The 72,089-nt window shown below is 38.7% G+C and overlaps 2 protein-coding genes across 2 annotated transcripts; one reads left to right on the top strand and one right to left on the bottom strand.

The window, feature by feature from the left end:
* Positions 1-1,368: 1,368 nt before the first annotated feature.
* Positions 1,369-7,399, top strand: scamp5b (secretory carrier membrane protein 5b). The gene is made up of 6 exons (XM_085351176.1): positions 1,369-1,382; positions 1,678-1,829; positions 3,737-3,893; positions 4,844-4,945; positions 6,740-6,857; positions 7,220-7,399. The coding sequence occupies exons 1-6, from the start codon at positions 1,369-1,371 to the stop codon at positions 7,397-7,399; spliced, it is 723 nt and encodes a 240-aa protein (XP_085207302.1).
* Positions 7,400-23,719: 16,320 nt separating this feature from the next.
* loxl1 (lysyl oxidase-like 1) lies at positions 23,720-41,518 on the bottom strand. The gene is made up of 7 exons (XM_085365518.1): positions 39,979-41,518; positions 35,596-35,704; positions 34,189-34,326; positions 28,333-28,489; positions 27,873-27,968; positions 27,350-27,465; positions 23,720-25,383 (listed from the first exon to the last, which is right to left on the bottom strand). The coding sequence occupies exons 1-7, from the start codon at positions 41,066-41,068 to the stop codon at positions 25,377-25,379; spliced, it is 1,713 nt and encodes a 570-aa protein (XP_085221644.1). The 5' UTR covers positions 41,069-41,518; the 3' UTR covers positions 23,720-25,376.
* Between the last annotated feature and the right edge of the window lie 30,571 nt (positions 41,519-72,089).

The following is a 72,089-nucleotide window of genomic DNA, read 5'->3' as shown; positions in this document are numbered from 1 at the left end:
AATGCCCCACTATGAACAACCTAGTAATGCAGTCCTAGTATATTAATCACAGGTAACATTTAGTGTCGATTAAGTGCTTTTACTTTAACATGCATTACTATGCAAAGGTCATGAGCCACCCCTCATTTATTTATATTTTCTCATCATTTTTAAAATGTGACCTGACACAGGATCTGAGAGAACAGATGGATTATCTGGTCTTTCAGTTGATCCACCGAAGCCTCATCAAAAATGGTTTCAGTGGAAGGTGGCTGTCAACAAGCCATTCTAGAAGAATAAGGAGAAAGGAATGGGACTTACCAAATTACTCAAGTAATGAACTGAAAATCTGACTGTAACTGTGTTAAAGAAGAAAGGTGACCATACCAAATATTGGCGATCAAGCTCGTTACAATTATACACACTCTGCTTTCATATAATGTATGTATGTATGTTTGCACTTTTTCTTTAGACCCGAGTTAGACCACTGTACCTATTTCTCATTTTTCTAACAAAATATAGAAATAGAAATCATTTTAGTGTTTAGGCGAACAACTATCTCAAGCTTCACGCTTAGGTTTAGAAAGGAAAGTGTCCCGAATGGTGGTGTTACACCACGCAGAGTTTGGTAAAGCTGGATTTCTACATTATGAAGGAATTCCCTCTTGTCTTTTTTTTTCTTTTCTTAAACAGCGTACAATTATATATATATTTTTAAACATCGCCACTGCTGATGTGATTAGAGGTGTGACCTGATTAGACGTTTCCAGTTCACAATTAATGTCTGCAAGTTGCTTTAGGACAACTGTAAATACTGAGGAGGGTGGTTAACGCCACTTTTGTTTTAGCAGCGTGTTCAGCACCATGGACAGAGAGCCAAACAATGATTGGGTCAACAATACAACGTCAAGGATTAGAGTAATCAGGCCATTGGTCTGAATCAAAGTGACAGCAGATTGAAGCACGGTGATTGGCCGACAGACAGCATAGTTAGGATCGATTCCTGTAGTCATACAGAGCAAAACAAAGTCTTGAAATAGTTTAACAGTTTACCTGTAGATTCCGTCCGATTGGATTTCATCTGTTTAAAGCGAAGGTGAAGCTTCGGTTGTAGAGCACGTTAAAGAGAGGAGCGGCTGCTCTCTGGAGGAGGTAAGCAGATTATGTTTCCTGCCGAATCCGTAATTCCTGGCTCTGCAGTTCAAATACATGTGCAGGGAATGTGTGTTGGAACATTTCATTCGATGAAATGCGGCTTGCTTGTTGATCGTCACTGGGTTTGGGGGCAGATTGCCTGATTTATGTTTCTGTTAAACCGGAAGGACTAAAGTGTTATCAGCACCACTGGGACATGACTGGGAGAGCACACACATTAAATCCCCCGGCAGAATGTCGACGGAGACGTGAATTTGTAACATTCTCCTTCCTCTAAAGTACACTGTGTTTATGTGGCAGCGATGTAGAATCCATTCCTTCACCGGACTTCCTCCGTTGCCAGTGACATGCAGTTGAAACGCATGCAAAGTGCTATACACACTATATTAATCTAAAATGTTTTCTAACTTCACAGGCTGAAAAGTCTGAAAGAGGGATTACTCGAAACAGCAAGCTTTACAGTATTTCCCAATGGCCGGTCAGTAAATAAACTGTGACGAACTGAAGTCAAAATTAAAACATTACTCACCCGGATGTATTTAGTGTTATAACTGGTATTGAACTGTTTATTGCAGAGCCAAATTTCCCCCCACTGCCTGGATTCATTCCTCTCAAGCCGTGTTTCTACCAAGACTTTGAGGAGATCCCTGAACAGCATCGCAGCATGTGCAAGAAAATGTACCATCTGTGGATGCGTAAGTGAATAAAACTGAAGTTATATGTTATATGTTATTTTTTTGATTGTCATGATGCAAAGCTGTCATGAAAATGCAACTCCTATACAAACTTCCGAGCTTATGTTTCAAGAGAGAAACTCTTTTTTTCTACCTTGGCTATAACAGAAAAACAGAAAAAAATAATTTTCCTGAAGGCCCCATAAAGTGTCTTATCCTCTGTGATCAGCTGATGATAACAACTATGAAACAGAAGGGCAGTGGTTTACAAGGGTCCTTTAGGTCCAAGAAGATTTTTTATGGGCTGTGGCTGTAATGTCCTGACTGGTTTATTTGTTAATGAGTCACAGCACTGACCAGATGGCCTTGGTTTGAGCAGAGCAGTAACAGTAAAATTGTGTTGAACAATCTTTGCCAGGAGCAGTTTCATCAAAGTTTACTGCACTATAAACATGAAGTACAGTGGTGTTTGCGACATTGCTGTACTCTGAAACTTCCTGCCTGTTCATGAATTCATGTAAGAGAACTGAGGGCAGGAGGAAGGGTGCGAAAGAGCTCAAAAATGATGTATCACTGACACAGGAGTCAGTGTCAGAACTGCTATAAGGAGCAGGGCAATACACCAATACGCAGTAAAAAGTATTAAAGGTGAAACAAGATTGTTAATACTTGCAAACAGTTTTGGTCAAATGAGACAAGTTCAGAAGTGAATTTTGTTAGTTGGGGATTTGGCAAAAGGGCCATATTGTGATAGGGGTAAGATGAGAATCAGTAAGTGTTTTAAGTAAAGATAGGGAGGGATTCACCAGTAAAGACTGTGAATATAAACGGTTAAAAAACATAGTTTAACTGTGACATTTTCAAGGGAAAACTGTAAAGAATTTATAATTTTCTTTATCATCATTGCATTATATAAGAAAACAGATTAAGAGAATCCAGAGAAGTTTTTGACCACAAGGGACGAGGCTGAGAATCAGTATGGGAAGGCCTGCAGTTCAGATCTGTCACCCACTGAAAAAAATTGGTGCATTGTGAAACAAAAAATACAATAAAGGAGACCACACATTTTTGAGGAGCTGAAATCTGACATCAGGCAAGATAGTGAAAACATGTAGCTATGAAAGCTACAAGGGTTGGTCTCCGCTGCCTCTCTAACTCATTAAAGAGATTGCTGCTAAAAGAAGAGGTGATGCAACACAGTTGTAAACATGACTCTGTCTTGAAATGTGATACAATAAATTTAAAACAAGTTCTAAAATCAGTATTACAAAAACAAAACCAATCAATTAGTTTCAGCATTTGAGATGATTTTTTGTGTAAGAAAATGTTATAGCAGGAAATATGCATCTGTCACACTGAAGAATTTATAATTGCTCTAAATTTCTTTTTGCGTGCGACTTAAAAAAAAAAAAAGATAAACATAAGCAGGTATTGAAAGTCCCAATCTGCTCAGATTTTTGCCTTCTGCCATGATGCACACACGGCTTGTTATTTTTGTGCTCGAGTACTTTTTCTTCATTTAATTTGTGAAAATCATTCTAAGCTAACAGGAATTTTGCTGTGCTGTGCATTGGGGAAAGTGTTTTCCAAATAGCTGTCATGTGCCACCTGTGCAGTGCTTCACTTTTTTCTCTTTTTCTTGTAAAGTTTTTCAAAATTTCCCCAAAGACCAACATTTGAAACTGACATAGAGTTCTTGTTTAGTTTAAAAACCAAAACTGGAATGTGAATGCAGAGGCTGAAATGGAGCCAAGTGTTGGTAATAGAAAATGACTTCAGCTAAAAAGTTATTTGTGGCTGTCTCCTCTTTACTTTTCCAAACTGGTCCATAGTTATGCATGTTTATGTATCAGACAGGTGTTTTTTAGGGCTTTTTCTTTTGCATCAATGCTTGATTTGTTGTTATTGTTGTTGTTGTGTTCTTACAGTTAACAGTGCCACACTTGTTGTGAATCTTTTTGGCTGCTTTGCTTGGATGTTTGGTGGAGGTGGTGTGACAAACTTTGGCATGGCCATCATCTGGGTCCTCATGTTCACTCCTTGCTCATATGTCTGCTGGTTCAGGCCCATCTACAAGGCCTTCAAGTAAGTCAAACATGAAGTAATACAATAATACCAAGCACTGTTTTTAACTATGTTAGTTGGAATGAAGTTGTTGTGTTATGTTTTAGATGTCATAGTATTAAGACCTTTTAAATATTATGTGTTATAGTTTCACACAAAAATAGTTCATGGTTGTTGTTGTTTTTAGCCCAAAATTAAGAGAAGTCTTTGAGATGCAGCTTTAAATGAGAGGTACAGATGTCTTTTCATATAAACAGGAAAAGGACATGAAATTTAACCCCTCTGGGTAAGGACCCAACTCTGACAAGGCAGCTCAAGATCCATCTATGTCACGATTCACAGGGAAAGAAAGAATTTTCCAGTTGTGGATAGCTCCCTGGGTCACTTCAACACACTATTCCATAGAAACAGTTAGCATTTGCAGTACATGAACCTTTCATAAATTGTTTATAAGATGAAAAAATGTATATATACTCTTTCATTTATGAACATGAAAATTGGACATTGTTAAATATGACAGAAAACAAACATAAAACAAACTCACTCTGAGTCTTACATAGATTAAATGCTAACGAAGCTGAATACACATCTAAAATAGTGGTCTGCTCTTGTTTTGTCTTTAAGCTAATTTGTCCTCCATTTTTGTAAAGTGCTGAGTAGCAACAGGGATAAATGTCCCTTCAGGGACAGAAGGACACTCAGAACATTCTCTAACCTTTCGCTGAAGGGTAGTGCAATTTTCATATGCTCTGCTGACATGAATATATTGTCTCATGCGCTGACACACTACATGGCAGCAGCATGTAGTTGCTGACTGGGCTGCCAAGAGAGATGTTGATGTCGAGTAGGGGAAACTGTCTTTGTTTAAAACAGTAGATGATGCAACATGTAGACATACAGTATATAGCACTAAATTTAGCTTCACAGATGTAACTGCTTAATAGTCTTTTTTTTTTTTGTATTCTTCACAGGAGTGACAGCTCTTTCAACTTCATGATCTTCTTCTTTGTGTTCATGGCTCAAGTTGGGATTAGTGTCATCCAAAGCATAGGCATCCCAGGATGGGGAGTATGGTAAGACTGGGCAGAAGTGTCAGGCACAACTTCACTTACTTTCAAGGTGCAGAGAAGAGTATAACGTCTGAAGAGAATAAAGCTCCAGCAACACTTCTAATATAAATTAATAACTTTATTTTTTGTTTAACATGTTTTGGGTTGTTGGCTTAATGGTAACCCTAACGAAGGTTACAAACCCAAACATGCCTGTCATACTCAAAGAGCAGACGGGACCCAAACGCAGACTTAGAATGCAGTTCGTGAATTTATTTTCAGCAGGGGTGACCAACCTGGGTCAAGACACCTGAATTAAATGATTAGTTCATTACCAGGCTTCTGGAGACTTTCAAGACATGCTGAGGAGGTAATTTAGCCATTTAAATCAGCTGTGTTGGATCAAGGACACATCTACAACCTGCAGGACACCGGTCCTTTGAGGCCTGGAGTTGGACACCCATGATTTACAGTGATGTGTTACAGTGTCTTTCTGTGGAACCTCCACAGATCCTATGCACAGTATACAAGCCGATGGTCAGATAGATTTCACTGTCTTTAGACTCGATAGCAAAACAGTTCACACTCACACGGAAAAATCCTCTTTGAGGAAAACAGAGAAGACTCCTTGAAAGAAGAGAAACACACAAGGACCCAGCTGATAAACTTACAGAACAGGAGTGAGTATCTACCTCTACTGAAGGAATTTTCTCAGTATTTGAAGGGAGCTGACTGATCACCAGATGAGTAGTAGGTGAGTTGATTACTACAGGTGTGCCAGGCTGGAGGGCGGGGCCTAAGAGGATCACACCTCTGAAAGGTAAGGTGTTGTTACCACACACACACACACACACACACAAACAAACAGAGAGAGAGAGCGCACCAAGGTGGAGAGTGAGAAAGACTGACAGAAGTACCAGGAGGACTGAAGCACTATGACAATGTCGGTCAAACAATATATTGTTTCTGGAGCGTTATCCTCTTCAGAGTCACAGTAAACTATAAACTTATATACTACTACTTATATATGTCATATACTGTATATCTAATTTGTTTACATTTGACTTACAATGTTCAAATTTGGAAAGGCATATTTTTGTGTTTATTAATCTATTCAGATATTTGTTATGAAAATTACAATTATATTTTGTATAGTTAACTGTTCTGACACTAAAACAATTTAAACTTAATTCTAAAACAATAAATGGTATTACACAAATGCCACAGACAGTTTGGCAGACATTTTTACCAGCATACGTGCATGTTTGATCAATTGCTGTGCAAATAAATCTGAACATTAAAATTGGACATTGTTTAATATGTCAAAAAACAAGCACAAAAATTAAACAAACAGTTAATCCCAACAAGTGTGTTTTAGGTGCATAAATAGTTTAAGTTCAGGTTAGTTGAGATGTATTTTTGAAGACTTTGTTGCTTTCATTAACATGACAGTGATGGACCATCAGATATGGCCCTCGTATAACTTTTATGATAGTCCTGTTATTAGATTTTGAGAGGCTGTTAAAGCAATCCTCAAAATGTCACCTTACTCAAGCTGATGATCACAAATTAATATTATGACAGTCTCCATAAAGTTTATAAATGTCACCATGTGCAATTCCATACCCTCATGCATAAGCTATAAAACTTTTAAACTTTATACTAAAGTATTTAAAGTCTACAAAATCATTGCCATTTGACAGCCTGATGTTCAGTGGTAATATGAGTCAGTCCAATAGCAGATTCCTGTAGCGTTAAGATTCTAAAATTAAATCCTCTTTTTTTCATTGCCGTAATGGTCCTTTCTATCTTTTTCAGTGGTTGGTTGGCTACTATCTCCTTTTTCAGCTATAATATTTTGATCGCACTGATCATGCTGGTCCCTACAATCATGTTCACTGCTGTGGCCTGTCTGTCCTTCATTGCACTCACCAGGGTAAGACTTTTACTGGTGCATTACTTCAAGGGAGGAAAGTAGATAGGTATTTCTTATAAAGGCTAATTCTATTAAATTGAATTTTTCAAAAATTATTTATCTGTAGCTTCAAGGCCATGTTCATTCCAGAAATTTGATTAATTTTATTCATTCCTGCAGAGCAGCACTGTTGGGTTTACCACTAAAATGAGAATCCTTTTAAGTATCTACAGCACTATACAAATGGTTTAGGTCTACAGAATTAAGGATTAGGAAATAAAGTATCTAATCTATGTCAGCATCAACTTAAGTAATTAAACCTACTTTACTTTTAGTCTATAATTGCTTCTTGATAATGACTTGTTATTCCACTTTGAATGCAGATCCATAATTTCTACCGGGGCAGTGGGGCTAGCATGACTAAAGCTCAGGAGGAATGGTCCACTGGAGCCTGGAAGAACCCTCATGTCCAAGCAGCAGCCCAGCAGGCTGCCATGGGTGCTGCAGCTGGAGCAATGCAGGAGCAGTACTCCAGCCCGCAATACAATGAAAACCAGATGTAGAATTTCAAGACAGAAGGTCAAGGACATGAAGTCACAGCAATGCCAAAGGCTGAACAACCAGGCTGTGAAGATCTTAACGATCTCTATTGACAGGGTTGATTCTTAAAAAGCAACTCTTTCTTACACTATGCAAACAAATAGCTCTTAACATATATAGGAAGCTGGAATTTTGCCTTCCTCTATTAAAGGACATGCTAATCATTTGTAGTCTTTTACATGTGTTTCGTATGTGTTTTTACTCTTCAAATGAAAGTAGTTTTCAAGACGTAGTAGCTCCATTCTATGAGTTGGATATTAATATGTCAATCTGCATGTTTTTGTAGCAAGTTTTACAAACGAGGTCAAAAAGGTTATAACCACCTTTGAAGTATTTAAATGAACGTATTATTATACTAATGTACTGTTAGAATGATGAACTATTTAGGAAGTTGCTTCATCTTTTCTTTTTTGACTTAAACCAAAGATCCAGTGTCACTTTGCAACTTTATATTAGATGATGCTACTCTGTAAAATCTAATTAAAACCTCATTAATGCTTCTATGCAGTTCATCGGGGATTGCACTGTAAAATCAAAGGAAGCTGCAGTACTGAATGGTGTATAACTGTTACAGTAAGAAAGAGTATTATTACAAGCCTTCAGGTGGAAATATATTTGGAGGGCCCTCTTTGATGTCCTTGGTGCTTCTTGTTGACATGCTTATTTTCCACCAAAAAGCATCAGATTTACATCACAGGTTTAAATGAGTTGTAATGGTTATTTTACTTTTAGAAAAACAAAAAGCATTAGATATCTGACATGTGTTCTGATCTTCAGTTTGTCTAGAAAAGTCACTGTTTTGTATTGAATGTCAATTTAGGGTGTGCCCATTTGTAAGATGCAAATGTACCATTTGCCAGAGAATCAGCCTCTTGCTGTTTGGCAGGTTGACCACAGAGAGGCGCTGATGGTTTTAGCATGAAATAAAAAGCTCCAACACTTACCAATTACCTTCATTTATCCTTCACAGATTACAGTCTGCACTTATTGTATTGGGTTATTTTGTCATGTGCATGTTTTAGCTGTAAGATTCTTTTTTGTTGTTGTTACATGAATCACACACAAACTTGTATGGCCTGCTGATCAGGCCACATAAGCAGGAGTAGGATACCCCCACAAGCCCAAGAAGTGGAATATGGGATTAAAATATTATTGCTTGAAATCATTCCAGGTACAGTTGCTGGTGAATGGCATGGATTGTCACTCCAAATTCAATGTATTTATTTATTTATTTATTTTTTTAAAGAAGGAAACAAGAGCCCTTAGGAAGCTTCACTGTCAGGTATCATGATGAGCAAGCAAACACATATCCATTTTATGGCTTGTAACAAATTATGTTTCCACTGGAAATATATACTATATATACTGGCATGGTGATACTTTACAATACAAAAAGGATTTTCTTTGGCTGAAGTGAAAGACCAAAGTGCACCAAACTTTACTATATAAATGCAGGCTGTTAACTTTGTTCTAAGATTTTCCTTCCACTGATTGCAAATAGTTTTTCATATTATTATTTTGTGCTTTACTGAAGGAGGTTGCTTTGCAAAAACTCTATTTGTTTCCTGTTTGACTGTTTTCTCATATTTGCCCCATTTAATCAAGACGTTGTACTCAATCATTAAAATGTGATTTTAAATCGTTTCCAATACATTACACACAGCAAATGGTACTGCGGCCACCAGTAGCGGTTTTAGATACGGGCGACACGGGCGGTTGCCCGGGGCGGCATCGTGGTGGGGAGCGGCATCACGGGCATCGGCCAAAAAAAAAAAAAAAGCTCCCCCGACGTCAGCCAGCGCATATTGGGAATGGCGTACGCACCGATCGGTTTTCTATCGCCCATTTGCGGGGAGTAACGGCGCCCTTCGTTTGCGAGGTGCGCCTGCTGCTTGCGGCGCAGGGAGGAGAGGGCGGGGCGGCGGGGGATTCTCTGACCGGCTGGAGCAGCACCTAACCATCTCGCAAAATAAAACAAAATAAAAACAAAACAACAAACACGAAAACACCAGACATTATGATACAGACTTATAATTGGCACCGATGTTTTTTCGAAATTCTATAGTGAGCGCGAGAGCACTCGGTGCACCTGCTTGCTGCCGAAGTCAAAGTAAACTTTATTGTCATCTCCGCTACATACAGTCCAGTATATAGAGAGACGAGACGACGAGGCTCCAGTTACAGCAGTGCAAGTAAACAAACAATATATATAAGAAGAGTAAGAAAATAAATATACACTTTAGGACTAGGGGTAAAGGGATCAATAACAATTTAATATTTACAGTTTGATGATTTAAAGTCTCACACACAACCCGTCGAAAGGGGGGCTGCTTCCAAATAGAGCACATTTCATTTATAATGCTGTAAATCCAAGCCCATTATGTATTTATGACTTGAATCCTGGGTTGTGTGAAATCTCAGAAATAAACCCTAGAGACGAAGTGAATCTGTGAACTAAGGTGTAGGTCTGTTAGGTTATGTTGTGGTGATCCTCGGGTTGAGAGATGGGTGTTCATACTGGAGTGCAAAATTAAAACCAATGGAAGATGGACAAGAAAAGTTCAAAGCCATCAGGTCCTCAGTTTAGAAAAAAGAGAAAAGAAGAGGAGGAGAAATGAGCAAAAGATGCAGGTAAGCAGATGTGTGATTGGATAATGGCAGGTCATCCTGAAACAATCAGAATCAGAATACTTTATTAATCCCTAAGGAAATTATGTGGGTTACAGTTGCTCCAAGAAGAAATGGTAAAAATAGTAACAGTAACAGACTAAACTCCAAACAATACAATATGTTACAGATTTTAGTATTAATTAGTCATTGTCAATTGTTGATTTGTCCTGTTCTCATTGCATGACGAATTATGATGGCTGTTTGGTATCCGTTTGCATACTATGCATACTCTCTCTCTCTTCATATGTGTGTCTGTGTACAACCGTTTTATGTTAATGTACAGTCTTTAATATGTTTTGTGTGTCTGGGGGCGCCAGAGGGCGTGTTCGCCCAGGGCGCCAACGCCAAACAGGCTAGGACCGCCACTGGCGGCCACATTTAAACACTGTTAAAATGGCAAATTAAAAAGGAACTTACTTTGCCTGTAGATGGCAGCATTGGCCCTCTGTGGTGGACCACCAGTCACACTGACTGTCCACCAGGGGCACTACATGACCTTTGTTTTTCTTTACAATTAAGTATTTATAAAGTCTGATCCAAAAACATGAAAATGCAGAATTGATATTACTTGCCTACATTGAACTTTGGATTTATTTCTGAACTTACATGCAGCAAATGCAATTTCTCCCTAGACAAACTGGTGACCATCCCAGATTCAAAATGCATTTTAAACGGATTTATCTGTGGATGTTGTTGTCCTTTATGGTTTCCCTCTTTTTCCATTTTAAGAGTGATAGAATTACTATGTATATATACAGTGATACAGAAGCCCAAAGGACCCACTGACAGCAACCAGCAAACACTGTAATTGCCATACGCATGGAAATCTCTTGTGACAAGCACTGACAGCAAAGACTTGTGTCTTCAGGTAAACAGGACCGCTTGTCAACTAGAGAATATAGTCAGTGATTCATAACAAATCAAGGCTGACGATATGTAGCGCTTTTGTATATTCTGCTTTGCAAATCATACTGCGTGCATCTCAGAATTTCATTTTGCTTACAAAAAAGGAGATCTGACCTAATTGCCAACTGAATAAATAACATAAGTTTATACTGGACATTCAGTTAATGATGCTGAGTAAGAACCACGGGGGTCAAAGTTATCCTGACTTGTAATTCTTATTGTAACAAATTTACTCCAAGATCCTGTACAGGCCGCTGCACTGGCTTGTTTGTGACATTGTGTAGCTAAAACAAAACAAACAAATAAATAATACACTGCTGCACTTTTTTGTCTTCAACTATGTTTCACTGTTTTAAACATTTCTTGGATCCTGGATTAGTGTACATAAACCTCACCATTTTAACAAACATGTGGCATCTTCCTTTATATTTGCTGAAATACGCTCACTGGCCACTCCATTAGATACAACTTGCTAGTACTAGGTTGGATCCTCTCAGGCTTCAGAAGTGCTTTGATTCATCGTGGCATAGATTCAACAAGGTGCTGGAAACATTCCTCAGAGATTATGGTACATATTGACTTGATAGCATCACACAGTTGCTGCAGATTTGTTCCACCACATCCCAATGGTGTTCTGTTGGACTGGTACTAAGCCCAAAAAAAGTCTGCCAAGAAAATATCCCCTACACCATTACACCACCAGCAGGCTAAATCACTGATACAAGGCAGGAAGGGATCCATGCTTTCATGTTGTTTACACCAAATTCAGACCCTATCATCCAATGGGGTGATAGGGTCACAGCTGAAATTGAGAGCAGGTAATGTTTTTTCCAATCTTCTATTGTCCAATTTTGGTGAGCCTGTGCACAGTTTCGTGTTCTTAGTTGACAGGAGTGGTGTGGTCTTCAGCTGCTGTCGCCCATCTGCTTCTGCATACCGTGGTTGTAATGAGTGTAATTTCAGTTACTGTTGCCTTCCCATCAGCTTGAAGCATTCTAGCCAGTCTCCTTTTACGTCTTGTATCCTGACAACTGCTGCTCTTTGAATGTTTTTGCTTTTTTCAGAACATTTGCTTTAAACCCTAAAGATAGTTTGTGCGAACATTTCTTTAGATCACCAGTTTCTGAAATACTCAGACTAGTCAGTCTAGCACCAATCAAAATGCAACATTGAAATTCCCTTTAATTATCTTTCTTTGTCATCTGATGTTCAGTTTGAACTTCAGCAGTTTGTCGTGACCATGTCTAAATGCCTAAATGCAATGATTTGCTATCATGTGACTTACTGTCCTAATAAAGTGGCCACTGAGTGCATTACCTCAGCAGGAACAACCTGTAAACACACTGATAATAGATCCATCCTTTAATTCAATGAACAGCTGATAAGAGGACGATTATGATTTATTTAAATATTCATATCTTTGAGTAATAAGTATCTGCTGAATCTGAAATGTGACTCAAACTGATAATGCTTTCTTTCAACTGAAACTGCTTTAAGTCATCTATGAAAGGCAATGCATTAGATTGCAAATGTATTTGGGTTTCACAAGGAAAGATGTGTTGTAGTTCAAACATCATAAAAGTTTAAAACCTAGTTTCGTAATTGGAAAAAGTAAAGAAAACCACAACTGAGTTAATTGCAAAACTAATACCACATTTACACACAAAGTTTACTGTTAAGCACCTCTTCCTTGTCATTAGTCATGCCAACAGTGGAGAACAGAAGGGTTGTGTGAAAGAACAAAGTAAGGTGCATATAAATGGCATAGTATGACAGTGCACAGTGGGTCTTTGTGTTTAATTTCTCAGAGATAGAGTGCCCTTTCATGCTCTTAAATACACTAATACACACACACACTCTCATTCACACACACTACTGACTGGACAAAGTTGTACTGGCATGGGTCTATGCAAACACATAGGCATGCATTTATGCTTGTGTTTCAGACACAGATGTGCACGTGGAATCCAAACACCCAACATTTTTTTTATAACTGTTCCCTGATGTTCATAGACTTAAGCAGAAATTTGGGTAAAATGTGAATGTTCATGCAATGAAAAAGGCGTTCTCGTCTATCTGTGACCTGCAAATACAGCTCATGGCAAGAATTACACAGAAAATGTTCAAATTGAGTTTAACAAATGACCTAAAGAAAGAGTCAGTCAGCGTGTGGGAGTGAGTCGTTTAACTCTGCCCCTGTGAGTGTGCATCTGTAGCCTGCAAATTGGGCAGCTAATGATCATGCTGGCTTAAAATAGAATCAGAAATAAAACGAAGTAAATAATAATTATGCTCGTAATTATTTGAAAAATTTCCATTTGCCTCTCTGTTAAGTGGTTGCTGTTAATGATAGCCCTTAGATCTGGTGACCCAAAAGAAACCACTGGCTTTGTGCGTTGAATGATCTCTTTGCAAGATGCCATTATCACACTAACAGCAACTAAAATCAAACGAGTTCACTGAAATCATCAAAGGTTGCTCTGACTTGAAGTAGGAATCAGCCTTTTATCTTTAATTTAAAACAAAAGCTGAAATTGAAAAGTTGAACGTGGAAATGATGATTGGGATACAGAAAGGTTGTTTATGATTTTCTAGCTTTAATCATAAAAATAGCATAGACTAAAGTAGCATCCTTTGTGTCTAATGTAAACATAACTCACACTAAAGTCTGGTCAAGGCTAGGTTTTTTTTTTTAACATTTAGTTCCCCCCCTTAGCCATACTAAAGGCTATAGATATTTTGTAAACGTCATACTATTCCCTAAAGCAAAGTGACAGGTTGTTCATCTTTTGAAATACAACAGGGGTGTAGTCGCAGCTGGATTTTCTTCTGATAAAAAATAAAATAAACACATTTTTACCTCCCAAAAATATTGGCATCATTTAGAATAAATCCCAAACTAGATCGTCTTTACATGTGCATGATGAGAAAAACCAGAGCCAGTTACTAAGGAGGGGTCACCCAGCTGTCTGGAGTGGGGCCATTTCAGTCATCTACAGCGAGGAAGTGCTGCTGCCACCAGGCTGTGAAATCACCGATCTGATGATGGGAGTCGCCCCCTTGACAATGCAGGGAACAGTGACGGTGGACATTGGAGAATGAGTCTGGTGAAATATGGGCCTGTCATAAAGCAGAAAGGCTGAGCAGAGCGGTGCAGGGCCGTCGCTCTCCGTGGCTGACTTCATCATTGACACTCCCTGTGGAGCCAGTAGATGGGTGGGTTTTTTTGCTGGGAGATTGGGGGGACCTGATTGAGGCTGGAAGCCTATCATCCCTATGCAACATCTCCCTATTTGTTCCAAATGCTTAGGACCTTAAACCCAAATATCAAAACTTCAATTTCTGCCTTTCAAGGGAAAAAAACATAATGAAAATTTATTGCCCTGTTGTTGTAACCATGAAGTCTCCCAGGGATGCTGGAGAAACTGTCCATTTGCATACCCCTTAAAATTGATGAGTGAGGAAATTGAGGGAACTAAGTTGTAAGAAAGACTGCTTATGTTTGCAGCAGACACCAAAGACAAGCCAGATGTTTCATTGATGATGCAGGCAGTATTTAAACTGTCAGCCAGTACACTCGAGTGTGTCTTGTGCCTATGACACAAGCTTCTTCATTGTCTCATATAATGCCCAACGCTTTCAATGTGGTGTATTAACACAAGAAGTGAAATGTTTGTTAACTCAGATATATATGGTGGAGTCAGCTCTGTGTGCAGGATGAGCTATTATCAAAACAAATGAGCCAGCAACTGCAGCTGCATGTAAATCAGAGCAGTTTTTCCCTTACTATTCAAAAGTGTTGAGCCATTCACTATCTCCCAGCCAGTGGTTTCTCACCTGCCTCTTTTCCTGCTTTACAAAGCCAGCCTTTCCTCGTACCTTTCCCATCCAGCAATGTGTTTATCCCTACGGAAATGAAGATTTCTTCACATCTTTATTCATTTAATTAGGTTGCAAAGCAGGACTAGAGCCAGAAGATGAATTACCTGTGGCCTTGATATTTTGCCACAGAATCTCTACACAGTAGGCTCTGCAGAAATTAGACCTCAAGTCTGGAGGTGGGCTTTTTGCAATGTCGACTCACAGACTAGCCTCTATTCTCTGTTTTCACTAAATTCAATTAACCCTGCATAAGCCAGCTGTATTGAAGAATGGAGGTCTAAAGTCATGCATTTTACCTATGTATCATTTTAAGGCAGCTGGTCAAATTAGGGTGGAGTAATCTGACTTGTTCAAGATTGGAATGTAGTGTGTAGGGCCAAGAAAGTGATTTAATAATCGTCTACAAACTGTATATTTATGTTATGCGTTGCATTCCATCGAAACTTAAACCCCCGAACATTCAGCATCCAGATTGTGATGGCCAACCACACTAAAACTAAAAGTCTGATTGAGCACAAATAGCAAATGTAATCTAAGCACAAAGCAGTCTGTGGTGATATGACTTTGATATGAACTGATGTGCACAATGGCTGTGGCCAAAATGGGATAGGTAGGTTAGGCAAATTAGTGAAGCTATGTTGTCATCTTGTCAACACTCAGTGTCACTGTACAGTGTCACTGTAAACCTATAATTATGCACTGCATGAGCAAGATAAATGTCAGCTCAACTACACTATCTGGTTAAGAGGGAAGGAAAAGTGGAAAAAGAGGATGGAAGACTAAACAAGCAATGTGGGGTAAATGAGGAAAAATGTAACAGCAGTTTTCAGCTTTTCACCTCTACCACTTCCTGTTTGATTATATTGCGATCACCACTTAACAAAGATGCCAATGGCTGTTGGAAAAAGATAAAATAGTCTCCGTAGGAGATGGTCAGAAATATTTCATCACAACCTCTACAATCTGGCAGTATTCATCACAGATTGACTCCTCTTGATGCAGTCAGTACAAATGTAATGTCCCACTTATACTCTTGCTTTACTGTTTATACCGCAAATTGAACCAATGTACACTAACGATATAAAGCCCTCATTTTGGTTTTTTTGGGGGGGTTTTTTGCCTGTCCCGTTTGGCTCTTTTGCCATCAGAATTGTTGTCTAAAGGCAAAGAAAGATGCCCAACGGATTTACTTTACCAAATTGACCATCCCAGCCTTGCCGTAATGGTCCATTTGATTCACCTTTTATTGTTTATTTTATTTTCACTTACTGAATACGGGACAGACTTGACTGGGGGAAAGAAGGGGAGAAAGAAAGAGGGAAAGAGAAACAGCTGAGAAGAGGGATGGGGGAGAAGGGCAAAAACCAAAAACCAACAGAACGGGCAGAAAAAAAAAGAGAAAAAAAATGCATATATCAATCACCTGCTGAGAAAGAAAAAAGAAAACAAGCAGAAGAGAACAAGAGTAATAGAATAAACAACATCACAATGATATATGGGAATATGACAGTAAATACTAAATATTAAACATTATTGTGCAGCACATAAGATCAACAGAACACAGTGTGCTTTGAGGTAGGAGCCAAAAAGGGTGTAGTTTGTGGGTGTGATCACCCGTGTGTACACCTGTGAGCATGGACGCGCTTGTTTTTTTTTTTGTTTTTTTTTTAAAAGGTTCCTTCATGTAATGATCTGCTAGAGGGTGTGGGGGGGCCACAGCCCGTCCTCCAGGGCATGAAGCAGGTATGGAGGAGATCAAAACTCCAGACATCCAGAGGCCCCCAGAACACAAGAGACCAAGGAAGACCAACAGAGGGGCAGCCGCGCCACTGTCCCAGAAAGAGCTGAGGAGAGTCCCAGATGAGGGCTCACTCAGCAGCCGCGGAGCAGAAGCCAGGGGGAGTTGCAGTGACGCGCCCGTGAGCTCCGCCGGCAGCCAGCCGTGCCTGAGTGACCGAGCCCCAGGCCGAGAGGCCGGGGGCACCCCACCTCCGAAGTGGCCCGAGCGAGCCCCAGGCTCCAGGCCCCGATAAGCGGCCGCCAAGGAGTGAGCCGGTGTGTACCTGGACGCCCATCCCCAGACACAAAGAACCACCAACGCACCGATGTCTGAGGGAGTCCGCCACTGGCAGGGGAAGTGGTGGTAGGGGGAGATAGGCCTCCAAACCTTGGAGGGCCTGAGATGTCCCCAGAGAGGTGGCGCCTGACACCCAACCTGACATATAGACACAGACATACAGGCACACACATATACAAACATCCATTCCCACCCTCATGCTCTCATATGCACTTACTCCACACTCAACCAACGTGGAGACAGACATAAAGAGACGCTGTACACACGATCACACTCCCCAAGCGTACTCTACGAACCGGGTCTAGGTACCCTTGCCCCTGGAGGGGGGAACTGCACCCAGACCCAGGTGGTGTTACCCTTTTCCCTGCGGTGGGGGGAGGCAGACCGCCCCGACTCCGCAGCAGCAGGGAGGCCCCACACTCCAGACCGCAGTCGGACGGCCAACTCCTCCTCCTAGCCCCCCCGCTCCAGCAGGTCGCAGAGAATGGGGGTGAGAGAAGACTCCAAACCTCCCTCCACCCGCTCATTGTAGTGTTGATGCATGTGTGTTCTAAGGTGCATTTAAAACCCAGGAGGGCATGGAGCTACCTGCCAGAGAGCAGCAGGTAAGCCCTCATTTTGTAACGATCGACAGCTTCAAAATCCTGGAAAAGGTGTTTCCGAGTGCTTTTAATCTTACGTCCATGAATTCTAGTTCTGCAGGGGTTTTGTGTATTCAATGACGTCTGCTACTATGCTGGAAGATCTAATCAGTTCTGCTTCACTTCACTCGATCTGTTTCCTCAATTAGGTTGCAAGCTTGCAGCTGCTTTACATAGGTTTTCTGGTAAAGTAAATGTGGCTTGTTGTAAGGGGAAATATTTGTTTGGGGGGGAGGGTGTTAGCGCGCTCTCTCTAGAGCTTCTGCTTAGTGACTATCAGACATAACATTTTGCTGCTCAAAGCAGAGTATTTACATATATAATGGATTTGCTCTCATCGTGTTGCAGCTTGATCTGTGTGAGTTCTACAGAATTGCTCCCATTTTTCAGGATACCATCTTGCCACCTGATCTTTTAATCAGGTGCTAGCATGCTTGCAGAATTCATGCAGTGAACAAGAATATATAAACAGCATCCAGCAGAAGGTAAAAGATGCCTGTTACATTAGATAATGTGTTATTAATGAAGCGCTTTTAAAATCTTTTATGCTGTTTGAATTTCCATTGGAAGGAGACTCTAGAGCAGAATATTTAATGCCACACACGCTATCTTACCATAGGCACCTTGGATCAAGAAGAGCAAAATACTTCTCATCCCGTCTGGTGATAAGTATGATCTGATTTCACAATCACTGTATAATCTAACAGGCCTATCTGACCATTTTACCAACACCTCCTCCTGCTACATGGTGCTAATTGGGCCAATTTGTCCCTCCACTCGTCTCCTGTTCTAGTTTCTTATAGCCCTGTGTGCCTTGGCACTTTGTGCACTGTGTACCTTCTATATCTCAGCGATACCATGTGTGTCAGCTGGGTTTTCTCTGATACACTCCTTGGGGTATTTTTATGTGCTCCACTCAAAATCTCACACTGTTCACTTGGGTAACATCCTGTAGCATAGTTCTGATAATCGTAATTGCATATTTGTTTCTTGCAAGAAAAGGTCCTAAATCATTCATGTGAATGCAACTTAACAACTTTGACAGCCACTACAAATGCTGCTATAGGAAATGTGCTGCAATATATTCCTCTCATTAACAATAACACACGAAAAACATGAAACCAGCACTGTAAAAGAGCCTCATGGTGGATATTTTGTATTACTGCCTATACCCCACTGAGGAATATATGACTTCATCTAAGCTTCTAGAATTGCAGCTGCATTAAAATATGTAAATGCAAACACAGAGGAATACTTATGGAAAAACAGATATGCAACAGAAAGAGTTCTCAACAGAAAAAACAAATTCCACTCTTTCTGGAAAGACCTCTAACAATATAATGCATCATTTGGCTTCTCTTGCTCATTAGAAGTTATTCATAAGTTTTTCTCCAACAAAAATACACAAAACACTAACATAAACACAGTTAAAGTTGAGGTCATGCCACCACATACTGCAATATTTTCACAAAAAAGCGTAGAGCTAACATGAGGTGCCTTTGTGTGAACAGCCTGAATAAACAGCCGTACAAGGAGGAAGTCCCATCACAGAGGTCAGGGTTTTGTTAGGACAAACCCAATAAGAGTGTGAGAAGTGCGTGTCAAAACAACAGGATAATGGATTCTAATTCCTCTGTGAGACAGGAAATCCGTCTACAAGGGACATCTGTGTTTTCCAAATACCGTATTTCACAAGTGAAACTCACCACACGGAGTTATCAGCTTATTACTTTAACTGCACACTGACATGTAATCTGAGACTGTAACACTATAATATTACCTTTGCAAAGATTGTCATAACTGTTATTCTGTTTCTTGTCACAAAAGAACTAATTCAGTTTTATTTTAAACCTTTGGTAAGGGGAAAAAGATTTTATCCCACTGTCCATTAATGTTTGTAGCTTTGAATAGCAACACATGCCCTTTCTCAGTGAATAAAGTCTATCCATTTCTCATCAAGGTAGATTTTCAAATATACTTTTTTTTAAGCACAAAAGCGATTTTAAATTCATGCTGGCTTAGAAATTAGGTTATATCACAGCATTATTGTTATGTTCCACCTACAGTATTTATTCTTTTCAGGAAAAAGACTTTGTTCTCTTTTGTGATTTTGCAGATGCTTTAGAGTCCTCTCCTGTCCTTACAATGCGTATCCTCATTTATTTATTTTTTGATCTAGCCTATTTTTTAAAAACTATTTTTTAAAACTGTCTTGATTTTTTTTTCTGTCACAGCAGTGTGATACACCTAGTAATCATCATTAGTCTATATTACCGTCCGTTCTGTCCAAGTCATTGTTACTATATTTGCTACATCACATGTTAATCTGAGTTGAAGAATTAGAGACAAAAAAAATAGGTTAAAAACTGTTAAAATTGAAAGTTTAGTAGAGATCTAAATTATGTATTTGTCAGATGATTTGAGAGAAGAGTAAAGGAAGCCATCTATGTCCAATGTAAATAACCCTCATCGAACAAAGGTGCTGGCCTACAACAATAACTCAGCCACCTATAAGACAATCTTCAGATCCCTTCCCATGTGGTCTTAATAACTCACAGGATGGGAGGGTGGAGCAATGTCTCACAAAGGATTCACACATTGGCTCCTGACTGTAGTGACTCTTTCCTTACTTCCCACCTTGGCTCATGTGACCCTTAATGACTAGACTGCAACAAGGTAGGCCAACAACTCTCAAAGGGGTTAAATACCTGCTACTCTCTGATGAGAGGTGAAAAAAAGAAAAACGAAACTGAAGTCCAGTTGCCTTCATTTCAGGCACTTAAGAATACCATGACCAAGATAAGTGAGAACAGTAAAAGGATGGTGGTTCAGTGTTAAATAATGCCATCTCACACTATAAATTGGGTGTGTTAAAAGATGTTGGTTGTCTGAGGAGGAAGAAATGATGTATCACGTTTAACCATATTTAGACATGAAAGGACACCTTCGGGACTTCTTCAGTCTCAGCTGACTGCAGCTTTCCCCAACCTTATAAACAGTACATTTGGATAATGACTGAAACCAGCCCACTGAAGGAACAATTGGCTGGGAGGTCAGTTCCTTAATCTTAATTATGCAAATTCTCATGACCATTGATCAACAACCACTGTCCAAAACCCACTGATCAAAGCCCACTGATCAATGGCCATGAGTACCATTCACAGAGAGTTGGGGAATGGCTGCAATCACAGCATTGTAAGATGGCAAAAGATGAACCCTTAGGCCCCCTCCTCGATTCAGAGATGGTCTTTCCCTTTTCACGTAAATGGCCTCCTTGACTCCGCGCTCAAACCAGCGTTCCTCCCTGTACAGGATGTGTACATCCTCATCATTGAAAGAGTGTCCACTGGCCTGTAGGTGTAAATAGACTGCAGAGTCCTGGCCTGACGAGGTAGCTCTTCTGCGTTGTGCCATCCGCTTCGCCAAAGGTTGTTTGGTTTCCCCGATGTATAAATCCTGGCAGTCCTCCTGGCACTTGACAGTGTACACTATGTTACTCTGTTTGTGTCGGGGGACCCGATCCTTGGGGTGGACCAATTTTTGGCACAGCGTGTTTTGGGGTTTAAAAGCCACAGAGACCTGGTGTTTAGAAAAAATGCGTCTCAACTGCTCCGATACTCCTGACACATACGGGATCACTACAGGTTTTCGCTTGGGCAGCAGTTGTCCTTCTCTCCTGGATCGGCTGGAGCTTTCTTTAGGTGCCTTTCCAGCTTTGACAAATGTCCAGATGGGATAACCACATTTACTCAGGGCCTTCTTGATGTGCTGTTCTTCTGCTTCCCTGGCCGCTGTGTCAGTGGGGATAATGTTCGCTCTGAGTTGTAGCATCCTGATGACTCCCAGTTTATGCTCCAGTGGATGATGAGAGTCAGACCTTAAATACTGATCCGTATGCGTAGGTTTACGGTACACGTCAGCTTTTAGATGTCCCCCATTACTGATGGAAATCTCACAGTCTAAGAAGGCTACCTGCCACTTTTCATATCCTCCCTGGTGAATTTGATGTGTTGGTCCACCGAGTTAATGTGATCCGTGAAATGTGGTACATCCTGAGATTTGATTTTCACCCAGGTGTCATCCACATATCTGAATCAATGGCTTGGTGGTGTTCCAGGGTAGGATAGCAAAGCTCTCTTTTCCAGTTCTTCCATGTACAAATTGGCCAAGATGGGTGAAATTGGGGAGCCCATGGCACACCCATGTTTCTGCCTGTAGAACTGAGCCTTGTATGTGAAGTAGGTGGAATGAAGACACAGTTCCAAAAGCAAACACACTTGTGAAAACTCTTTGTGATCCCGTATGTGTCAGGAGTATTGGAAGAGCTGAGACACTTTTTCTCTGAACTCTGCAACTCCCTGGCTCGCAAACCCCAAAACACGCTGTCCCAAAAATTGGTCCACCCCAAGAATCCGGTCCCCCGACACAAACAGAGGAATATAGTGTTAAGTGCAAAGAGAATTCCCATGATTTATAGACTCTGGCTAAGTCCATGGCACAACACAGAAGAGCTTACTCGTCAGACCAGGACTCCGCAGTCTATTTACACTTACAGGCCAATGGCCACACTTTTAATGATGAGGATGCACACATCTTGGACAATCACACCATCTTACATCTCGCTGTGATTGCAGCCATTCCCCAACTCTCTGTGAATGTTACTCATGACCATTGATCAATTGTCATTGATCAGTGTTTGTTGATCAATTTGCATATTATTGATCAAGAAACTGACTTCACAGTCCGTTGTTCGTCAGTGTACTAGTTTTAGTCATTATGCAAATATACTGTTTATAAGTTTGGGGAAACTGGATTCAGCTGAGACTGAAGAAGTCATTTGGATAAGTGATGAAACATTTCTTCCGCTCAAAACACTACGAGCCGACAGTTTGTTTTTTGATTACGTGACTGATTCATTTGGTGTCACCATGCAGCTGCATTCATTATTTGTTTTTTGTCAGTATCTTATATGGAGGGTGTATTTTTCTTTACTTGTAAAGGTCAGATTTGCATCCAAGCCAGAATTATGCCTGACAAAATAACATGCAGTACTTGGGAAAATGCCTTTGTGCATTAAACATATCACAGCTAATCTCTTACGAAGGAGGTGAATTCAGTAGCTTGTTACACTTTTCATAGAGCATTTCCCTTAGATCAGGTGACACATGCTACATGTGAGCTCACATGCAAACCTGCTGCATGAAGCACAGTCAACTATTGCTGTAAGAGCAGTGCATATAATCAACCTTATGTGCACACAGCAAACATGTAAATGTTTTTATTATACAAGACATTTTTGACAGGTGTTCACTGTTAGAAAAATACGGCACAGCCTCAAAACAGGTTAAAAATGCTGCATGTTAACCTACAGATAAGCTACTGCTCCACCGAAAGTCAGAGTCACAAGTTGTTGGATTTTTCTTGGTAAGTGTACAGTACGATAATGATCTACAGACTGGATTAAAGAACTAAGCTTTTATAGAACAATATGAAAGACCTGCACAGAAAGGGGAAAAATTTGGATATGAAAAGCTTGAAAACACACACACAAAAAAATAACAGTAAAAATCACATTTTGGTGCTTTGTCATTTGGCCAACACTTACATAATAGAAACCAGATTCTTAACCCCCCCCCCCCCCAAAAAAATATTAACTTAAATATTAAAGTAACATGTAAGATGTTCTAGTTATAAAACCCAAGTTCAGCCACTACTTATGACTGAAATACTGTGTGCAAAACCCATTTAATCTTTTTACATTATGTATTTATCTCTCTATATAAGTACTGCTATTGTTAGTGGCAGGGTCTGTAAGTCTGTGCTTAAATCCAATTATATCATTACATGCATGCACGGGCAACCATGCATGCATGTAATCCAGCATTATTGTTTGTAATTTTATCTCACTGCATATCCTCACATTTCACTCTCTCTACACTATATCTATGCTTTATTAACTTACTGCTTACAGAACATTTGCTACTGTTGCTGCTTCACAATAAAAAATGCACCTCTGGCGAAACATGGGGCAACTTCTATTGTAGTGTGCACGCGCACAAATATGCAAAAATAAGCAAGTTTTCTCTTAGGTACAATCAAGTACAATCAATCATCGAAATTGCATCAGCAAGAGAAAAAATAAATTATGTTCTTTTTGGCTTTTTTGATAGTAGATCAGTTGTAAATATTGGTTTGCCTCATCGTAGCACATGGCTGAATGTAGAAAATCTAACCATGGTTTGCTAATGGTATTATGGAAAAATGCTAGCTATTACTGACTTCAGTGAAAAAAATATGAGTTTGTTTGTCTTTATTGTAAACAAATCTAATCCTTAGATAGTATAGATAGTATACACACAGCATTTATTGTCAAATCAACCAGGACCGAGATCCAGAAGGACTAAAGCTATTTTTCTAAAGTCATAATTTGGAGTGCGTGCTCAATGACATTGCCAGTTGATTTATGGTTTTTACCTGTGTGTTGTAACAGATTGGTAGGCAGCCATTGTAAACCACTGCAGGGATATCATTTCAAAACAACAGCTCATGAGTTGGAGAGGTAGGTAGTGACAGCTTTCTGGCACTCTGCATTATCATATTAAGGCATAGCAGTAGTTTGTCTTTTTTCCAACAACATATACTAGTTGAATAATTCAGATTATCAAGAAAGGAAAAAATATAGGTATTCACTGAATTCACAATTACAGTAACAGATCAAAATGGATATAACAAAATAATATCTATTATTAAAAACATGCATCTCTGGAATATTTGTATACACATTCTTCACATGGTAATGATGACCTATGTATCATCTGACCAGTGCTGTTGATTGAAGAAGAGATCACAAGATAGTGTAAGCATAGTGCTTGTGAATCTTATTTGTTATTTCTGCCAGCTGAGCTTCCTGTTACTGTTAAACTGAAATAAGAAAGGAGAAAAGAGGACATAACTGAAATATCTGAGGTTTTGGAGGAAAACTATGTCTGCTACTGACAATCTGTCTTTTTTGCTGACTTCAAATTTGATGTTGCCAAATGAAAATATGACCTGCTGTCTTCCTCTTGCTGTTAACACAACATTAAACAGGATGTGCCCAGAGAGTCACAGGATTCCAGCCTGATCCACAGAGGCAGTGAAGAGAGAGAAAGAGAAAAAACTAACACATTATAGTTCTTCTGAGTCACTGGGCATCTCTGTCTGCCCCCACACTGCATGGATGAATGCACCTGGGAAGACTTTGTCCCCTAATTTTATTTGTTGGATTCCAGCTGAACCCTGACTTGTCTGGAACACTCATTTCAGCATGGGCACCATTTCATGCTTTTTATAATTCAAACAAAGCCACTCTGCGGGGGTGGCACAGCATAGATGTTTGTGTGGATATACACAAACATAAACACCTCTTTGAAAGTCAGTGATGTGTCCTAGCATGTAACCAAGCCAGACTGGTACCGTGGCAATATGAGATATGTAAGTGGGTGGGCAATATTATAGAACAGATTACAGGGATGCGAACTGTTGGTTCATTATTGGGATACTGACATGCGATATGCATTATGCAGCAGTGCATACTTGTACTACTACCTCAGCGCAATCTGATTGCTGGTGGAACCTATGCTTTTTTTGTCTGCCTGGGATCCCAAAGCAGTGCAAAAAGCAGAGACAAACGGCAACAATGAACAAACAAGAAATGGATTCCATTCACATTTCAATGGAATAGCGATCAGGGTCACTCTAATGTGGCAGCCTTCCAGTGTCTGATCAAGACCTGTAAGACAAACATATAAGAAACAACATCTGTGTTACATTCTTGGGACGGGAAATTTGGAGATGCTCTGTCACCACCATTACTTTCCTTTTTGCTGTATCTTTCTCACACTCATTAATGCATACATATTTAGGACCTTCATGAATGATTAGTTGTGTTGACATGAGGATTTCACAGTGTTGAGACAGTTGTAAATGTACTCTACCTTTAAGTTTTGTCTGTAGTTCTTTGAGGTGATGGGAGGTTTGAAATGACTGTTGTTGTGAACTGAAGTGAATTGTTCTGAATTAGAATAATAGCTTTATGAAAGGGGATATGTGTCAGCTATCCAGCTAGCTTAATAAAGTAAATGCTATTTGAAAAGATTTTTAAGGTATAAACTCTGTGCAACAAATTAAGATTGTGAGGTTCAAACCTGCTATCACAATAATATTATCTAAATGACTGTTTTCTGTTTTCTTTCTGCCGTCTGGGGGTTGTTTGCATCTGCAGCCTGAAGTAAAATTGGCAGACAGTGTGAGTCGTGGTCAGATGCAAAACTCACAAAATGCTGATTTTCAGTTTACTTTAAACAATCTAATTTAAACCTTTTACTGCTCCGTTTATATAAACTGAATAAAAAAAAACTGCATGACTTATGACTGTCTTTTGAGACAGAGACTGGTGGTCCATCATCTACTTTGGTTTGTGATAGAGTAGCTGAGGTACAATGAGGCTTTATTTCACCTACTTCTAATGTTATTCTAAAAGCTGATTAGCTTCGAGGATAAGCTTCCATGTACTCAGCCAAATACTACACTGACTTGGTCTTTTAAATGTAGCTTGTAACTTCATGTGCCCAATATAGTTGTATGTAGTCCTTGGCTGTAGAACAAGGTGTACTGCTTTTAAGTAAGCTGAAGAAGAGAAATAAGTGCCAGAGCCCTAGCATGAGGAGAGCCCTCAAAAACTGTCATTTTCAGCAAGATTTACATTTTTTGTCATCATCACAAAAACTGTAATTCAGTGGTTAAATTTAAAGTTTGACAGGCAACTTTAGCTTTACTAAGTTTCATTATGCTGCTTCAATGCTGCACAAACTACACTAGCACTTATTGAAGCTTAGTACCATTCTGCTAATAAAACATGATTAAAATGAGCACTTTAGTTTTATTACAATAACCCTTTCTTAGTGTAGTGCTACAAAATATACTTACATAAATCATGTCATTTGGATTAAAATGTAACTATAGACATCTCTTTTATGTGATCACAGATAAAGTGATGATAAAGAAAAAGATAGAAAAAGTGCAGATAAGGACACTTGATATGTTAATATCTATGACAGCAGGAGTTTTAGCACCTGACTGCAGCATACAAATCTTTTATTGGTATCAGCAGTTAAAAAAACTATTATACTATAGTTTGCTATTATATCCAGTTTTTATTAGTGTGAATATGCTTTGGCAAACATATTTTAAGGTTTTGTTTCACTGCACCAATGTAACAAAGGGAGATTCGTTGGAGCACTCAAACCTCTTTATATAAAGTCTTTTCAAGAGGATATGATAGTAATTCAGAGTGCAATGATACACTTCCTAATAGCACTATTAACAAGTTCAACACCCCTACATCTCCCTTTGAGGGAGAATATCAAAGTTTCAGAGGCTCTTAATCTTAATGGGAGAATGAGAGCATAATTCATTAAATCATCAAATATTTCAACCACGAACCCATTAAGTCCACTAAATACTTCAAAACACTGTGCAGCTCTTCAGATAGTTGCATTCAGCCGCCACCTTATCATATGATTTAATGCAACTCAGTGGTGGGAAAGTGACACAAACCCTGATTTAAAGTTTTCACTTCAGTTTCCATTTAACAAAAGCATTTTCTTTCCAGGGAAATGTCTTTAAATTGGGAGAGCATTACAAATGCAATAACTAACCTCGCAGTGAATTAATGTCGTACATTTTGTCTTACTTACTGTGCTATCTTGCAGTTTTTCGTTGTAACAAACCGTCCTGTGTAGTGAATGTTACACCTAACCACATTGTTGGTAAAGTCTGACTCCAGCACCAAGAACTTGGGATTAACCTGGAGCTGGAGATTAAACAAAGAGGGAAGATTACAATTTACCATAAACACAAATCATTGCAAACACTGGCTGCAAACAATGGCGCTGGTATAGATGAGAATAAAATATTCTTAAATGCATTATGAATAACTCTCAACTGAATGTATAGATCTTTTTGTGTGGACATTGGAGCAATATTGATTAAATAAAATATGCATGAACAACAGACAATATGATAGATGGGAAACCAGTGGCACTGAACCATAAGGTGCTGCAACCTGAAAAACTCCAGATAACAAGAAACCTAAAAACTTCATGACCTGGATCAATTTGTTTTGGTGGCCTTGACCCTTTCTCACTCTATGAAATGTACTCCTGTGCTGCTTGCTAACTTGCCATGCCCATGGACGTCTGAGTCTCACTTGACTCTTACCTTTAGTATATAGTTTCCTGGTTGGATGTCAGTGATATCTATCCACTGGCAGTCAATATCAGCATTGTAAGTATCGTAGCAGCCTGGGCTCAGACCCTGAAGAAACAGAGGCAAAAAGAGAGGTTGTAAGGAATACTGATCTATGCCAAAAACAGCTGTAATGGTCAAAAAGTGAATACGATCGGATTATCTAATAAACATGAACAGAGCATAGAAGTTTATTGCTAATGTAACATCAACAAGCTAAATTTCATCAGGGACCATTTTTTACTAATACATCAATTGTCAGATTTATGTATTGGTGAAACACTGATATGTTTATTTCATTTTTACAAGTGGACTAGTCACAAAATGCATACCTACAGGGGATGGATATTGGCATGGTTCCTGATAACTATGATGTGAACCACCAAAGAATAATTGCCATTATATCCACTTCTGATTTTGTTTCTTGGATTACCTGAGTGTGAGCAGTGCAGGCATATCGCTTCAGGTGACCAAAGTCACACGTGGTGTCCTCCAGGCAGAAGCTAGCCTTGTGTCCCTCCGCCACTTTACGACCAGTACTGACCTCAAGTAAATCATAATGGCTGAACTCATCCATACTATGGTAATGTCTGTCAGAATGAGCAAACACACAATCAAAGTGGGCATCAGAAAGTTCAAACCAATGCTAATATTAGCAGTTATACAGTGTATCTCCATGGTAAAGTGTCATAGGAGAAATTACAATTAGTCTATTAATGCCGTTATGCTGCTATTGTACTTGCTTTGCCTTCTTTGCTTAATTTTAGGTAATTCAAATTTAAACTTCTAAGACAAAAACTGAATTGATGTACTGTCTATTCAGCCCGGTGACCTCAGCTGTTAACATTTTGTAACTGACGTTGCACCTTGACTGAACACATCATAAATCATCAAAGGGTAATGATACTAATTAATGACAACAATAAAGCATTGCTGAAGCAAGGTATTAGCACCCTAATGATGTATGAATGTTACTAATTAGCTTGTACAAATCGGCAAGATCAGAGGTGTTTGCATGTGTGTGTGGGTGTGAGTTGGTGTTTACGCTTTTTTTTTTGTTTGAGCATGGTTATTTTTAAGCGTGCATGCACATATCAATGTGTGTCATTTGTGTGTCATAGTATGAACACATTGCTATGCCTCTGTGTTCGTGTGTTTGCACAGCTTTAGCAGCTTAGGAAAGCCTGGATGCACATGACCACTGATCATCTCAACTGAACCGGAACATCAACCAAGTGGCTCTTAGTGTATGACTCTGTCAATGAGCCGGTCCATTTGAAATCATCTGCAATATTAACTGCTATGTGGCTTGATCATCTTCCAAATGTCAAAGTGACCCAGGATGCTATTCGCTTTTTACAAGCATGCTGTGCACATAATTGTGGTGCAAGCAGGCATGTGCATATTTGCATTGAAAGGTGACAACATAATTTGATGTTGATGAGGAAACCCTACTTCTGGGTCACTATTTTGATGGATTTTTGCAAAACACTTGCAAGAACTGAGTTATTAAAACATAAAAAATAGAAATACGCATTCTTTGCCAAATTCGTTTCACTTTTTTTGGGGGGGGGGGGGGGGGGGGGGTTGCCTTTCTTTATGTTCCTACATATACAAGTTTAAAGCATTTTCTTTAACTTGAGTTTACATGGTTCTGTTTTCAAGGACAATAAATTACAAAGAAAATACCTGCACCAGCACTGGAACACAGTGATAAGTTTAAGGAGTAGTTGATGGGTTTCTTTACATGATGTTATTCGTTATACAGATACAGTGTTATAGCAGCAAGATTTATATTCTAAGCAGCTACAGTTATAAAACTATTAATTAATGTATAGATGTAGTCTAATATGGAGAATGTAGGGGAAAACTAAATTCAAATAATAAAAAAGCCTATGCCAATTTAAAAAAAAAACAATCAATACATTATGCATTACAGGAAACACTTAAATTAGTAGTTGTAATATTTTTTTTTATATCATTGCTAAGTTCCTCCATTGCTTCGTCGTGGTGGAGACTGTAGCTATAGCGGGTGAGGTAAGCACTGGATCCGTTACTCTCAGACACTCAGACTATATAAATATTGCCCTTTTGCCTTACTTCATAGCCTGTGTTTCAACACAGCAACAGCTTTTACTGGAACAGTCATTAAAGATTGAAGGATGGCTTGGAAGGAAAAGTGGGTACTTTCCACTGATGGAGCAAGTGACCATTCAACGACTCATTTGTTCCATAGAAGAGCCAACCAATTAGGGAATGATTTCAGGTAGAAACCTGTCTGTTGTTATCTAAGGCTAAACACTGTCTTCATTCTAACTCAGGCCATAAATTACTATTTTGTCTCTTTTGGCGTACAAATATCGATGACTGTGGCTGTTTATATCCTGTTTTTTTATTGGGGGGTAAATGGGTACGCACGCAATTTGTGTGAGTGCATACATTCACATTTGTGTATAAAACAAGGAGGGAACTTGAAGGCCTGGAATGCTGAAACACAGCATTTGTTTGTGTTCCTGGAACTGGCATTCATTTCAGTGGCAGTCTTGAGATGATTATCTTCAGCAAGTGTGTGTATGTGTTTGTGAAATAGAAAGAAAGGGTGCAGGAAGCAAAGCTGGATGACGAGATGCCTGGAAGGGTCCCTCTCCTCTTTTGATTTTTGGATCCCCTTATTGACTATGTCAACTATAGGGAATGTAGTGTTGGAAGGACATATAGGGGATTTAACAAGAATAGCTTGTATTGGTAATGTACAAAACATTCCAATCCTTCTTAGTTGTGAGTCATTTTCCACTCGTCTAGCAACAAACAAGACTTTGAGGGTTCCTCAGATCAGAGCGAGGGTTATAAAACACAGGAATTACAGTAGGTTCTTTGAGAACTATTTAGCAGTGGCCTGCCATTTGCCTTCCAAAATGTGGAGGACCAGGATATGAAGACATACATCAAAGCACCTGCATAAATAGTGGCTGTAATCTTTGACCAAAAAGGTCACATAGCTTAATACAGTTGTAACATATGAGAGTGAGATAAATAGAGCACAGGCTGAAGAATTCTATTAGTAACTAGTGAAAAATGAGTCAAACAGTTTTAATGAACTTCTGATTCTTTCACCACTGGAATAAAAACATGATCTATCTGGATTTCTTTGTTCTCATTCATGTAAAAAAAAAGATACAGAATTTCAACATTTTACAACAATTGATGCTCAGAGAGAGCTCCTTTTTTCATACCTGTGTGCAAAAAATAGGAGTGGATGAAATGAAAGGCAAAACTGTCAACTGTCACTTGATTTGACAAAAATGTAGGGCAGGAAAGTTTATTGTAAGAATCTGGGCTAGAGATTTTCTTCCCCTAAAGAGGCTTCTTTGTAACCAAACACTGTCCCAGTAACCCATATCTGTGCTATCATACTTTAGCAGAAATTTGATCTGGTGTCATAGATTGACAGGAAAATTTGATTGATTTGTCATTCTGATCACACAGTCAGCGGAATGATTGCCTTGGCTTTCTGCCTCTTGGGAACCACTGTGTAAATGTAGACTGATGTCAAGCAGCAACAACACTGCCAATCTCCTAACGGCCAGTCAACATTCCTCTAAGATGAGAAAAGTAAGGAGAGCCTTGATCCTGTGTCAGCAAGCAGACTTGTTGAAATGGAGATTTAAAAAAAAAAAAAGCCTTCATTTAATATAATATAAGAAAAGAATAATATGTCTCAAATCACCCCTTCATTACTTCTCATAAATATTTGATCTTAGTCAGCTTAATTTATATATATATACACTAAATAAACTCCAGCTTGTCCAGAATGCAGCAGCCAGCTGGACATGACTTCTATTTTAGCTTCTTAGTTACTGGTTAACTTTAGACTTGATTTGAAGATTTAATTGGCAGACTTTGAGGCACATTCTAGACATTCTAGACTAGACTTGCACTAAAGTATAGTAAAGATCATCTAACACCTTTTTTGCCAGGTGGCAGCCTGGGGTCCTCAGCCAAGGCCCTGTTAGTATGTCCAGAATCTCATCTGAGAACCTAAGGAGGCTATCAGCCTTATGTTGTTAGGGGACCTAGTCTCTAGAGCAGTCTTCATGAGGCGATCAGATTAGCGAGTTCCCTAATATCTCTTAAAGACATATTTCTATATAAGTTCTATGTACTGAGAAAGACAGTGAAAGTTCTGTTTGTCAAATTGGTCAAACCAACACAGCTGTATTCCATTATTTTTTGTGTAATGTGGCTTGGCTCTGGACTCCACAGGTTACCAACCTCAGATTACTGAAAGTGAAATAGGACTTTTTTAGTCAACCAGCTCAAGGTCTGTCCTTATTTGTGAAGTGATCATATAGGCTACAACACAGAGTTTTCATGATAGTGTGACACCCAAGACAGCTGACCTCACATCGCACTGAAAAACTGAAAAAGAATCTTTTAGGTGTCCCAGTTGGATATGCAGTCCTATACCCATTCATGTGGCCATATGGCAATAAAGCTTTTTATACTGCCATTCACACAGTAGTTAAATACCGTTGCTTATGTTTTATTCCTTAGTGCAAAAACACAGCTTGCTTGGGTGTGATGAATATTCTTGCTTTGGTGGATTCAGTGTAATTAACCATTCGTATTTGATACTTCTCCGACTCTACATTTTTAGCAACTAATCCTTGTAAGGATTTCTTATTATTCTTAACCCTGGAGGGTCTTAGGGTCGATTTGTGGCTTTTTCAAATTTCGATTACATGCCATTTGCACAGTGTTGAATGGAATATAGCGAAAGTCTGCAAAAAAAAGTTCGGTCACATTTACTGTTAAAATTTCAGTATGACTTCCGGAAATTAGCTTCAGTGGCTAAGCTAGCGATAAACTTACGCTATTGGTCCTAGTGGTCGATTTGTGCCCCATTGAAGCCCATTATAAACGCTATTTTTCACGGCAAAAAAATTACGGTCAAATCGATCGTGATCGGTTATGTTTCCGCTTCCGCTTGCAGTACTGGCCTTAGAGTTGTAATTTTTTTATTTGTCCACCGGGTGGCGCCCTTGCTCCACATGTGACGCCTGCTGGAACATACACATGTTCTCCAGCGGCCTGCTCGAGACAGATACCCGGAAAAGGCAGACTAATTTCCCGCGTACAGCAGCAGCTTGGCCCGCTGCTCGTTCCGGACCATTTTCTGACCTTAGGATCATTTGAGGGTGCATTAATTTTTTTTAATCAACAGGAAATGACGTATTTGTTTTCACGTGGTAGCGGAAGTGTGTGCTGCAGACACGGGAACCGAACCATATGCTCCGGCGCTGCGCGAAACACACCCGCGGCAGAGGCACTCCTCCCCGGGGGAGCAGGAGCAGCAGCGCCGCCTGGGGACATTTTTGGCTTCTGGAAAAAAAATTAAAACCGGATCGAAATTAATGTTGGTGCCAATCTTTTGTCCATCTAAAGGCCTAATTATAATAACAATAAAATATTACTTCAAATGTTTTTTTTTGGAAAATATTTTATGTTTTATGTTTTATGTTTTTGGGGCAAAAAAAGCAGTGCGCTCATGTGACGAAACCGGGATATAAAGGGTTAAAATCCGCGAAATGTAATTAAAACTTGACATGAATATTTCAAGGAGAAGTAGATCTAAAAGATTGGCTAATTTAAAGTGGAATAAAATATTAATATATAAATTTTTTATAGCACTTTTTGGGCGTGGTCGATAGTGTGCATTTTATGAAATGCGCTCCTGGAAAAAAAATAAAAGGCGATCGAAATGACTCTTGGTGCCAATCTTTAGTCCATCTAAAGGCCTAATTATAATAACAATTGAATATTACCTCAAATGTTTTTTTTGGAAAATATTCAAGTTTTTTGTTTTTTGGGGCAAAAAAAGCAGTGCGCTCATGTGACGAAACCGGGATATAAAGGGTTAAAATCCGCGAAATGTAATTAAAACTTGACATGAATATTTCAAGGAGAAGTAGGTCTAAAAGATTGGCTAATTTAAAGTGGAAAAAAATATTAATATATAAATTTTTTATAGCACTTTTTTGGGCGTGGTCGATTTGTGGCTCTAAGACCGATAGTGTATGCATTTTTCTAAGACCCTCCAGGGGTATGTACCTGTCTCTCATGCACAAAGAACAAAAAATGTTCTCTTAATTGAAGTTGAAATAATTAAAACTGACAATTTTAAGAAAACAATGAGGACATATTTTAAATATATTGTTTAAAATAAATGCATTCATTCAACTGAATCTGGAAATCTGCTGTGCACTATTGTACATTATTAAGCACTTACTGATGACAGCTGTGCCACTCCCAGGTATGACGTGGCCTGTTCGGCATGAAGTCAGCAGTTCCCTTGTTCTTCACTCGCTGTGGAAATCGTAGCAGGACCCTCACATCATAGTCAGTGGTCTCAGAGGTATAGGCAGAGCTAAATTGTGCACATATACATGAAGACAAAAATGATGAGGGGAAGTGTTGGATGCAGGCACGTCTGTTTCTCATAACTAAGACAAGGAAAAAAGAGCCCAACTGAAAATCTTCGAGGCAGGAGCATAGTTACTAAATAATTCATTCTACAGATTAAAACCATCTCTCCAATCACACTGTTTCAACATGGGCAGTGGGGGGAAAAAACGCAACCTATACACAATTAACTTTTTGTGCGAAAAAGGAGACACAACCTCGAGTTCACAATACCACTGAAAATCTAAGCCATTCATCTTGTGACTGTTGTTGACATTGGAGTGTATGGCAAATTACAACAGCCCATCTGTGGGTGATTGCTGCAGACTCAAGCAGGATATGAAAGGGCTTTGAGGGATGGCTGTGCTTGTGATGGGAAGAGAGCAAATAGAGGAGCCACAGGGACAACACACTTCCATCATTTCAATGGTGTCCTTAGTGCAGAGGCAGTCAAAGGGCCCAGGCCTGAGGCTCAGGGGATGCCTTTCACCAACACTGAGAAATGAAAGTAAGGACAGCCTCTATCCAGTCTTTTAAAGGGACCAGGATTTAGCTCATGTAAGTTGTGCTGTTAGTCAACTTTTTTCATTATTTATTTCAGAAATTATTGCACGGAATGGATATAATCCTGAAGGCTGAGTTCAAATAATGGATGGTTCACTCGCCGGTTAATGCTGCCCAAAGGTGAAGCAGCTCATAAAAACATGCTAGTCTTTCATAAAACTTTACATTTTGTTGTTAATGCATAAACCAAAGTGTGTAACCTGGACAGGACTCTAGCCTATGAAAAGTGCTACATAATTTAGTGTTCCCATTTACTGTTTTTGCAAACAGGCTCAATGCTGCCCTTAACCCCTTAATGCCCAGTGTATCATATTCGATACATACAGATTTGTTTTTGTTTTTTATACACTTCTACATAAGAGTGACCCCCCCCCCCCCCCCCCCCCCCGCAACCCCCCTGAAGAAACTAAATAAATTCCACAATACCCTTTTATTGTGGAATTTATTTAGTAGAAAATGCAATACAAATTACAAACCATATATGGAAATTAAAATGTGATTCATTTAAAAAAAAAAAAAAATCAATAAACTCGATTTTCAAAGAAATTACAATATTTGGTAATTATTTCATGGTTTGAACATTAAAAGGTTAAGCTTTTTAAAATAAGAATTTGTCACAAGCACAAAAACTAAAGAAATATACGAATAAACAAACATAGGATGTCTTTACCTGGACAGACATTTCTCCTCAGCAGCACAGCGAAGAGAGTACATGTGGGCTCTCTGAATATACGTCGAAGCCTGGACATAGTTGGGATCAGGGACCAGGTCAGGCAAACCTGAAATAACATATAGAGTTTTCAGCCTCTGTTGTCATTCACCAAGTTATCCAGTATCACACAATGGTGCTACAAAAGAAGTTCTAACATTTGGAAACAAAAAATATTTTTACACATATAATTTGAATGCTGTAGTAATGAATTCGCTGTAGTTCAAGCAGACAAATGCATTTAAAAAAAATCCAAATTCCAAGTTCACCTAGTTTTCAAAGTTTTTTGTTTTTTTTGTTTTTTTTTTAAGAGAAAGGTAAATGGAGTGGTGTTGATGGAAGAGATAATGGGCAAAATTTCAGCAACATGGCCCACAGATCAAGAGTGGGTTACACTATAGACCCAGTGACCACTAATTACTGTGCATTCCAGATTATTATCATGGCTTTCTAATGAGATACTTTCGCTGTGAGGGGCCTCTTTGACAGAGGTGAATTAGGGGTCAAAGAGCACAAGAGTTACATCTGAATCCATTATCTACAAAATCCCCCAAACAAAAAAGAAGTATACAGCCTCACCCCGATTATATGTACTTATAGTGTCAGTCTTATTAAATATAAAGTATCATTTATTTAAAAGGTGGAAAAAAATATATACCTTGCTCGCCTACTTGCTTGGCTAATATAATGTGATCTTCCAAAATACAAATTTTGACATGAACATGTCACTTCAGCTTAACCTTAAATGTAACAAACAGACAAGTCATACCTGCTGGGGACAAGGATAAATTTGGAAATGTCTGAGAGTATTACAGAAGGGCTGATTGCAATTCAGCCCAGGTTTTTCACTATTTTTGTTTCTCAAAACAAGTGACAAAGATTAAGAGATGTAGCAAAGTAAACAGTGATACATAGAGAAAGCCAGACAGAGCGAGAGAATGTAATGTATGTGCCAGGGCAAAACAACAATGATCTCACACCAACTTCTGTTTTTAAAGTGGGTCACTGACCACATCTGTTAGAAAAACTGAAAGAAAAAAAAGCAGGCCTGACTTGCCAGCAATGGTCTGTGACATGGCTTATCACCTCTCTCTGTTTGGTTCGCAAAGGCCAGGCACATTTAAATGTGAGCTTGTTCAAACAACTGAAAGTCAAACCTTCTGACCTCTAAACCTGGAAATCACCAAATCAAGTGCAATCTTTAATTCATGTTGTAGTGCGAGTGCAATGGGGGTAAAAAACAAACAAACAAACAAACATATCTTTTGATTTAGGACCCACAATGATGTGTTTAGTTGTAGCATGTTGTGGAAAATACACAGAAATGTCCTGGCATCTAACATCCAGGTGAGTCTTCCCCCCCAACTTGCAAGTTTAAATAAGGACTTTCCCTTTGAGGAGGCTGTGTAAATATCCCATCTGACATCTCTCTCTGAAGAACACATACAAGACAGGGGAAGACTTCCTGCGCCAGACCATGTAAACACTGTAAACCAGTGTGAAACACAGAGGTTTTCCAACAGAACTCTCAACTCCAAATATTTTCTCCTCACCCTAGGAAGGCTTTGTTCTCTGCCCCCTAATCTTTTGAGATGTGAAAGTGGGTCTCTTTCAGAAGGATAAAGTGTATTGAGACGCCAAAGCTGATCGGCTCTCAACAGCATGTGACAAAGCCGCACATTACACTCTAAGTGGGGCACAGAGAAAAGAAACTGAATCTTGCCAAGCTTTTTATACCATCGAATATAGGATAATAAAAGACATGAGGTCTCCCTTTCTAGATACTCCCATGTTGAGCTAGAGCTGTTACTGCAAAAAGATTGGAATACTTAAAATTCAGTGTTCTCATTTGAATATGTAGAATCATAATCACAACATCTGACCCACATGGTTAACTCTAAACTCAAATATTCCTTTATTAGTTTATTTATATTTTCCACTTCTTCTTGCAATATGGCATCTATGATGCATCTTTGATGTTTATTAAACATTTTAGTTTTGGTGGTCAGTGAGCATGTTACAGATTAACTTTAGTGAGATGTTGAAATCTTTTCTTTGTATGCGAGAAAATAGTGGTGAATGTAATGAATGCAATAACTGCAGCACTGTACAAGTTACTGTATAATTATTCTCACTCCTGACTGTAGGAGGCTTTGCTGGTGAATATGAGAATATGAATATTGAGCTATAAGGGTAAAGCTGGGTTAGATTTCTTTGCCAGAAAACTTCACTGAAGATTACATAGTATTCACAAAAACACTGTAAAGGAGTAGCTTCCAAAACTAGAGGCACACAAAGCCTACACAGACAAAATCACATTTGTGGCAATATAAAGTAAATGGCCTTGGTTGATCACCTTTATTTTGCAAATACGTCTCTGTTTTAATCATAATTTGATAAACTTATTATATGCTGAGGATGGCAGAGACATGAGTTAAGCCTTTCCTCTTTCTAGGCCTGGGTTGTGGCTCATGTAAAGTGCCTCATAGCCAGTGTGGGTCAAGAAATATAACAAACTTGTTAAACTGTTCTAATTTTGCACATATGGTTCTAGGGCAACATATTGTAGTATGTCACATCCTATTGGCTGCATATTATCTGGCATTCAAGCTGGTGGTTGTGCACTACAATCACTGTTAACACCTGAGAAACAACTGCAGCTATTTGTACGTTCATGTTTTTGTTGCCAGTGATGACATTTACCATGTTGCCCACCTCCGCTTAACCTAAGACCTCTATGTGCTTGGTATTTTACCTTTGAACTGATTTTAGTAGAAATTATTTGTAATGAGAATTTTTGTTATTGCAACTGATACAGATTATACTTGGTGTGTATTCTGTGCTTCACAGTGTCTGATACAATACACAATTGAATTTAAAAATGACAGTGTAAATACACTTCTCTTCTTACATCACCTTTAACACAACTTTACTATAGATCAGAGTAGTTATTATGATACTGTACCAGTTTAATGCCTTGCCGTGACGCAGTGCAATAAAAATGTCAGCTTTTCAACAGCTCCCAGTGACTGAATCTTTATCACAATGATTACTGAGGGCACTAAGGCATCTGCACACATGTTGGCTTTTTGTGCCTTGGAAATGGCTCCCAGCTCTAGAGTATTTAATGAATGAGTCTTGTAAGGCGTACAGCACACTAGAGAGACTGCTGTGCAGTATGGCAGATTATTGAGTAAAACAAAACGATAAACCTGCATTAACAGCCTGAGAATCTCACTGGAGGCCCTCATCTCCTCCCTATTCAAACCAGACACAGCTTCTGGCATGCAGAATATAGACACACATGTTGTTTGCATTGAACTAAGTCATTTCAAAATCTACATAGTGCTGAAAATAAACTTTTACCTACTGAGAACAATACTGTAATAATTTATGAAAATGAGTGTTATTAATTGCTAATAGTTTAAAAGAAATCATAACCTATGGCAAATAAACATTTCAAAGACAGTTCACTGCATGCTTTGACCCTCCTCATACTTCCCCCGAGGACTCTTACTAAATATTTATTTGATTTCCTGTAGCTGAAGCAATGGACCCCATGTGTTACAGGGACTTTCCACACTCTCCCTTCCCCTAAGGGAGTGGTGAAGTACTGTATCACCCTCCCTTGTTTCCCCTCAACTGCCATCAAACCCAGGAGGTAGCCACCAACACCCCGTCACCAGCCCCCTCCTATGAGGTCACCACCATCATTACTAAACTCCACACGAACATGAACCAGTGCACTTTGTAGAAGCACAGCACACCCCCACACAAAACACAGGGTTTCTTGTGTCTGCTCTCTGTACATTGGCAGGCTTTGCTCGGCACCTGGTTTCAATAACCATACAAGTGGGAAAAGATGAACCTTGTGTCGACTTTTCTTTGTTTGTAAACTGAAAGATGTTGAATTTTAAACAGCTGTTTCATTCCGATTACTTCAGATTTCTGATAAACATGGAAGAAGATGACTGGAAAAACTTTACGGTGTACTTGAAAGGGTGGTGGCCTTTCTATTATTCTCGGTCTTGCATATTTTGCATTCATATCTAGAGCAACAAGAGAGATCAGATGGCCAGCTTTTCATTTTTTGCCTCACAGACTGAAATACCTTGGGTGAATGCCTAGAACTGAACATGTGCCCTGTTTGAACTGAAAATGTCAAATATAATAAGTGCTTCAAGATTTCCGTGAAAACCAAACACAATCTTGGATCTAAAGCCATTTCACTTGTGTCACAGCCTAGTTTAATATTATTAAGATGTAGCTAAATTCGCTAACCAAAGTGGTCAATGAAAGATACACTGTGTTAGTTTATCAATGCCAAAATAAACCATACTTTACCTCTCTGATTTGGTCGGTACACACTAACACCATTCGAATTAGGGTTTTCAACGGCAGAATTTAGAGAATTTCTGCCTGAGGGAACGGATTGTACGAAGGGAGGCTGGGGTCTTCCAAATGGAGGAAACTGCTCATATTGGGGGCTCCTGACTGGCGGTTGATTAGCAGGTCCTGATCTGTCTACTATCACAGGAGGGGCCTGGTTGGCATCAGGGGCAGGAATGGCAGGAGCAGATTCCTCATTGAAGAGACTGTGAGTGTATCTGTGGTCCAGACCATCAGCAAATGGCAGCTGGGGAGCACGTGCAGGCACCACAGGATTGGATGCGTAGCCATATGACTGGTAGTAATGATAGCCATCATCAGTAAAGTCAGACGGAGAGCCTGGGAGCACAGGGGCCAAACCACCTCCATATATACCTCCAGTATACCCTCGTCCAGTGCCATATCCTGTTCCACCATACGCTCCACCAATAACAGGCTGAAAGGGGGGCTCGTAGCTCCTGACTGGTACATCCCCGAAACTGGGGTCATAAGGCACTGGTTGGAAAGGAGGCTGTTGAGGCAACGGGTACTGTGGGTAGGCTGGTATGTTATATGAAGATGAAGAAAAGGAAGAGGATGATGATACTGAGGAAGAGCCTGTAGATGGCCGGAAGCGACTGCTAGAGGATCCCTGGAATTGGCTACTTCCAGTGCTACCTGTGGTTTGTCTCCAATTATCAGGCACTTGTCCAAAGCCAAAAGGATGCCTTGCCTGTCCACGGACAGTTTCAGAGGATCCTCTTGAAGGAGCCTGTCTGCGGACATTGCCTCCTTGAGGTCTGCGTGAAGAGCGTGGACGAGAATCTGCCACAACCACCCTCGGACCTCTGTCCTGGGTCCCTTCTCCAGCAGGAATGTATTCAGCTCCACTGTTCAGTAGGCTAAAAACCTGGCCATTGTTCTCCCACTGAATCACCTGCCTCCACGGGGTGGAAGAGCTGTCCTGCCCTTCACCCTGGCTCTGTCCCTGAGTCTGTGTGGCAACCTGAGCCTGCCCTGAACTCAACGGGATGAATGCCAAACATGCCACAAAAATAGAAAACATACTGGCTCCAACGACAGCACACCTCCCAGAAAACCAGACAAAAAAACAACAACCTAAAAGCAACAAAAACAAACTAACAAAAAAATACCTTCCAAGTCCACCAGAAAATCAAACTTAAACCACCTGCAGTTCTGTCAATAAAACATGTGTTTCCTCTTCCCGTAGGTAGCGCTTTGGTGCAAGTGTTGAGAAAGATGCAGAGTTGAAAAGCCTGTGGTTGAGTGCATCTACGGTTCTTCACTGCCAGCAGCAGAGGAGGTTGAATGTGCATTCAGGAGCAATGACACCCAGGAGAGTGAAAATGGGGTTCAGCAGACCCACTATTGGTGTTACCCTCTGCTAGTGCTATGAGAATATGCCCTGACTTCTCGTGTGTCTTCTAGTTCGCCTGTCAGTAGACTGAGCATTGCTCTCTGCCTTCAAAAAAGAAAAGCCTGTGCACTGCACGACTGCAAGCTTCTATTTGCCTGATTGCTTACAACGGGTTGTGAAAAAAAACCTCAAACTTTTTTTTTCTTTTTTTTAAGGGGAGGTCCTGCATGGCCCTAGTGCTAGTGATATTCCTTACATGAGCTCCCCCAGAGTCAATATTATTATCTTCAAAGGAATTCAGACATAGTAAAACATCTTTCTTTTATCCTTGCGTGAATTCTTATAAGCCGATATAGACAGTGTGACCTTGACTACTCCAGAGGCTTGTTAAATTGACACTCTTTTTTTAAAACTTTTGAAATTACAGCACCCTTGTGCAGATGGTTAATTACCTAATTGGTTACAGGAGTTGTCACAAAACCACTGATGCAAGCCACACAATAAATATCCTCTGGTAGCATAAAGCACTTCTTAACTTTGAAAGGCATTTTGAGTGGACTTTGCAGAGTGAACACAGAGTGAATATAAATGGGATATGCTCAATGTAATATAAGCTATTCTCAAATATGAATGAAATAATATCATCCTTCAACACAGTTCTCTCTTTATATGGTGAATTTTAGAAAATGTGTTTTGTATACCCCACCCAAAGAAATATCAAACTATGGTCAATTACAACAGTGTTCAAAACCCTCCTCCCATCAAAAACAAACAGTCCTCCCTTCTCCACCCCTCATTCCCTTTTCTACTTGTAGTTGAATGCACAAAAGACATGCTGAGAGTATATTCCATGTTCCCGAGCAAGACAGAACTGCGTGTGCTTTGTCTGTGAATACTTCTAAATCAGTCGTGCACTCTGAGGCCCTCATTTATACAATGTTCAGTGAGAAAAGTCATTAGTAAACACATTCACTTGGGATTTGAAACTGTTTGGTTGCTGCTTGCCTTGATAGAGTGCACGCAGAAAGAATCAGATTTCTCCGTTATCAAAGTCAGCAGTTTGTATTTTCCTTGGCATGTCTCACCGGGGCAAATGGCCACAACGTGCCACAGACCAAAGAAAGGACAACATTCTTCAAGAGCTGTAGTGGTAAACATTTACCATGGCTCTCTTAAAAAGGATAGAGAAAACAACCTGAAGCTGATTTCAGTGTGTCATGTAAATGTAGTACAAGGAAAAGCATCATTAAATGTGTGAGTTTGTGTGAATTTTTGCTGTGACACTTTATGAGGTGATTTAAAGTGGCATAAAAAAATTCCTTTAGGAAGGACAATGTCCAATACTTCATACCCACATTGCCCCACTTTGTTGAGTACTTATTAAAGCTGAGATTCTTTTTTTCTTTTTCTTTTTTTAGAGCAACCTTGTTTTTATGACTTGCATGCTCCTAGACTTATTTTTTGGCTAGTTAAGCTTGAGGGTTTTTCTTTTCCTAATTACAGATTGATCCCAGAGGATTTTCCTGGGAGTCAGAAATTGCTGCTTAAAAGAGGAAGACCAATAGAGAGCCCCGGTGCCTTGAAATCTTGTCACTGAGACATTCCTTAGGGATTAAGCTAAGTTGTGAGGCAAGGTTGGCTGTTTTTGTGACTACTGTGTGCATCTGCTGTCTGCTGGAAACACCATGTACCCTGTGAAGTACGGTGAAAGAACACATTGATCTCAGTGGCTATACAGCACAGGAGGAAAACCCAGGGAGTAGGTATCCTGCTGAGAGCAACCTTTAGTTGCACTGAATCAGAGCTAGGCATCCTTTTATATACTTAGAACTTTATCCTATGAAACAGTGTACAGTATGTAGACAGTACATACCGACGTTACTGAGTGTTATTAGTCTAGAATTATATTGAATGGAATGTTTAGTTTAACTCTTTACAAACACTTTTAAATCAGGCGAGATTTCTTTTCTTTTCTTTTCTTTTTTCAAAAGAGCTGTCTCTTTTCCATAGGGATGCTTTTTCTGCAGTGTAGATTTCAAGTTAATTTTGACAACTGACACAAGATCACATAAGCAAATCACAATATAATGAAAAAACCCTCTCTTTCTTAGAAGAAAAAAGTTTGCTGCTGACAGTTGGCATAAGACCTGGGTTTCGCAATATGCATATATATATATATATATTGATCCTTCCCTTATTTCCAAAATGAAAGACACTGTCTGTTACACAACTAAAAGATAGATGAAAACCATGCAGAAAAAAGACAAAAGTTATATTGGCTGTCAGTGTAGAACATCTACCTTCTTGCACATACCCACAATGCCCTGTATTTGTGTGATGTAAAATGGAACAACGCAGCAATAGTTCAGCAAACATGGTTTTATGAAGTGAGACTTGTGTTACGGCTAAATTTGTGTATTCAATGTCAAACATGAAAACCCCACTTCCTGAAGTCGGCTAAGAATTTGACACATTCAGCATTTTGTTGTCCTACAGCTTTCCTTCCCCATCTGTAATCTGCTTGAGAAACATAAAAGATTGCTGTGGCGGCATTTTTTGTGGAACATTTCCAGCTCTTTGGCAAATGATTTTTGGGTCATGTTGGGGAGTTTTTTTGTTTTGTTTTTTTAAATTTAATCCGAACATTAAAGAATACAGAGCCTTTGTTGTTGAGGAGCATTGATTTGATCTGTAACGTAGGTGTTAAAATAGGTCAGTGAAATTGTTTCAACATTCCTGCAATAACAAAAGGGTTTATTATTTCAGTTAAAACAGGCCTGCAAGTACAGTACACCAAACAATAAGTTCATTTATAGCTTTACATTAAAAAAAATCTAGTTTGTACTTGAGACTCGCAGCAATCCACAACCACAAATTGCAACTGTTTGACACTGTAATAACTGTTGACTCTTGAGGAACACATCAGATCCCCTTCGCTTTTATCTTTATTCACAGCATCTCCAATATTAAGTAATTATTTCCATTCACAACTTCCTCTTCACTACGGCAGGGATTCAACAGCTGAGGTAGGCGATTGCACGCACATTTGGTAATACCTTTGGAGCAGTCAGCCTTTGAAGTACCCACCTGCTTTCCATTAATTTCATTTTCATTCAAGGAGAGTTATCAGGCACCTGCACTCTGTTCTTGGCTCAATATCAGATACTAGGAGACAGAAACAATGAAAATACCTTCAATCACAGGATCACTTAAATTTGTTTTTCTTTCCTTGCTCAACATTAAAATGAACTTGTGATCCTGCTGTTAAAAAAAAAAAATATTGATTGACTGTTTCAATCTTAAATGTGCTGTAACAAGGTGCTATTTTTTGTGGAAAACACTTCTGTTTTATAGTGCCATTAGAACTGGGGTAGTTTTCTAAATGTGTTCACACAACAGCAGCGCTCAGTTATGAGGTCCTAAATGCATGTTGTGAGTTTTTGTACTCCAAAGTGCAACACCATAAGGTACAGTTAAAGCTAATAAGCGAGCAGCTAGAAGCTCAGTCTTTTTAAACAATCCCTGTATCTTTAAAAAATATTAAAGCAAAACAGATCTTTTTTTTATTTTCTCTGTCAATCTGGAACTAGTGAAGACTTCATATAGTAATCTTAATTTTATATAAAATTGTGACTCACCGCCCCTATGAAGATTTAAAATGCTGAGATAAATCCTAGTTGGATTTATGAGCACATGTTGAAAAACCTCTTTTCTAATTACTTCACATAGACCTAAAGATCTGTTAGTGACCATCTCCCAATCCCCAGTCACAATTTTAAAAAATTTACATTCCCTGACTGGTTATCAGTGGTAACTAATGGTAACTAGAGGTTTCTGGCAGTTGCTGCAATGCTAAAGATCAGTTCATGTAGACCTAGACACCGGTCAGTGTATCATATACTACATATATCATATATAATTTTAGTATATAAAAGGAGCACCTATTACTTTGAAGGCAAACATATTATTTTCAGTGCTAACACACACGTTTACTTTGAAAAATAGTGTCTTTAGTTTTTGGTTTGTTTGACACTTTTTCAAGCTCCATCACAGCTCGGAAAGTAGATGGTGAGTTTTCTCAGACAGATCCACTTTTTCCATGGAAGCTACAGTCGACAGCAGCAATCTGCTAGTGATCAAAACAATCAAATCAAATGTCATCGTCCAGTAGTCCACTCACTAACTGGTTAGGGAATACACATTGGAATTCATATAGCAACAGTGCATACGCACAAATCAGTGTGTAAATTGTGTGTACGAACATGTACAAATGAGTGATTTATCAATATGAATTTGTTTGTACTTGCAAGCATCTCTCTTGCAACATTGTGACTACTTTTACACTTCACCTGGAGGTAAATGTGTTTTCTTATATAAAGAAATGGGGCCATGGTAGAATGCTGATAGTATGTAGACACTATTTAGATAAGAGCCTGTTGATTCAGAATGATTTTGTATTCTTAAAACACGCATGGTGGTAAGAACAAAATATGCCAGTTGTTCCATACTTTTGTGTAGGGTAAGAATCAAACTGTGGCTGAGGTTAAGGGAACAAAGAGCTGTATGAGGTCATTTGTACTTGTTTAGTGTCAACAAATTACTAAAGAAAGAAATCCTCAAAAATAAGCAATTAAGCAAAGCACATATATACAGTCGCTGGCGCATACAGCCTTACCCAGATAATACAATAAATAGATGGAGAGTCTCCACATGAAGATTCAAACTCTTTAGTGATCCTCTCATAAATAAGCCTGAGTCATGAGCACTCTGACTTCCTTTGCTACCGTACAAATGTCTGGAAGGAGATAGATGTTTTCACTCTTCACACATTGTATGTGAGCTCACTGGGGTATTAATCTGCTCATCTGCTCTGTCTGTTTAGGTGTGAGTTCATGACCTGTAACCCTCGTTTCAGATGCAGAGTCTAATTTGAGCTCGGATCCCCTGTGACAGTGGCCTTTTGCACACACCGCTCAACCTCGAGGGAAGGACACAGAGGCAACACACAATCTAAATCAGAGATTATAATGCAAACAGCCCTGTGGGGCTCACTAATGACTAAGGTGAGCCTGAGATGCAGCTCCAACTCTGGTTTAGAATATCAATTAGGTCTCTCAGGGACGTGGAGATGGAAGGAAGTGACTGGCATAGTAAGCGCCTAGCGCTTGTCTGTGGGCACCACTAGCACACGCTCTGCACCACAACGACTGCCAGGAGATATTGAGCAAAAAGGAAAAGAGGGAAAACAAAGTCGAGAATTGTAAGGTGGTGTGGTTGGGGGAAAGTGATGCAAGAGGGCGAATTCCATTGTCATGCGTTTTCCAAAGAAAGAGTAGCTTGTAAATTTGTTCGAGCAGCCTATTCAATTAGCTCCAGACATCCACAGCTGGTCCCCAGGGAATCATCTCCACAGATGTGTTGTGTGGTGTTGTCTCCACACCCCAGAGAAGCACCCTTCTTCAGCTCTCTCCCTTTCTCCCTCTCCTTCTCTCAACTCTTTCCTCCCCTCTTTGTTACATACTCCTGACAACAACAAGGTACTGGTAATCAGATGCTGGCTGAGTTGGTATATACAGAGCACAGAGCACAGACAACAGGCTGAATCTGAAATCATCTCACACCGCCGGTTGATATTGTTCAAGGACAAAGAGTCATCCCAGGCCCTCCTCTCTCTAGACACAAAAGCAGGCATACTCAAACACACCCATATTCAGAGTAATGTACAAAAATAATGGAAAACCCAGCGTTTACTGGATTCATGAAGACGTGGAGTGCTTGTAGGGCAGCATAATGTTACTATTTCATTAGTCTGATACGAGCAGACTAACCTTTGACACAATAAGCTTCGACCATAAGTAAAAAAAAGAAGGCAAACTTCTCATTTGTAGTCTGCAACCATTTTACTTTGGCTTATACCAGTTTCTGTCAGATACAGTATTATTACTGTATCTGACAGAACTATTATAGTTAATAGTGTTATAGTCAAATCAAAAAATATTCAATCCCATTGATGATTTGTTCCTTCTGTGACCTGTGTCAGACCTTTCAACAAAATTTAGCATAGGATCAAAGGACATTTAGGCAATCAGAGAATTCAAGTTTTAAGTTACAACTGTAAAGTGATCCAATAGTAAAAGCAATCATCAGCACGTCGTGCTGTCTTCAGTTGACTTTAACAAAAAGCTTCTGTTAAGTGGGGCAGAGTCTCGGACATTGTGGTGGGGAAATTTTGGGCATCTCTTCTTTGCAGAACAAATTCAGGGCTTCAGTGCTAGCACTCTGGAGAATCTGTGAGCACGGACTGCTCATTTTGCATCAAACACAGCATCTCAGTGAAGTTCAGGTTCAGACTTTGACAAGACCATTTGAGAACTTTTATTTTATTACTTTTGAGCCATTCAGTGATGTATTTGTTTTGATGCCTTGGATTGTTTTCTTCCTGCACAACCCAGTTGCACTTGAGCTAAAACTGACAGAGTGATGACCTAACCTTCTCCTTCAGGATTTTCTGTCAGAAAGCAGAATTTATCCTTCCCTCAACTATCACCCTAGCCCAGAAGCAGCAAAGCATTCCCACTTTACACTGCTGCATCCATACTTGACTGAAAGTATGCTATTTTACTGGTTTTCAGCAGATGTTACAGTAGCTCCTACTTTCCAAGAAGCTCTACTTTGCACACAGTCCACAGAATATTCTACCAAAATGTAAGTGGCCGAGAGTGATTTTGACTTCAGCACTCTCACATAGATGCCATTTCCCCCTGTGCCCTATTTTCTATGGACCTTTTGTGACTTCCTGGATGAGCTGTTGACATGCGCTTGGAAGAATTTTGGAAGTGTGTCCACTTCTAAGAAGGTTCACTGTTATTCCATGTATTCCCCCCTCACAGATGTAATGTCAGGCCCATATTATTTCAAAGCCTAGGCCGGATCCCACTAAGACTGATGCCATTCATTTGATTTTTGGACAGTGTGCTAGTGGACCTTTTACTGAACTCCTTTGAACATGCTATATTGAAACACTTATTACATTAGTAATCAGGTCTGGAAATATCTAGGGTCAACTCAGAGACTATATATAGGAGATGGATCTTGCCACTATGAGATCACCCCTTGGTAAGTAATATATATATATATATATATATATATATATATATATATATATATATATATATATATATATATATATATATATATATATTGATTTAGTAAATGCATGGATAAATGCATTTTCACATCACTGTTTAATAGATTAGAGTTAAATAATATTTAAATCTTGCCATGTTTCCTACATCGACCTACTTTATTTTACATTTTTTATGATAGAACACATAAAACAGAAGAGATAGACTTTTACCTGTAATATTATAGATTAAGAGTAAAAATGGTAAAAATGTTAGCTTTTCTGGTCAACTGATACTATCCCGTACACAACAATGTGTTGTGTGAATGTTTAACATGAAATATAAATGGGTATGGAAAATTGCCGTATTGTGTTCTATCAAACGACTTTGTTGAACAGAAAAAAGTAATTCAAGATAAAAATTCAGCTTATTACTTCTTCCTGCCCGAAGTGTATTTTTATCTGAATAAAGTTTTATTTTTGCATCAGTACAGTGTCTCCGCTACCTTCTCTCTTTCCCCCTTTCTCTCTTCCACTCCTACCTCACCCAGACAGAGTGATTGATCTGATACGCCATTGAGTCAGATTACATTATGCAGTTCTCACTGATAAGAGAATAGCGAAACAACTATTTTCTTTCCCCTTATCTCCTCCAAGAGGCTGTGTTTCTAAAAGGAGAACTAGCCTCCCTGGCCAGATATCATTATTCATTTTGATCCAAGGCTTTCAGTACATTGATTACATTTTATAGGCACACAAATTTCACATGAGTGGTCAGCACTAAGGCCATTGCTCTCTTTGCTCACCCTGAAGAATATAATCCAAAACATCACTACAACTCAGTTTATGCGATTGCTCAAAAAATGTGAAGCATCCTAATCATTGCGGTCAGGTGCTGAATGTGGAGCTTCTTCCTCACATTCCACCTTTAAGACCTTGTCTTGCTTAAATAACTGCTTAGGACACTGGGTGTGGGAATTTGAGCTTCAATGCACCTCTCACCCTTTGGGAAGCACATGAATTCTTCTCCTGCCACTCCCCAGAATGGCTCAAGACATCTTGTGCCTATTATTCTGAATTCATAACAGCAGGGAGTTCAGTTTTTCCACAAGGAAAACTGAGAGTAAACTACTGTATACAGTAAAATTACCACACAATATAAAACGAATTTCAGATTGATTTAAAACAGAAAATAATAACATGTGGAATCAATCTTAAACTAATAGATGCAGAATAGTCCCAGAAGAATAACACAATATCTCTGTTACATACGAGTTCAATGTTTAAGTATTTTTTAAACTTCTATTTATCCTGGGAGGGTTATGCAATAGCATCCTGCCTCACAGTCACATGTAATCATATCTAAACACCGCTCAGTTCTCCACAGTCCTCTTCGGCTTCGGGGGTTAGGTTTCTTGCTTGAGAACACAGAAGTTGCAGCAGGGGTGTGTTTCTCATGTAATAAGTATTTCACAAAGCATTTCACACTGCCTTGGCCCAGTGGAATGGCAGCGTATTTCTGTAATGCATGCTGCTGTGTGGGGTCAGCGCCAAAGTGCTTCAGACGAAGGAAGAGAGCGAGAGTGCTGTGCAAACCCACTGCAGAGGCCAAGCCAATAAAATGACTGGAATATTTGCTCTGGGATGCCTGATTTAGTGTTCTGGCATTTTGGATTAAGATGGGCAGGTTAAAACACTTCCCAGGCATTTCCCGATGATTACATTGTAGGCAGATAAATGTTGGCTGCCAGACAGACCCAATCACACGACCTGATAGAGGCAAAGACGTGAGGTCATGCTCTCTCCTCTGTCTCACATTGTATTGGATCCCAAGAAAAACGCCCATGAATTCATTTTCTGTAACTGACACTGGCCATGGCTGTTCGAAATACTTGCAGACTTAGATGGTACAGTCTAAGCAGTGTCAGACACAGTACAATGTGAATTATAAAGAAGTATATAATTGACTTTCTTAATACTCTCTGGTTTTGCATGACAGTAAAATAGGTCTTGTCAAAACCTCCAGTATGAAACACGGCGCTTTAGATAAAAGCGTATTGATGGATAAACGGGATGTCAATAACCTGGCTGCTCTCATGATCAATGTCCAATGATCGTTTCCTGTTTCTACCGATTAGTGGTAGGGTCAAACATACCTCAGCATCAACTTTTCCTTGCAACCTCATCTAAACTAAAAAGGACATCAACAAATGACTGCCCCCTTGTGGGTCTCCTTATGGGCAAATTCATGCCATGACCCCATTAACCCTTTTACAATTTCCTCAGACAGAGTAATATTCTTTATAACATCGAATTCAAGCATTTTTAAATGCTTAAATGATTAAATTTTAAAAAAAGAATTACAGTTACCTTAATCGTCTTATAATCCTGTTGAGAATTTGTTTATCCTATTTATGTCATCTGTAGTCAACGATAGGAAAATCCGCTTTGTTATCATGAAAATAATCAGAAGTAACTGATAGAACAACAACATTCTTCTCACTTTAAAACCTTGCCAGTCGATATATATATTATAAATTGCAGCGCATATTTATGGACAATAAGCTCACGTTTCTTTTGTCGATGAAAGATAAGCACATAGCTGAAATAGGGTTATAGTATGCTGCTTTAATGTGGTTCCGCTGGAGGTGAGAGTGACAGTACACAGTGAGGATTTTTAGTGGCGTTGAACCTTCTGATTTTATGTGTTAGCTACTAAATGTAGTTTACAGTTTACTACTGTATGTAAACACCTCAGCATGGAGATGGTGTGCTACTTTAGCACCTCTCAACACCTTTATGGCTAAAGTTTTATTGTGTATGAGCTTCCCTTGGCAGGCATAATAGCCCTGGAATGCTGACTTGGGATTTGCTTTGCCAGACCTTTCCTCTCGTGTTAACCATTTTGAGTCCAGATCTCAAATACAAAGCAGTTTCAGTTTTAAATGTATTCTTTGTTAACATGAACCGCTCCTGTGATTTTAGATCTTTGATGTTTTGAAATGTGAATTTTAAAGCCAAAGATAGTCACAATGATAAATGTTTTTATAGGCTATGAGCAGGGACAGGACTTCAATTCAAAATGTGCCCATAGCTTTGATGAGTCCACTTATATGCTATAGTTGGGCAAAATCAAGATACTTTGTAGGCAGCAAGAATACTTATATTTACCAAGAAACAAATGACAGGAATGGCTTATTATTCTTGTCATGGTGCACTTCTTCCGTCTTTATCAAGGTGCAACCTCCCACCCTTGTTTTCCAATGCTTTACCATTTACCTTTTTCCTGCCCAAGCGGCTGGATTCTCCTCTTCTTGAGAGATAAGCAGATGGCCCTTTCTTCACTAGGGGAATGGGGGCATAAAAATGCAGGATTTGTCCTCTGTATTACACAAAAAAATGTGAAAAAATAAATAAAAAAATAAACAGGACTCTGGCTTCTTGTCCTGCAGCTGAAAATGTCACCCTGGCCCTGCAATAAATCACATGGGGTTGTGATGTGTTTACTTATTAGAGTGAGGTGCATCGTTGTCATCCACAGTCTTGCACGCCCCCCAAAACACACTTCCATTTCTGCTTATTGCTCTCTCGCTCTTATGCGTCACCTTTTCTGTCTTCCTGTATTCCTTGTGTATTAATCCCTTCATACATATGATCCACAATATTTATTTACATTACACACACATCCTGCAATTCTGTCTAAAAACTGTATTATAAGATTAAAATGCTTTCAAATACAAGACGCCAAAATCACTAATTCTTTGCCTACAACGTTCCAATGAGAATTCACTGTCATTAAGAATGATAGTGCTGTCTCTGTTTAAGTGTTTTAACATACTTGCACCAGACGTCATAACCAATTCACAGTAGAGAGAGAGAATTAAGCAGACTCGCTTCATCCAACGATAAAAGCTCCTGTCACTGGAACACAAAACAAAATGGGTAGTAATAAGCAAGAAGTTACATTTCCATGAAAGCAAAATCTTTTAAAACTCCTCTTTGTTTCACAGAATAATCTTCGAAGTTACATAACACCATAAATGGCAAACAGAGTTTTCTCAGTCTCTCATTAGCCTTAGTGCAACGGTTGTCCCACAAAGCATCACGTAACATAACAGCTAATGCTTTCTCCTGCTGAGCTGTCTTTAAACAAGGCATCTAGCCTTCTGTTGAATCACTGCAGGTGCTCAGTGGTCAATATTCCTTTGATGAATGCAAGATGTGACAATTCACTTCGTTGCAAATTTTTTTCCATGGTGAGAAAATACAAAAGATTGCACTGTTTGCGCGACTTCTGTTTACTCCAAGGAGGTTTCCAGGGGTTGCAGTAGGGCAACGAAAAGAAGCACGTCATGAAACTGGCAGGAGTTTGATAAGAGCAACTGTAAGCAATTACAGTTCAGCAGCTCAACAGAGAATTGGAGGCTGTAACCTACTGTTAGGACAGAGCCATCGCTAAATCCATGGTGACGGGCAAAGCTGCCTGATCTGTGATTTGCTATTACTCACTTTTAAGTCTGAATTTTTCTGCAGTACCTCAAAACACCAGGGACCTCCTTTAGATTTGGTAAGAAACCATTAGTTCTATCAGTATTTTTAGTTTTTGTACTTTTTCTAAAATGTGGTTGAATATACACCATTGTCCCTCTCCATTTTAATAAGCTTCTTGCACATGGCTCCATCTCATTTCATCTTAGATTAGTTATGGCTGTTGTTGCTAAAAGATATTGCAATAATGGGTGAATGTGACACACACACACACACACACACACACACACACATATACATACATGCATACACGCACACACACACACATATATATATATATATACATATATATATATATGTATGTGTGTGTGTATATGTGTATACACACACACACACACACACACACAGACAGACAGACAGACAGACAGACAGACAGACAGACAGACAGATAGATAGATAGATAGATAGATAGATAGATAGATAGATAGATAGATACACATACATATTCCCTCTTGCCGGTTCAAAGTTTTCATATAGTAAGATGTTTGCAAAGAAACCAGGTTTTTTTTGCAAATAAAGCTTATATCCATGGAGAAGGTCATTCTCATTTTCATTGGGTTGTAAAAAAAAAAGGAGGGGCTATAAAAGCTTTTAATGCCTTATTTGTCTGTAACAGGTACATCTGCAAAACAGTTATTGATGTCACAATGGCGAAAGAGAGGAAGGATAGCGAAACAGGAGAAAGTTGGTAATTTGGTGATTCACTTTTAAATGAAGATAGACAGAGGTAGGGGGCTGTAATCTATCCCATTGGTCAAGAACAGATTAGCAGTCCATCAACAAATCATAGGAAGAACACATCACACTTGCATCCATACCTACAGTTTGAATCACCAGTTACCTAACAAGCACTTTTTTTAAACTGCAAGAGGAAACTGGAGCACCTGGAGGAAACCCATGTAGAGACAGTGAGAGTGTTCACAGTCCAAAATGCACCCAGCACCTGTACGACCCTGCTGAAAACCTGAACCTTTTACTTAAATCAAAATGACCTGATGGGAAATTAAAATAATAAATGGCCTTTAACCTTTGAAGACCACATGGTTACTATATGGTTACAGTTGCCATTTAGGTCACTCACTGAGTCCTTTAACAACAATTTACAGTCTCTCTGCTTGCAGAAGGTTTGTTTTAAGCAGGTTTTAAAGACTGAGTGAACTCGTGAAATAATAGGATATTTAACTCAGTGAAGCGCAAAAGCTTCAATATGTGCAATTAAAGCAAGGCAACACTCATTTTTCAATGCAGTCATGCCTATCAAATTGATCACGCCTTTTTCAATTTTGCACATATTTCATAATTCTTGCCTTTTTCCACACATATAAAACAGATGGTTCAGCAGTTTCTATTTGTGTACCTTTCCTGTCTTGTGCTTGGTGTTTTTAGATTATGATGTAGTGTTGCCAGCAGATGAGCGATTGGAGAAGTGGAGCAGGGACCTCAGCGCTGCTCAGTGGTTACACTGTGTGTCAGCAAGACACCACAAATGCCCAGCACACACAAACCTGTCTTTTAGATGATACTTTGTCAAGAGCAAGGGCCAATGAATGCAGAAGGTAGACAAATTACACATCACTGCTGACAAAGGGGCAGGAGAGAAGGAGAACAGCAATGTGGTTCCCTGAACCTGGATTTGTCTGCTGTGACTAATGATACTGGTCGATAAGGGATCATACATGTCATCAGTGTTCAAATGCCTTCTATTCAGTCCCTGAAAGGACTGTTAGTTTTCCTTTTGCCCCTGGTCCTTTCCCCTGGGTGGTCATTAGTGGTGGTTAAAAATCTCTCCACCTATCCACCAGTAGATGGCGTGGGCGATCTGACTGTTTTGCCAGAGGTAGTGGCTAAAGATGGAGGTTCTCTGCCTTCTCTGTCTTCATAATGGTGTTGCTGAGTTACATAAGAGTGCAGTATCTCTCAGCAGGCTCTCCATAAGAAATTATGCGTTAGATCTCAACCCAAACTCCCTGCTTTTATTTCTTTTTGTTCCTGGGCAGATCTCTGAGCAGAGAGCCACCAAAATGCATTTTTCCCTCCCTTGCAGAGTGATAGAGAAATTCTGCTTTGATCACTGACCTAATTAATGAAGCAATTGATGAATGTAAATACCAGATTAGTTATGCAAATGATCACAGTACAGAAAAAAAGCAGGAAAATACATTGCCCCCATTAGAAAGTTCTGAGGGTGCAGAAATTATGAATGCATGAGGCAACATCTTGTTCATGGTAAAGTTAAAAAATACTGATAAACAAAAATAAAGCTGAGATTGTGGCAAAAAGGTTTTAGGGTCGCAGCAATTTAAGTGATGATGCATGATGAGAGCCTGGGTGCACTCTTCCTATTCTAAGCATAAATCAACTTTATTAGGACAATCTCAGGCATTTTCAGCCCTGTATTGGGCAGGTTTATAGTTTAGATTGGCACTTATGACAGGTAGGATCTATTTGGTATTGCTGACATCAGTCTAACTATGAGTGAAGATCGCTGCACACTAATTACTATATTTATACACATTTGACTGACATTTAATTAATTATATGACCGACCGCCCAAACAACTCTGTGATCAGCCACAATACTAAAACTACTGACAGATAATGTATATGACACTGATCACCGGGTTACCTCAGGTCCTGGCATTTATCTTAATTATGTTACACAGCATAACACCCTAACCTTACTGTAGACCTATAGACCAAGACCCCAATTCTATCAGCACCTTTTGACAGCAACATCCCTCCATTTAATGATAGGTAATACAGATTCCCATATAAGCAAGTCAGATCCATGGAGACCTCAACCTGCAACCCACAACATCTAAATGATTCACTGCCAAAACTCTATGGCCACTCACCATATGACACCCCAAGAAACCCTTGTCCGTGCACTAATGAGTTGGAGCTGTTTTGGCAGCACAACGAGGATACTGTGGCTGACTGCTGTGTATGAGACAGAAAAGACAACAGCAGGAATAATACCCTTAGGTGATAATGGTGTAGACATGTATCAAGTAAAGCATATCTATAAGTATATTATAAAAAGGTTATTCATCTAGAGCTTTATCAACAGATGCCCTTTGCCTTAGAGAGGTTGATACTAAGCTCAGTGTTTATTTGTTAGGTTAGAAGCTTTGCTTTTTTTGACCACTGTCACTGGTCTCACAGCATCATTTTCACCATTACACAAAAACTACATTTTTAATTATTGGAACATTTAGGAGGCATATATTTCTCCTAGGTGGTAACAGAACACAAAAATATTCAAATTATTACGAATTTTATTACTAGCAGTGGGAAGGAGTTTTTCCTTCCCACTGTCGCCAAAGTGCTTGCTCATAGGGAGTCATATGATTGTTGGGTATTTCTCTGTATGTATTACTGTAGGGTCTACCTTACAATATAAAGCGCCTTGAGCTGACTGTTGTTGTGATTTGGCGCTTTATAAATAAAACTGAATTGAATTGAATACATCTTAGTTTAATGGGAATGCCACTACCTTAGCAACAGTTAAATTCTTTAACAAATTAATCTCAACTTGATACTGACTCTAGATGGAAAGTCATTCATAAATGACACTAAGATACTAAGATATAAAACTCTGTCTGAACGGTTAACCTCCATTCATTTTTAACAGAAGGTGTATTGAATATATTTACAAAAAATTTGTTACATTTTCAGTGTGCTTTTAGAGTAGTTGCTATCATTTAGTGTGTTTTTTGATAGGCAGTTTGATAAATGGACGGTCTGCCATTTGATTTATGTCTACCCAGAAGATGTGTGACTCACTGAATGAATCCACTTAATTATGTATAGAAACAAATCTGGGGCCTTAAAACATGCTATATTGGATAATTAATATTTAGTGTTTTGTTTTTAAAATACAATTCTGAGATGCTGATAATTTATAAGTTTAATCAGTTAGGAGTAGTTTTAGTTGGGAACACTTTTTAATTACGTTCATAATTTATTTGATGTGATTTGATCTTATTGTATGAAGATGCGATTTTGTGTTACGGGGCACGGCGTATTTATCCAGCATGGTAAATCATATCTTCATTGTTTGCAGTAGTGCAATGAAGTTACGTTTCAAACACTGACAGCTTGAGACAAATGTTAATAGCTAAACATCCAATGCTGCCAGTATGCACAGAGAGTAGTGGTGTTTGGACTACTGCGTACTATTCACTCAGACAGAGTGGAAGGATTTATTCCAGATGATGGAGTAATTTGTGATTTGGGAGAATGCCTCACTAAGCTGGATAGTCTCTTGTTTCAGATTTTTACAGCTATGTCATTATATGCCCGAAAAAGTCAAATCATGGACCAAACTGAAATGGATGGAAGTAAATGTGTTATTGGGAGGTTGCTGGGTCAAAAATCTGCACCAGCATTAAAATCTTGGCTTTGAAAGTGAATGAATAATCCTTTCTTTCTTACCCCAACGGCTTAAGTGGAGCTATTTAGAGACCTGCAGTCAAAGACTGTGGTCTTGGTGGGCAGCTCTAAGACATGAATGAGCAGTGAGTGTAAAATAGGGCATTTCTGCAGAAGACATACACACAAGAATTATCAAAACAATTTGGTTAAATTTGCACAGCTTATTGCTAACTTTGTATTATTAGGAAAAAAAATGTAACATATATTTATTTCTTATCTCCCATTTAAACCTTAAATCTGACAAAATGTTCACAAAAAGAGGTTTTTACAAAAGAAAGTAGAGGATTTGCACCTCTGCAGATTGGTCATAATGGGAGGATAAATAATGATAAAACTACCAAGGCTTATAAGAAGTCCTCGTTTCTAAAATTACCTGAATTTTTCTGGCAGTCTGTGCCGTGTACTAATAAGGATCAGAGGCCCTCCATATGCTCCTCATGTCCCTTTCTACACTGGAGAGTCCAGGGATTAAGAGCTTGTGCTGCAAATGAAGCCAAACTGACCTCAGCTTTACCGCGGCATGGAGAGATACTGGGAGAGGATGAGAAAAGCAGAATGGTGTTCATTCTCACCACTGTACTCTGACGTTTTATTTTACCCCTATACACTGTCACATTTCAGGATATAAAGTTGTTTCAGTTGTTTTTAGCTTGAGTCAGAATTTTTCTTTTTAGGTATTACACACTTATTCCAACCTCTCTATATCATGTTTTTGGTAAAGATCTTTTTTGTTGTCAATCCTAAGAAAAGTGTTTTTAGTATTAATAAGTTAGTGCCCAAACTCTTGTGTCTGTAGATGTAGCCATCGTTAAAATTATCGGGACAAATCTGCATGGGTAAGTGGCAGTCTTCTTGTATGTTTGTGGTGCTGTGTAAGAGGATTCCATGTGGCTTACCAGCCTTCTAAGACAGGGCTCACAGGTTTAGACTTCGTGTTTGCCCAATTCTGTGGTCCTGAAGAGACTGCTGTCATCTGATTATATGAAATATCAAGAGACTGCCACTGGGCTTCCTAAAACTTTAAAACTGATTTAGGGCCTATGAATCATGAACATTCTTTAATGGAGCCTACTGAGAGAATGTGTGTCAAAGACTTCCTCCCACAGAGCCTTCTGATTTCCTTTTGGCTCTCAGCAAAAATGAATTGGATGAAATACAATAATTACACGGATGTTAAAGACTTATTTAGTTACTTTTTTTTTTTAATCCGATTAAATGAATTTATAATAATAAAATGACATTTTTGGGGGTTGTTAAATTTAACCTCCTAAGACCTGAACTCTTTCATGGCATGCATTTAAAATTTTTCTTTGCTATTTAGGTTGATTGGGACCTGATGAATATAAAAACAAAGAATTACCTGATTTTTTTTAATCGAATGTTTGTTTCTGAGACAAATGAGATCCACATATGAGGACACTGGTTTTAAATTTTGATAGAACAGTGACAGCATAATGCCCTCATAGTGGATATCAGGCCCTTGTAGAGAAAAATTAAGTATTTTGGTCTAGACATCCCAAAATGTGATGTCCACATATGTGGACGCCAGGTCCTAGGAGGTTAATGTGTTTTTTGTTTTAGTTTTTTTAATGATAGGTAAATATTTTGGACCAGTGTGCTTCATGTTAATTTCTTGCTATGATAGATCATTTTAGCTTGGCAGTTCACGGCATTTTTTAAAATGTTAAACAGATGTAAATTAGTAAAAACTGAAAATTGCATACAATTAACAAGCTTTATGACAATTTCCCATTTGCTGTGCAGAATTTACTTTCGTCTTTGTGTGTGTGTGTGTGTGTGTGTGTGTGTGTGTGTGTGTGTGTGTATTTAAACAGATTAGCAGTAGAAGAAATAAGTTCGTAATGACCACCCATGAATTTTCAATGTATCATATTTGCCAATTTTTTAAAAAAAAGGAATAAGAATTAAAGTTGTATCTAATACACAGTAATCATCTCATTAGTTTCCATGCATCAAAATTGCTAAATGTAATGTCTTGTTTGATCAGTCCCAATGCCAGAAATACAGAAGCCCTGAGGAAATGTGTGCTCACTGAGGAGATGGATTGAAAAAAAACACCTTTTAAAATGTTACAACTTTTTAATGGCTTTCTTTACACAAATCTTATCTTAAGTGTGATTTTCTCTTTTGATGCACTGTTTGGGTTTAATACTATGCAGGTTGAACTTCCATAACTCAGGATGGGATACAGCTTAAGTAATCCAGCAGATTTATTCAGACCTTCTACAGATAGCTATTGTCTTTTTGGTATAACACTGGATCCACTGTACCCTTCCTTTAACTTCTCCGGATCCTTTAATGATTACAAACAATCAAAGCAACAACATGAATGTGCTTTACTCAACCATTCCAAAGTCAACAGGAGCTCATGACTTTAACTAACTCCATCAAGAGTGGCTGTGACTTAATTAAACCCTACAAACAATGTCACGGACCACAGGGGCTGTCACTGCTACTTTGCCCAAACTTAAAATGCTAGAGAAATGCTATTACCTCAAGTTGTTTTGTAAAAAGAAAAAAAAAACAAAAACTTTTGAAACATTTGCCTCTGGCTTTGGCCCTTCAGGAGACAATAGTCACTATTGGTCCACTAATTAGGTACTTTGAATTAATTTAGTATCCTAAACTTTAGAAAATTCATTGGAATAGAAATCAAACCTTTATCTCACAGCATCAGCTGAATAATGTAAAGTTTCCTGACTATATGATTAATATGTTTTAAGTTAGACAATAAAGTTCAGCATTTCAGGTTGGATTAAACCTGTTGACTGCTGGCTTTACCACCTCAGAACTTATTACTGTTATAGGCCATTATCAGGTGATCATTAGAATCAGCTCAGCAACGTGGAAAATAGGATGTTCAGCAATTCTAGTTACAGGTTTGTGAAGCAGATTGCATTAGCACTTACTGGGAGGTAACAAAACTCAGAGGTTACTTAATTAAAGAACCCAACATCTGTTCAGTGAGCGATTAAATATGAGAGGCATTAACACAAGGTATTTAAAATGAGTTTTGGCACTATAGTTTCTTCAACAGATGATTTAGCAAACAGCTGGGTTTTTTGTGAGCAAGCGTTTATATCACACGCCTGTGTTTCTTTCTTAAGATACCATTTTCTATGCTTCAGGTGGCAGAAAAGCGTAGTTAAGGAATTGATTCTTAGGTCAGGTTGGCTGACCTGAGAAACAATTGTCAGGCTTTGTACCGCAACATAACTTCATAATCTTTCTCTGTTTCATACTGCTGAGCACTACAAATCTGTTTTACCGTTTGCCAAGTTTTTAGTAAGAAAATAAATAAAAAAAACCTCCACCATATACTAATATACTAGAGAGAATGCAAAAAAAAAGATATATATAAATATATGGATTTGTTAGCAAAAAACAAAAAAATAAACAAAACCAGCAATGTTGACATACTAATTGATTAATGAACCATGTAAACTTGAATTACAGATGTTCTTCGGCGAACACACAGTGATTCTAAACACGTAATGTAATCCCCAGATATTTTCATACTTTATTAAACATATGTAAATGGCATTTACCACTCTTTTATCCTAAATTAGACCCCGGGGTACAAGAACTGGAGCAACATCCTTTGTTGAAGTCTCGATTTCCTTATGACTGGAGTAAAAGACAGCAATCTGAGTCTGTTGGCTGTGATCCAAAGAAGCCAGGGGGAACAGAGGAGTGAATGGATAGGTGAGATGCTGTGACAGATGGGTACCGGGGGTCATACGCAGGACAACAGCAGGGTGCTTCACCGAGTGTCACAAATATTATATAGCAATTCACAGAACACCACATGGAGGAAGTAAGCTCTGTGGGATGCATGGAATAAAACATAAAAAGCTTTATTCTGCAAAAATCAAAGTTGCAAAGTTGGGCTACCGGTACATTTAACCTGATTTTACTGTTTTGGATTTGTTAAATAGTAAAATAATATAAATGCAAAACACATACAACATATAAATGATAAAATGTTTTCTACATAAAATTGTTAGATACAAAAAGTATATGATAACATTAAATTAACACTGACTTCTTTATTCAGACATTATGGCTTAACCCTTGATTGTTAGTAAATCAGAGATGCATATTAATATTGCCTAGCATCAAAGTAATAAGCACTTTAAAATCAATAGTGAACTATAGCCACTGTTATTTCACGATGTTGCATTTTCTATTAGTCCAGAGTTGTAACTAAGCCTTGACTGAGAGGCAAGATATGCCCATGTCATGTGTGCATATGAGGAGCTTTGTGGTTCTACTGACATATAACGTTTTATAGGATTTGGTTGCATAGAGTTAAATAGCCTATGTGGAGAAAAAAAAAGACAGGGACTGCATTCGCTGAAATGCATTGGAAATCATCAGCTATTGTCCAATGATGGTTTTATTCATAAACAACACAGATTTCTTGGCCTAGACATCACTGGCTAGACCGGTTCCCAGACTAATCACTGACAAGCTGCTGTCTGGCAGCAGTTCCCTTATACTGTACTGTACTACATGATATGATGGGGAAGGAAACTTGTTTGGAGGTTTTGATGCAAATCTAATAATAATATGTTATAACTATATAATGTAAATGATAACTTCTTGCACAGAAGATTTTTGGAAGTCCACATGTGCAAATAAACATTAAATGAACAAATCTGTGTTTCACTAATATTTTCTTATCTAATTATTTTCTACAAACAGATGTAAAACTGGCTAAGATTGTGCATATAAGCAGTGAAGGCCTGAATGTGCTACAAAACTGAAAACACATCATTAAACTGAATACTCATTGTGTTATTAGTATTAATAACAATAATCATTTGTGTTATTATTATGTCTTTTGTTTTTTTTTAAGTTTTTAAAAAAAACCCAGCATAGGCAGAAAAAATTGAATTCTATTATTCAATAGATTCAATAGATTTAGTACAACCACTGTAGCAATCGCTTTGGCTGGTTTTCATCTTTGCTTTGTGTTCATATGTACAAATGAAAAGAGAGACTGTGTAAGTGTCTTCATTAGGATGTGAATGTGTGTTGGTATGTAGAACTGTAGCCTAATACATACAGTACTTTTCATGAGTAAAGGCCTAGGTAGTACAAAGACAACAGTAAATGGACAAGTGACAAATTCCAACACTTAAATATACATGGTGAGGAGTAGAAATAGGGACAATATATTAATAGCTGTCACCATAATCCAAAAAGCCTGCAGAATTGAGCCTTTAAATTCTGTTTGAATGAAAACCAGTAAAAACATCCTGGTTTAGAGGTCACTGCAGTACCCCATTATCAGCACGTAGAAATGCTCACAAAACCTTTTATAACCAATTAGTGTTTATTGTGCTCACACTACAAGCACAAATCAATTTGTTGACATCATTACCCTGCACTTACCAGTGGTGTGCCAACTGTGAGCGATTGGAAACGTGATGACTGATCCTATATCAGTTAGTAAGTGGGGCCAACACCCCACTATACTCTGTGGCCTGGATGTAGCCATTATTGTAATATGATAAATAGGACACAGATTAAGAAACACAATTTCCCTTTTCTAATATGACTGGAGGTCTCATTTGGAGATATGGCTAATCTTTACACGGCTCTCCATCTCCATCATGGGTCCTCTTCTGAAGCCCAGTGAGACGGTTCCTCTCCTCCTCCAATGACATCCCCATTAGAGCAATCCTGTTGATAAATGCCAGGCAGATTACAAAAAGGGTGGTTTCATCTCAACGTGCTCCTTAGGCTGCACTCCAAGACAGGCCAAGCCTCTGTTCCCCGCCCTTTAAATTATACCCTATTTCTTTACACAGTCAACCAAGACCCACTGACTATGAATAATGCATCAGGGTAATCAGTGCCTCTCAATGGATGCACAGAGCATGGAAGAGATGGATAAATATGGTACAGATTTGGCTACCATTCATTGTATGCTTAAAACATGGCAGAAATAATTTAAACACCGTTGGAAACAATGAAGTCATTCACTGGGTCAAGTGTATTAAGCAAGCAATTTTTATTTAAACAAAACAGGGCCATCCTTGATCCAGCACAGATCTTATCCATTGGAAAAAAGGAAATCTAGACTTTCCTTAGATCAATAGTATTCGGCTTTCTGGCTTTGAATGATCTGCTTCTCTGTCAGATGCATACTTTCCACAAAATGGCTAAGCTTTTAATGTACATTTAATCTACACCCCATCACATCTACTGGAAGCTATAGTACTAAAGAAAATGCATTGTTATCATTGGGATGTGATCAATGAAGAGCATTCACAGAGTGCCAAAGGCACATTGGAGGTCTCCTTATTGAAGATCAATCAGAGACAAAGCCCATCCTCTTACTAGTGGCAGTTGGACATTCTGTTATCAGCACACCTAGAACTTCAGTTATAGCAGTAGCAGGATTCAGATTAAAGATAATGCCAGAAACAAGAAAGGCCTTTACTACGAAGAGCCACAGTAATTTGCTCAGTTTCACTTAGTAAATAAAGCCACTTTTACTTGTTTCCCTTTAAGCGAACAAGCTACAACTTTACATAAAACAACATGTAAGTAGTTTAAGCTTTAAATTCTACAAAATGCAGTATTATGGATTGTAGAGCTCAGTGCAGGTTCGATTTAATACTTAGTTGGTTTAACGTCAACTATATGAAAACCTCAAATTAAGAAAATAAATTGCAGCATATACATAGGATTACAGATGCCTATGGCTTTGTTTTTGTGGTTTGTCTTAGCATTTTTAAGAGCTGCAAAGAACACTTTAATACATTTTAATATGAACTAACGCATAAGGTTTAGATTAATAAATTACGAATTTTTAAGAATCTAAAGGAACCCTCATTGCTATGAGTCATAACAGGATTGAAACTATTTTTAATTGTTTCAGCTGATGAAAAAATACCGTTCTGACTTACGTACTTAGATATGTTTAGAAGGAAAGATTCTGTAAGCAACAAAGAACATAGTTTGAGATAAATACAAAAAAAGACGAATGGTAAAAAGGATCTCTAACCAAAATTTGTATTTCATCATTGGTAGTGGAGCTTTGTGTAGAGTTTTGTAGAGTTTTAATGTAGATATAATATCTATACAGATTTACCTGCAACCTTAGCTGGTGTTGGCCACATAAGCTGAAATAACTTTAAGTAGGGGTTCAATGTAATTGTGTCCAGCTGCACATTGACCAGTTTGCTTTTTAAACTATGACATGCAACACTGTGTGTAACACAATTTTTGATGACTTGATGAGATCATGTTTTAGAGATTTTCAAAGCTACCTTTTTCTTATCCTGTCTCTTTTTAAAGACAAAACAAAAACTACAGGCCATTTCACAGTCTTCCATTTGGTTTCTGTGTGTTCCGTTTTCATTTTGACTCAGACAGTTAGCATCATATGTATCTGAAAATTAAAAATGTCATATTTTTGTGTATGCTACTGTTTAATGACAAATTTAGCATGGCTCTAATGTTGTTTTAGGACAGGAAAAAAGATTATTTCCACCATGCACCCCATGCAGAGTATTAGGGAACTGATATGGTAACACATTTTTTAAAAAGTTTAAAGGTTTAAACATCTAACTTCAAAGAGAATAGACAGCTACATGATAGGACGCATGAAAAGAAACAAAAGCCGGATGTCCAAGTTAGAAAATATGCAACAAGAAATCTGTAATAAATTTGTAATAAATCACCAAAGCTGCATAGAAATGTAATAATACATCAGAAACAACTTTCATCATGTCCAAAATCATTGTGTAGGATGTGCTTAAATTGGTGCTAAAATATTTTCCCCCTCTCTCTCTTTCTATCATGAAGCCCTTCCATTCTCCAAGCTCTGAAGTTGGGCTACTCTTGTTTTTTATGTGTTCTCTGAAAGCCCAAACTTTTTATAGTCATTTTCCACTAATACCTACTGGGCTCGGCTTGCCTTGACTTTACTCGGTTTTTAGTTTTTTCAAGGTTCCAAGTGATCTGAATCGACTCGAAAATGTGACACCAACAGCATCACTTAATGAGTCATGACAGCAACTCCTTAACAATGGAAATGGCTGCACAAAAACCAACACTATGGCCCAGCGAAGAAGCAGCAGGTATACAGTACTGTCTCCTTCGAATTCCTCCATTGTTGTGTTTTTGGTGTCACATACAAATGATGTCCTCGGACCTTCAGCCATGTTACTATAACGACCTAAAGCGCACTGAGATGGTACTCAACTGTAATAGAAAACGACCAAAACCAAATAGTCGAGTTGAGTGTAGTCAAGCCGAGTAGGTGGAAAAAAAGGCTTTACAGTTTTTGGTATGTGCATTTTTGTGTGAGACATTTGTAGATTTTTATTCTTTCAAATTAAAAGTGTTGCTATACAACATCTAATAAAATCCCATGAAAGTAGTGATGGGTCGTTCGCGAACGAAATGGCTCTTGGAGCCGGCTCCTTATCGCGAGCCGTCACGTGGTTTTTTGTTTTTTTTCCTTTCTCTCAGCCTCTCTCTCGCACTTTTTTTCCGCTTCACTCTGCACGCGAGCCTTGTGCTTTACGCTGGGCAGAGGGGGGAGGGGCGGTAGTTACACTCAGTAGCACAGGAACAGATCCAGAGAGAGAGAAAGAGAGGCAGGGACAACAACATTAGAAAGGTATAGTAATCATCCACAACTATTTTCGGTTGCAGATGATAAAGGATTGAGAAAGTTTATTCATGCAGGTCCATATGACAGAGAATATGCATGTTCTTTTAGTTTTCATATTATAATTTATATTTAATTGTGTTGTGGTTTGCAGTGTTTTGTGTTCTTTTCACTTTACATTTGTGAAAGGAAAAAGCTGAAAATTTAAATAGTTAAAACTTGAAATGTGAATAGTTGATTTTTGTATTATATGATTTATTTATTACATTTTATGTGGAGTGAATAAATAAAAGTATATTTACGGTGGCCCCTAGAGACAAAGCACATACAAACTTCAAATCACGTACGAACTCTGAAGCATGTACAAACTCCAAAACACGTAAAAACACGTACAAACTCCAAAACACGTAAAAACTCCAAAACACGTAAAAACACGTACAAACTCCGAAGCACGTAAAAACTCAGAAGCATATAAAAACTCAGAAGCACATAAAAACTCAAAACACGTACAAAAGACAACAGAAGTGCTCCAGGATGCTGGGCGCAGTGTTGAGCCTTTGTTATCTTGTGGCTACACAAGCCAGCAAGTACCAACGACCAGATTTGGTGTGTGGTAATAACAGGTAAATGAACTTTTTTTTAAATTATTTGAATATATATATGAGTGCCTGTGTATAAATACACAAACAATACACACATGCTTTCAATTGTGTAATTTAAGTGATCTAGTAGCTCTGCTTTGGAAGTTCAGTTCATGCTAGAAATGTGTTTTGGAGTTTGTACGTGTTTTGTCTCTAGGGGCCACCGCATATATTTATATATAAACATATATAAATAAAACCACTTGTTTTTACGTTAGTAATTCCTTTTGTGCATAATTTTATATTATTGTTAATAATAAATTAATTAAAGCAACAAAACAACCTGAAGAGCCGGTTCGGAGCCGAAAGAGCCGGCTCTTTTTAGTGAGCCGAACCGAAAGAGCCGGATCTCTAAAAAGAGCCGGAAATCCCATCACTACATGAAAGAGTCTCAATCTTTTTATTCCGAAGGCCTTGTAGAGCTTTGGATTTTTGACACCGTACATACTTAGAAGTAAAGAACACAAACCGTAGATGTCTGTCACTCCTTAAGGAAGTATTAGTTATTGACACCTAATTTGTAACCTCAAAATTATATTTTTAAGATGCGATAAACGTTGATTAGTCCAACATGTCAATTTTACTTATCATTGTTTTGAAGATACATTTTTTATCTGGATAGCCATTGTTTCAAAGGTCAAGCGCTCGTAGCCCTTTTGACTAATGTGATGGACTTCCACTGTGATTTAATGCTTAGCTCCTGCTTTTCACCAAGAGGGAAGATTTTTTTTTTCAGTAAAATGCCAGGTATTAATCCTGCCTGATGTTATAACACAGTTTTGTAATAGTAAGCTAGGGTGAGCTAGTTCAGCTACACAGTCAGGGTCAGCGGTCCCCAACCCCCGGGCCTCTCCTTGCCACACAGCAAAATCTCCAGTGTTAAATTAACACTAGAGAGTGTCTATATGGGTCCATTCCTCTGAGTGTTAAATACAACACTGTTGAGTGTTAAATTAACACTTTTGACAGTGTTATATGTTTAAAAGTAACCTGGTCAGTTTTGAAGATTAACAAAGACTAACACTGAGCAGTGCTGATTTTCTAACACTGGAATATTTCTAACATTTTGAGTTATTTTCCAGTGTTAGAAAATCAGCACTGCTCAGTGTTAGTCTTTGTTAATCTTCAAAACTGACTAGGTTACTTTTAAACATATAACACTGTCAAAAGTGTTAATTTAACACTCAACAGTGTTGTATTTAACACTCAGAGGAGTGGACCCATATAGACACTCTCTAGTGTTAATTTAACACTGGAGATTTTGCTGTGTACCGGTCCATGAGTCGTTTGGTACTGGGCCGCGAGAGTTGAGGCTCAGGTCTTTTGTGGGGTATGGTTTTCAGGGTTTTTATCGGTTTTCAGCGTTATTTTGTTATCGTTTTTATCGTTAACTCGGTTTTCCTGGGTCTTTTCACGTGTGTTATGAATAAATCTTTTTTTCGATACCGGTACTAGTTTTATTTTGTTGTATTTATCCGCGACACCTTAAAGGCCGGTCCGTGAAAATAAACCGGTCCGTGGCGCCAAAAAGGTTGGGGACCGCTGGTCTAGCTTATTGTCTAAATTTAATTTACAATTAAAATACAATTTGAAGTGTTAGTAATATGTTACTTTATATTATTTCTCTTAACATGGTCACAACATGCTAAAAACTATTTATGGTGAGTATGTGTTCCCTGAAACTGTTTCACAATGATGTAATGTTTTAACATGCATAGTCCACTGGGTACCAGTCAACCTGTTGGTCTGTTCACTTGCCAGAGTATAAAAGGTATACATGGCAGTAGGGCTTCGCGATATGACCAAAATCTCATATCCCGATATAAAACATCTATCGTCCCGATAACGATATAAATCACAAAAATGTAACATTTTCTGTAAATTCTGTGAATCTCGGGCAGCTCGACTTGCATGAAGTGTTTCCAGCTGGGCGTAATGTAGCTGGAGTCCAGTGTTTTAACCGATACATGAAACTATACATTTATAGACATAAGTTGTAACGGCCGCCGTTTTCTTTGTGAGTATTTATTACACTGCGTGCTGCGGGGAACAGCCTGTTCTAACATTTGAGTCTAAGGTTTATTTTTTAGCACCTGACAACTCTTTTTTTTGCTTCTCATCCGTCAATACTCTGCATACTCTTTCATGTGATTCAGTTTATTTTGAAAAGTCTCAACAGGATCCTGAGCTTTATTGTGAAAGGTTTATGTGGAAAATAAACAAGCGGACACGCGTTGGTTTTACCATCGTTGTTGCTAACGACAACACATAAAAACAGGCGCTTGTCTGTCCTTAGTGTGGTTATATTAAATATAAGAGAAAGAGAGAACTTTAAGAAATTAATATAACCACTACAGTCACCATCAAAACAATGAAAAAATATTGCCGTAAACAGTTTATTTTGCGACACCACGAAACAAACGATAGCGTAAAATGAAACGATAGACGTTTTTATATCGTCATCCAATATATATCGTTATATTGAACAGCCCTACATGGCAGGCTAAGCATTTGTTAGGAATAGATTTTCAGATAATGTTAATGGTTTTATACAGTTAAATCTAAATAATAGTATATGCATAATTAAAGACTAGGAGAAACAGTTATTGGGGTTAGGTTAATTGATAATTCTAAATTGCCCACAGGTGTGAATGAGATTGCAAATGGTTGTCTGTCTCTATGTGTTATCCCTATGACAGACTGGCGACATGTCCAGGGTGTATCCCGCCTCTTGCCCTATGAGAGCAGGGATAAGCTCCAGCAACCTGTGACCCTGAAAAGCATAGAAGAGAATAGATGGATGGATGAAGAAACAGTAAATAAATAAACAAATAAAAAACTAATGTTACCGTAATACACTGAAACATTCTGTGTAGGATTATTTTAGGACGCTGTTTATGCAGAGTATCGTAATTGCAGTCCAGTAATGAAATCTTATAAGTTTAGTTGACATTTTCAAACTGATTGTTGCTGGGAAAGAAAATGGCTTTCATGTCATCTCTTCCCAGTGCTCAGTGTTTGCTTTTAGCCACAAGGAAATTGCAAGTTTTATGCAGTGTGAAAAATAACAGTATTTCATAGACATTTGCCACCACCAAAGAAAGACAGTGGGATGAAACAAGGACCAGCAGTGCTGAGAGTCCCACCCCCAACTCAGCCACTTAAACTTAAAAAGATACTTTATAGCATTTGTGCAAACGTAACTACCAAAAAAGCGATGTATATTTTATTCCATATTTCTTTAAAAGTCAATTTTAGCTCTTGCAGTGTAACCGGACATGACATATAAGACCACCAAGACACTTTTTTCTCTGCAAACAAAAGAATTTGATCATACTTTTGCGAATGAAATGAATGCACTTGGTATAACTTCCAACTATAACTTCTGTGTGAGAAAAAGCTGATCACATCCAGAACATAGTGTGTGATTCTTTGCAGTGGTGAGATTACAAAAGGGATAATAGACCTCCACCCTGCCTGCCATATACACACAGAAACACACACAAAAGAGCAAGGGACCAAAATGCAATTTCCATGCAAATTTTGAGCACACTTACAAAAAGATTTCCATATTCAGTGTGACTGCAATTCAAACTCTCTGTTTTCTCTGCTTAACCTTTTGATTTATTTATACATTTATACCTATTCCTTTTCCCTTCTCTCCATCTCGCTGTCACTTGCTCATGTGTTGCCTTAATGCAGGTTTTGTGCATTGACCAGAATGTACAGGCAATGGGCTGTTTTACCCCCTAGTCTTGTCGCTTTATTTATTCATGTGACATCTTGTCCTTTTGCCTCATCCAGCTCAATGCTTCGCAGGGATACAGATGCTTTAGATAGCAGTCAGATTTGGGTTGCTCAAGCACTGATCGTGTGCCAGCCACTCAGACAACACCATTAATCTCTCTTATCAGCATCTCAGTGGGTGCTCTGGCCTCAGAATGGTATGTTCTGCATTGGGCTACCATTACTCAATGGATGCTAAATAAACCACATTGCTCCATCTGATTTACCCTCTGTACTGAGTTACAGCCTTTAGCTGAGGAGACGAAAAGGGCCATCGCTCTCCCAGTGGCATTGACCACTTTGTTATTGTTAGTTCCTTCAAAGTGTTCCCAGCCTCTTATACCAGCTGCTTGACAATTTTGTAATTGCATTGTGTGATAAAAAGCTAATTAAGTTATGGAAGATCTCTTATCTGTTTTATTTTCCTCAGCGCTATCCAGGGGATGACCTTGATAAGATCACTTAGAGGCTGCTGGCTTCTTTCACTGGTGCTCTGTGTTAATAGGGACAGTGATAACTAGTGTGGATGGAGATGAGAAAGGGCTCCTTGATGACAGTAATCTTAACACAAGATACAGAGATACAGACCCTGATAAAAAGGCAGGGAGTGCCTGAGGGAATCACCCGCCAATAAAGTTCTAGTTCTTGTGATCCCATAAACAACTGATAAGAGTTGGTAGCCTAATGAGTTGAATTATTTTACTGACACTTGGAAAATGCGGGTTGACTTCTATCTCATGAAGCAATACAATATGCTCACGCTTGCAAATTTGTACCATAAGCATCAGAAAATGACTTTGTGCAGCCCCCGGTGTTTTACAGAATGGGCTGAAGATGTGGTAACACTGGGAGCACACATTAAGCTGAGACAACACTGCACACACACTGGGTAGAACTGCACTTCCATATGAAAGGCAGAGATGCAAAAAACACATAAAGCAACATCTCCAGCGGGCAATGGCGCCCGCTGTCACTCAAAAACCAACAGGCTCACCACTAATACAGACACATACACTAAGCACTCTCACTTATTTCACTCTCTTTTATACGGTACTATAAAAGAACTCCACAGTGCTCATATTATGATTGAGTATGAAGATAGATTAGGATTGTGCTGTACATGCAGGAAATACATCTTGGTCTGAGATGTATTGCACCTTGCGGTTTATTTACGGTGCAAAGCATGGCTAGCTGAGCCAGCTAAGCCTGAGACACAAAATATCATTTATTTTAGTTAGTGATGTCCAGCTGGACATATATGGTGTAGGGATGGTACTAAATTGATTTTTAAGGCTTAAGCACATATGAGAGATTCACCACTACTATTGCTCTGTAGTCCATTTCCAAAATAAAAGTAGAATTATTGCAAATATATTAAAACTTCACTAATAAGCTCAACTTTTTGTCATGGAAGAGTTCAAGATTCTGTATTGTTACATTTAAATATAGAAGAAAAATAACACCTTGTTATTCTAAAACTAGGCCGTTTCAGGACTTCTAACTCATTACAATTAATGCT

This window comes from Diplotaxodon limnothrissa, linkage group LG1, assembly GCF_057381915.1.
Source record: "Diplotaxodon limnothrissa isolate DT_005_m linkage group LG1, D_limnothrissa_male_GT1.1, whole genome shotgun sequence".
NCBI classification, from domain to species: domain Eukaryota; kingdom Metazoa; phylum Chordata; class Actinopteri; order Cichliformes; family Cichlidae; genus Diplotaxodon; species Diplotaxodon limnothrissa.
This window is presented reverse-complemented; position numbering and strand designations above follow the sequence as displayed.

Excerpts from the sequence above, each read along its gene's own strand:
- scamp5b (XM_085351176.1), top strand. Across the intron at positions 3,894-4,843 it reads CCCATCTACAAGGCCTTCAA|GAGTGACAGCTCTTTCAACT; the intron begins GTAAGTCAAACA and ends TATTCTTCACAG. Across the intron at positions 6,858-7,219 it reads CCTTCATTGCACTCACCAGG|ATCCATAATTTCTACCGGGG; the intron begins GTAAGACTTTTA and ends CTTTGAATGCAG.
- loxl1 (XM_085365518.1), bottom strand. The coding sequence starts at position 41,068 with ATGTTTTCTATTTTTGTGGCATGTTTGGCATTCATCCCGTTGAGTTCA. Across the intron at positions 28,490-34,188 it reads GAGTGGCACAGCTGTCATCA|ACATTACCATAGTATGGATG; the intron begins GTAAGTGCTTAA and ends TCATTCTGACAG. Across the intron at positions 27,969-28,332 it reads CCTGCACTGCTCACACTCAG|GGTCTGAGCCCAGGCTGCTA; the intron begins GTAATCCAAGAA and ends CTGTTTCTTCAG.